The sequence below is a fragment of the Erinaceus europaeus genome, chromosome 17, assembly GCF_950295315.1.
Source record: "Erinaceus europaeus chromosome 17, mEriEur2.1, whole genome shotgun sequence".
Taxonomy (NCBI): domain Eukaryota; kingdom Metazoa; phylum Chordata; class Mammalia; order Eulipotyphla; family Erinaceidae; genus Erinaceus; species Erinaceus europaeus.
This window is the reverse complement of record NC_080178.1, coordinates 3,977,830-4,032,737: the sequence shown is the minus strand read 5'-3', so window position 1 is coordinate 4,032,737 and position 54,908 is coordinate 3,977,830. Positions and strand designations below refer to the sequence as shown.

General features: G+C 55.2%; 3 protein-coding genes across 5 annotated transcripts; all 3 read left to right on the top strand.

The window, feature by feature from the left end:
- The first annotated feature begins 2,754 nt into the window (after nucleotides 1-2,754).
- CDC42EP2 (CDC42 effector protein 2) lies at nucleotides 2,755-12,408 on the top strand. The gene is made up of 2 exons (XM_016186204.2): nucleotides 2,755-2,851; nucleotides 7,964-12,408. Exon 2 carries the CDS (start codon nucleotides 8,207-8,209, stop codon nucleotides 8,846-8,848), a length of 642 nt encoding a protein of 213 aa, XP_016041690.1. The 5' UTR covers nucleotides 2,755-2,851; nucleotides 7,964-8,206; the 3' UTR covers nucleotides 8,849-12,408.
- Nucleotides 12,409-20,032: 7,624 nt separating this feature from the next.
- On the top strand, nucleotides 20,033-38,880 carry DPF2 (double PHD fingers 2). Of its 2 annotated transcripts, XM_060176087.1 has the most exons (12): nucleotides 20,033-20,190; nucleotides 29,447-29,607; nucleotides 29,702-29,809; nucleotides 30,790-30,953; nucleotides 33,081-33,173; nucleotides 33,279-33,357; nucleotides 33,700-33,741; nucleotides 34,667-34,804; nucleotides 34,891-35,019; nucleotides 35,145-35,257; nucleotides 35,602-35,683; nucleotides 37,693-38,880. In XM_060176087.1, exons 1-12 carry the CDS (start codon nucleotides 20,159-20,161, stop codon nucleotides 37,767-37,769), a joined length of 1,218 nt encoding a protein of 405 aa, XP_060032070.1. In that variant the 5' UTR covers nucleotides 20,033-20,158; the 3' UTR covers nucleotides 37,770-38,880. The 2 variants fall into 2 exon arrangements, with proteins under 2 accessions (XP_060032070.1, XP_060032071.1); XM_060176088.1 differs by lacking the exon at nucleotides 33,700-33,741 and having other exon boundaries at nucleotides 20,034-20,190.
- A 116-nt stretch (nucleotides 38,881-38,996) lies between these two features.
- Nucleotides 38,997-45,893, top strand: TIGD3 (tigger transposable element derived 3). 2 transcript variants are annotated; one of them, XM_060176081.1, is made up of 2 exons: nucleotides 38,997-39,440; nucleotides 42,540-45,893. In XM_060176081.1, exons 1-2 carry the CDS (start codon nucleotides 39,435-39,437, stop codon nucleotides 43,938-43,940), a joined length of 1,407 nt encoding a protein of 468 aa, XP_060032064.1. In that variant the 5' UTR covers nucleotides 38,997-39,434; the 3' UTR covers nucleotides 43,941-45,893. The 2 variants fall into 2 exon arrangements, with proteins under 2 accessions (XP_060032064.1, XP_007518806.1); XM_007518744.3 differs by lacking the exon at nucleotides 38,997-39,440 and adding an exon at nucleotides 40,834-42,108.
- Nucleotides 45,894-54,908: the final 9,015 nt, after the last annotated feature.

Here is a 54,908-nt window from a genome sequence, read left to right as displayed (position 1 = left end):
AGGAAGGAAGGGAGACAGAGCAGGCCAATGTCAGCAAATTAACTCCCATTTGTAAGTGTGCTCTAATGTGCAGAGCTGAGGTCATGCTGGGTGTGGCCTCTGGATCCTGTTCACTCAACAAAATCAGGCTTCCCAGGGACCCCACAGGCCAAGTGACATAATCTCCTCCCTAAACAGGAGAGTGACTGCTGCAGGTGCATAAGACACACTTGGGCTTGAATCCAACCACAAATCACAGTGGTCTGGGGTGGGGTTGAGGAGCAATGAATGGTTGATGGCAAGAGGGTCTCAAGCAGCATGAGGACCAGCACCAAATTATTTTCTCTTAATTTTGTCTCCAAAGTTATCGCCGGAGCTGTGAGCCCGCAGGACATGAGGCAGTTCCCAGCAGACTCATGGATGAAATGTAGAGATGGTGAGGGTGGGAGCCGGGTGGTGGTGCCCCGGCTGAGTGCGCACAGCTTACCAAGCACAAGGACCCAGGTTCATGGCCCCGTTCCTTATCCTCAGAGGGAACATTTCAAGAGTGGTGAGGCAGGTCTGCAGGTGTCTCTCTTTCTGACTCCCTCTCTATTTCCCCGTTCACTCTCAATTTTCTGTCCTGTCAAATAAAATAGAAAGGGGGGAGGAAGGGCAGAGGGTAGATAGCCTAATGGTTATGCAAACAGACTCTCATGCCTGAGGCTCCAGAGTCTCAGGCTCAATCACCTGCACCACCATAAACCAGAGCTGAACAGTGCTCTGGCAAAAAAAAAAAAAAAAAGTAATAAATATATTTTAAAAAAAAGAAAAAAGAAAAAGAAAGGGGGGAGGGAAAACTTGCTGCAAGGAGCAGTAGACCAGAGTGCTGGCATCTGAGTCCCAGCCATAATCCTGGTAGCAATAAAAAATAATAAATAGTTCACGTGGCGTGAAGCGCAGGACCGGCATAAGGATCCCGGTTTGAGCCCCTGGCTCCCCACCTGCAGGGGAGTCGCTTCACAGGTGATGAAGCAGGTCTGCAGGTGTCTATCTTTCTCTCCCCCTCTCTGTCTTCCCTTCTTCTCTCCATTTCTCTCTGTCCTATCCAACAACAATGACGACATCAATAACAATAGCAATATTAACTACAACAATAAAACAACAAGGGCAACAAAAGGCAATAAATAGGGGTTTGGGCGGTAGCGCAGCAGATTAAGCACAACGCACGTGGCACAAAGCGCAAGGACCAGCTTAACGATCCTGGTTCGAGCCTGTGGCTCCCCACCTGCAGAGGAGTCGATTCACAGGCGGTGAGGCAGGTCTGCAGGTGTCTATCTTTCTCTCCCCCCCTCTGTCTTCCCCTCCTCTCTCCATTTCTCTCTTTCCTATCTAACAATGACGACAATAATAACTACAACAACAATAAAAAAAAACAAGGACAACAAAAGGGAAAATAAAAGAATATTTTAAAAGGGAATAAATAATTAAGTATTTTTATAAAATGAAGAGATGGAAAGGGAGAGAGGCAGAGAGAGAGAAGAGAGACACCAGGGCACCCCTCAATCTCCACGCCTGCTCCCATGTGTTGGCCAGTGTTCAAACCTAGGGCCTTGCACATGGCAAAGTGTGTGGTCTGCTTGGTGAGCTAGTTCCTGGTCCCTGGGGGAGGGGGGACTTTGAACAGACCCCCAAGGCACCCCTGCCCACGGTTTCCCTGGCTTCACACCCAGGCTGGGCAGCTGGACTGGACAATGGCAGAGGGAGGGAGGTGGACTAGGCTAAGGCCTAAATCTACTGTCCCCTGCTCTCCCCCATCCCCCAAGAGCTCTGGAGTGGTTTTCCCTTGTGTGGCCTTGAGGAAGCATCTTGCTCTCCCGGCCCCCTCCCCCAAAGGGGGACACAGGACAGATGGGTGGGATGGGGGGGGGGTGCTGCACTCCAGCCTTATCCTTGCAGACTCCAGGCTTCCTGAGTCACCACAGCGCAGCTGGCAGGCGGCTCCCACAAAGCTGCTGGTAGAATGTTTCCGGGAAGTTGCTGCTGGTGTCTTGTCCCAGGAGGCAGCTGCACCTCCGGACAACAGAGCCTGACACCTGAGGGCTGGGGGCCTGGGGAGGGGGGTAGTTAAAGTGGCTGGAGGAGTCACAGCATGGATGGGAGGCAGACTTTCCAGTACCCAGTGCTGTCCTGCCCCCCCCCCACGCATGTTTCTGATGCTGTGTGAATGGATTCTGAATGCGTGCGTATGCGAATGAATGGATGAATGAATGAGTAAATGGATGGATGGAGGATGGATGGATGGGTGGATGGATGGATAGGCAAAGGAACCAACTTTGGAAGGTGGAAGTGTGTTCCCACCCTGCCCAGTGCACCCAGCCAGGAGCCAATACAGGCGCCCCAGGCTATGGGCGGCTGTGTGTGATGTCTGCCCCTAGGGGCCTCCCAGACTTCATTCATTCCCGGAGTCACTGCACACACACACACACACACACACACCCACCCCAAGCCCCACCTCCGCCCCCTCAGCCCCTCCCCGAGCCCAGCCCAGCCGAGGGCCTCTGTGCTTTCTCAAGAATTCGCTCTTCTGGCTTCCTCTCCCTCGATCCTTCCAGAACCGAAGGTTTGGGCCCCGGGCGGAGACTGGCCCCACGGCCCGCAGCCCGCAGCCGCCTCGGGAGAGCGCGGCAGCCTCAGCTTGGTGGGCGGGGCCTGGGCGTGGTGGGCGTGTCTGGTGGGGGGCGTGTCGCGACAATGCGGCCCTACCATTGGCTCGGACGCCGGGGCGGAGCAGGGGGCGTGGTCTGAGGGGCAGTGGTCCTGGGAGAAAGTTCGCAGCCGGAGTCCCCGCGCGGCGCCCTCCGGCAGCTCCGCGGTGCAGCCCGCGCACCAGGTGAGTTCGCGCCCCGCGCCGGCGGCGAGGAGCCCGGGAAGCCTGTCCCTGTGGCGGCCGGTGAGGGCTGGCTCCAGGCCTGTCACCTCCGCGCGCGTCCTTTCCCTGGGTCCTCGCGGCCACGCCCGCCGCCCTCTGCGCCCCGCATCCCGAGCGCGGTCCCCGAGCCCCGGGGGCGCACGGCCGGCCGTATTTTTAGCCGGCGAGGAGGCGTCCTTCTATCTTTAGCCGCCAGGCACCCGAGACGGGTCCGGGCTGGGCTGCGGGGCAGGGCGGGGGCAGGACGCTCGGACTTTGGACAGGCCGAGAGCTGGGGGGCGCCTCCCGACGTGGAGATCCGAGCAGGGGCCCCACCCGCCCCCTCCTCGCCCCGGGCGCTCTGCTGGGAAGACCGGCCCCCCAGACCCGGAGAGGGAAAGCCTGGAGTCCTGCCCGGAGTTGGGCGCCCGGGCTCCTCCCGCAGGTGGAGGCGCGCGCCCCCTGGCGGCCAGGGGGCAGAGCGCCGCTCCCACGGGGCCCCCGGGCAGTGCTGGGGCCGGGGCCCTCCGTCCCACTGTGCCCCAGAGCCCAGTGCTTGAGGAAGGCCCTCGCTCGCTATGTTTGCGCGGGGGACCGGCTCGCCCCGTCGGTGGGACCTCGTGCTCGCTGGCAGTGTGGCAGTCGGTCTCCCGCTGGTGTGGCACCTTTATGTCAGAGGGGAGAGGTGTCAGGCCCAAGGTCACAGGTGGACATGGACTCAAGGTCGGCCTCCAGATGTCAAGGTCAGGGGCGGCTCTTTGAACAACCCCCGCGGGAAGTGGCCTCAGGCACTCTACTCCCCGGAAGTCACTTTCCTAGAAGGGTGCTGGCTCCCCCTGACTCTCCCTCCATCTGGGGGAGCCACCCCCCCTTGCCCAGCCCCCACGACCCTGACCTGATAGAGTCCAGGGTACTTGGGGGCAAGAAGCAGCCAAGAGGCAGAGCTTAGATGAAGGGGGTCCGGGGACCCCAAGGCCTGTCCCTTCCTGGGTACCAGGCAGATCAGGGAGGCTAGCACAGCCCAGCTGACTGGGCCCCCCTGTTCCTTCTCCTCCTCCTAGCCGGCGACCTGGGCTAAGTCACTTAATGTCCCCCAGGCCCAGCCACTGCCTCTGTAAAAGGCAGGGCCGACACCGACACCCTGCGTGTCATGTCCCTGCGATTTGGGGCCACACAGCTGGAAACTTGCAGGGCCTGGGGCTCCCCGGGGTGGCCCAGCCCACCCCTCCCCCAGCCTCCATTCTCCTCACATCTGGAATTGGGCGGGGAGCCCTGGCTGGAGGGAGACAGCTGTCAGAGACGCCCAATTTGTTGTAGAAACACTCAAGCTGTCTTGGCGGGGCCCTGTGTGATTGTGGGGGGACAGAGGGAGGCCCATCTGTCAGCCCCATGAATGAAGAGGAAGGGGAAGCTGCCCACCCCCCAGGTCCTGCCTGCCAAGGGCACAGATGGGACGTGTGGACACTGCCCCCAGGCCTGGCACGGTGGGCAGAGGTGAATGCCTGTGGGCGGGTACATGGGGGCCCCCCAACACCCTCCCCTCAGCTTCTCCAGGCTCTGCTGGAGCCCTGCCACGGGAGAGTCATTCCCTTTGTTTCCTGCGAGCTGCAGGTGTCCAGCTCTGCCACTGACCCCGGGTGTCCGGTGCTGGGCGGAGCTTCCTGTGTGAGGCCCAGGCCAGGGCGGTCTGGGCAGTGGGCATGCTTCCTCCTGTGGCTCCACTTTCTGCCCCAGGAAGCAGGGGCCAGAGGGCCTGGCTAGGTGGGGAGGCTGAGCCCCTGGGACCTTGGACAGTTCCTTTCTTCCGACTTTGCTGGATCTGGGGGGCGTTCTTGGCTCCCTTTTTATGTCAGTGTGACACCCTCTGGTCTATTTATTTCTACCACGTTAAAAATAGCATTACGGGGGGATAGGGGTGGGCAGGGGTGGCGCTGGGCAGTGATATTACCATGCACAACCCAGGAGCAGTGGATCAAGCAGTGGATCACTCCCCACCTGCAGGGAGGACGCTTCAGGGGGTGGTGACGCAGGTCTGCAAGTGTTCATCTTTTTCTCTCCCTCTCTACTTCCTCATAACCTCTCAATTTCTCTCTGTCCTGTCAAGTATAGTAGAAAATAAAAGTTAAAAAAAAAAAAAAAAAAGGGGGGGAGTCAGGCAGTAGCACAGTGGTTAAGCACAGGTGGCGCAAAGTACAAGGACCAGCAGAAGGATCCCGGTTTGAGCCCCCGGCTCCCCACCTTCAGGGGAATCGCTTCACAGGTGATGAAGCAGGTCTGCAGGTGTCTGTCTTTCTCTCCCCCTCTCTGTCTTCCCCTCCTCTCTCCATTTCTCTCTGTCCTATCCAACAACGACAACATCAATAACAACAATTTAAAAAAGGACAGCAAAAGGGAAAATAAATAAATAAATATAAAAATAATTGAGAAGTGGTTCGGGAGGTGGCGCAGTGATAAAGCTTTGGACTTTCAAGCATGAGGTCCTGAGTTAGATTCCCCGACAGCACATGTGCCAGTGATGTCTGGTTCTTTCTCTCTCCTCCTCTTTCTCATTAATAAATAAAATCTTTAACAATAATAATTATAATAATTGAGAAATGGTTGCAACCCTAAAAACAAAAATAAAATAAAATAAAATAAGGGCAGGGGAAAAAAATAAGGGCAGGGGTAGCTAGCATAATGGTTATGCAAAGAGACTCTCTTGCCTGAGGCTCCAAAATCCCTGGTCCAATCCCCCCACACCACCATAAGTCAGGGATGAGCAGTGCTCTGGTAAAATCATAAATAAATAAATAAATAAATAATAAAATAGCATTACTGGGATCAGCAGATAGCTCACCTAGGAAAGTGCAGGCCTTACCATATCCAAGACCCCCTGATGGGAGCCCTGGCACCACATGGGAACATCATGGCACCGAGGGCAGCTCCACAGATGGGAGGTTGCCGCTGTGATGCCTCTTCCCCCTCTGAAAAATTTGATAAAAGAAAAGTCAGCTTGGGCGAGAGGGTGATATCACACACAAATACAGCACGTGCATATCACTAGGCATAACGGCTTCTACAAGTCTGATTCAGAAAGTCTCCTGGACTCTGCACATCACTGCCTGATGAGCTCTCTTTCCCACTTGCTCCTCCGTTTCTGTGGAGGACACTTCCCTCTCTGCCACCAGACCCTGTGCCCAGCGGAGGTCAAACAGCTGACCGACCACCTTGTCTCGGCTGTGCAGGTGCCTGGGGAGGGGCGGGGCTCTCTCTCAGCGGCTGGAATCTCTGCTGCGTGTTTGTGTTGTGTTCTCTCTGCTGAGCTCCGTGCGAATCCCTCTGAAATGTCTTATAGCCCTGATTTTATTGAGCTACCTTTTTTTAAAAAAATTTTATTATTTATGAGAAAGACAGGAGGAGAGAAAGACCAGACATCACTCTGGTACATGTGCTGCCGGGGACTGAACATGAGCCCTCATGCTTTTCAGTCCAGTGCTTTATCCACTGCTCTACCTCCAAGATGACAATTTACTTTTTTTTTGTTTGTTTGTGTGTGTGTGTTTGTTTTTGTTTTTTTTGACACCTGCAGACCTGCTTCACCACCTGTGAAGCGACTCCCCTGCAGGTGGGGAGCTGGGGGCTCGAACCAGGATCCTTACGCCGGTCCTTGTGCTTTGCACCACGTGCGCTTAACCCGATGCGCTACCGCCCGATTCCCAGTTTTGTTTTGTTTTTAAGATTTTATTTATTAATGAGAAAGAAAGAAAAAGAACCAGACATCACTCTGGTATATGTGCAGCCAGGGATCGAACTCAGGACCTGATGCTTGAGAGTCCCATGCTTTCTCTACTGCACCACCTCCTGGAACACCGACTTACTTTTTTTTTTATTATTATTGAGAGAGGCCAGAGCATTTATGGGGGGGCTGAAGCAGAACCCCGGCAGATGCAGTGCTGGGGGGTCAAACCCAGGACATCATGTTCACAAATTCAGTGCTTTACCTGCACAATCTCCCAGATGCCTTGTTTTCATACGGTGCTGGGGCCTGAACCGGAGGCTTCACAGTTGCAACACATGTGCTCTACTGCTAAGCCACCTCCCTGGCCCTGGCTCTGATTTTTCCTTCCTTTCCTTCTCTTCTTCCTCCTCTTCCTCTCCCTCTCCTTCCTCTTTCTCTCCTTGGTTGTGGAGCTAGGGCCCTGAACACGCACTATGTCACTGCTTCCAGACTGCCTTTTTTGTTCCTTATTATTATTACTTTTAATTTTTTAACATTTATTTTCCCTTTTGTTGCCCTTGTTTTTTATTGTTGTTGTAGTTATTATTGTTGTTGTTGTTGATGTCATCATTGTTAATAGGACAGAGAGAAATGGAGAGAGGAGGGGAAGACAGAGAGGGGGAGAGAAAGACAGACACCTGCAGACCTGCTTCACCGCCTGTGAAGCGACTCCCCTGCAGGTGGGGAGCCGGGGGCTCAAACTGGGATCCTTATGCCGGTCCTTGCGCTTTGCGCCACATGCATTTAACCTGCTGTGCTACCGCCCGACTCCCTCTTATTATTTTATACATATGTGGAATGAGAGAGAGAGGTGGGGGGAGGAGGGGAAAGAGATATCACAGCACAGGATCTTCTCCAGGTGCTGTGGCCTCTCCTTCGGTGCCAGGAACTCCAATCGGGCCTGCAGTCCTGGCAAAGCATGTGCCCTACAGGGTAGTTCAGTCTGACTTTTGAAATGGGAGATTAGGAGGATGGTTATGATGATGAGCAAACAAAATGGAAAGAAGCTCTCTGAGAGAGAGAGAGAGAGAGAGAGAGAGAGAGAGAACTAGAACATCATTCTGGCCCATGTGACGCTGGGAGTCGGACTTGGAACCTCACACTTGAGAGTCCAGTGCCCGACCCACCGTGTCACCTCCCGGGCTGCTATCTCTACTTTTAGAAGGTGGGGAGTGGGGAGTGGGGACAGGTCAGAGTGTTGCTGGACTCTGCCATGTGGTGGTGCTGGGGATTGAACCTGGGACATCTGGGACCACAGGCGTGCATGTCCTGGATGGATCTGAGCTGTCTCCTGACTCTGGTCCTTCTGTCCCTGACTTGCACCATTTGTGTTCCAGCCACTCGGTCCGGATCTGGGGGAGACCATCCATGCCGCGGCCCCTCCCGTCACTTCCCGAGTCCAGAGGATTTGCAGCCTTTGGAGAGGGCGTGGTTTTTGCCATCTCTGCCCTCCGACTCCACCGTTGATCTTCCCTGGCCCTCTTGGGAGAACGTTCCTCGCCCCCCCCCCCCAGTCTCAGCCAGGGACGGGCTTTGGGGTTTCCTGGAGAGGAGGCGGGAGGCCCAGGGGGCCCGGCGCCATGTCCACCAAGGTGCCCATCTACCTGAAGCGTGGCAGCCGCAAAGGTAAGAAGGAGAAGCTGAGGGACCTGCTGTCCTCGGACATGATCAGCCCGCCGCTGGGAGACTTCCGCCACACCATCCACATTGGCAGCCAGGGCGGCAGCGACAGCTTCGGGGACATCTCCTTCCTGCAGGACAAGCTGCACCTCCTGCCGGGGCTGCCGGCCGCCCAGGGCCCTGAGGAGGACGCCCCCCTGGACCTCCCCTTCCAGTTCACCCGCATGGCCTCACTGTGCGGCCGGGAGCTGCCCCCAGACGGGCTGTCCCCACTGCTCAAGAATGCCATCTCCCTGCCGGCCATCGGAGGCCCGCAGGCCCTCACCCTGCCATCCACACAGGCGCCCCCCAAGCCCCCTCGGCTCCACCTGGAGAACCCGCAGCCGCCCCCCCAGGAGGCTGGGAGTGTGGACGACTGGGTGGTACCCGAGGCGGGTTCTGCCCCCAACGGGCTCAGCCCTGAGTCGACGGGGTCCGAGGAGGCCTTTCTGTCCCACGCCAACTCCCTGCTCTCACTGCAGGTGGACCTGGGGCCTTCCATCCTAGACGAAGTCCTCCAGATCATGGACCAGGACCTGGGCCACGTGGGGACCCCCACCTAGGAGCCGGACGCAATTGGGAAGTGGGGCCTCCCCAGGTCCCACCAGTGTGTGGTCACCGATTCTGAGCCTCCGTCCTCCCATCCCCTCCCCACAGCAGAGTGCACCCCACTGCTCCCCCCCTAAGCCCCCCGGCTCTGAGGACATGTGCTGAAGGAAGCCCAAAGTGCCCAAGCATCTTGGGGGTCCCCTGGATCCCCCATTGCGAGCTGCCCCTTCTTCCCTCAGAACCTTGGGGGAAGGCTGAAATGGACCCCCCCCAAATACCCCGCCAGTCGGGTGTCCTGATGGGTTGGCAGCGAGGGTAGAGAGGGCACAGCCTGCCGGGGCTTGTCCTGCTACCCTGTCCCTTCCCGCCACCACCAGGGGACTCTGCTCACAATAAAAGCCGCTGCTGGTGGCAGCTGTCCTCTCGGGGCTGTGCGCCAGGCCCCCTGCTGCCACGCCAGGCTCTGCCACCCACCCGGCTGGAGCCCCGGGAAGTCCCTGGAGAGCCAGAAGCAGGGCTGAACCAGTGGGGGTGGCCAGGCACTGGGGGGCTTCTTGGGGAGACCCAGGTGTGGAGGAATAACCATCAGGCCTAGAGCCAGGGACTCACAGCTTCAGGGGACTGAAGTGTGAGGTGGGGCGGCAGACACCTCGGGGCTGTTTGTGCAGCTGCAGAGCGCCAGGCAGACAGTGCTGAGGTGGCAGACGGGCCTCCACCAGGAGAACAGCACCAAGCCCGTGTAAGACTCAGTTTCCCCATCTCTGTGATGCCCACCTGTGGGGATGCTGAGAAAATTAGGGATGGTGTTGACGCCTCGTCATCTGGAGGGGAGTCAGCAGCGGTGCTGGGGGCCCAGGAGACAGCACAGAAGACTTGCGGGCAAAAGGTCCCAGGTTTGATCCCCGGCACTGCCAATAGCCACAGTTGAGCAGTGCTCCGCTTAGAGACCCAAATGAGAGGGAGAGAAAGGAGAAGAGAGATGCTTTGACGTGAGAGACATCGTGAGGCACACACAGTGCCTGGGATCCAATGAGGGACCGCGGGCAGATGAGTCCGACGCTCGACGACGCTCTACTAATCAAGCGAGATCCCAGCTGCTCCAGTTTGCCTTTTGTTTTTGTTCTGGTCTCTCCCCCCACACACACACACATACACGCACGCATGCGCGCACACACGCACACACACGCACACACACGCACCAGAGCCCTGCTCAGCTGTGGCTAATGGTGGTGTTGGGGACTGAACCTGGGGGTTCAGAGCCACAGGCAGGATAGTCTTGCAGAACCACTGTGCTGTCTCCCCAGCCACGTTCTGCCTCTCTGCCCACCCACAGCTGGATGCCTGGCTTGCTCCTGCCTTCTGGCGGTCATGACTGGTGCTGCTCTGAATGTGGGGTGCGAACAGCTCTCTGAGGCCCTAGTCGCTGTCCTGCATGCACACATATAAACAAGTGGGGTGGTTGCGTCACACGGTTGCCTTTTTTGGTTTTTATTACTTTTTAAAGATTTATTGTGGGACCGGGTGGTGACGCGCCTGGTTGAGCGCACATGTTATAATGCACAAGGAGCCAGGTTCGAGACCCCGGTTCCCACCTGCAGGGGGGAAGTTTCACGTGTGGTGAAGCAGGGTTGCAGGTGTCTCTCTGACCCTTTCCTCTCGATTTCTGGCTGTCTCTATCAAATAAATAAATAAATAAATAAATAAAAATTTTAAAAAGATTAATTGTATTTATGTCATGAGACACAAAGAGAATTTCCTTGGAGATAGAGAGAGACAGAAGCCGGACTTCTGCCCATCACATGCAAGGACACTGAATTGGGAGTTGCCAGCACGCAGAGTTCTGCCCTCGACCAACGGAGCTGCTTACCTGGTTGATACATGTAAATCTCTGTGTAATAGTTTTTTTTTTTTAATTTATTTTTTCCCTTTTGTTGCCCTTGTTATTTATCGTCATCGTTGTTATTATTGGTGTTGTTATTGCTGTCGTTGTTGGATAGGACAGAGAGAAATGGAGAGAGGAGGGGAAGACAGAGAGGGGGAGAGAAAGACAGACACCTGCAGACCTGCTTCACCGCCTGGGAAGCGACTCCCCTGCAGGTGGGGAGCCCGGGGCTTGAACCAGAATATTGATGCCGGTCCGTACGCTTTCTTTCGGTCATGTGCACCTAACCCGCTGTGCCCCTGCCCGGCTCCCTGTGTAGTAATTTTAAAGATGTATTTAGTTGATGAGAGAAAGAGAGAGCCAGAGCATTGCTCTGGCACCTGTGATGCCAGGCCGGGGACTCTAGACATCGTGCTTGAGAGGTCAGTGCTTTATTCACAGAACCACCTCCCCCTGCCACAAATCTGTGTGCCATCTTGATTTTTACAAACTGCAGTCCTATTTCCTTCAGCAACTCCACCATTTTTTTCCCCTTTTTTGTTTCATTCTGTTAAAAAAAAAAAAAGTGTCAGAGAGTGACCCCAGGGTCCCACGTATGTATGGTAGCGCCACTGAGGTCAGATCCCTGGGACAGTTATTCAGTGTGTGTGAGAGAGAGAGAGAGAGAGAGGAGGAACTCTAAAACACTTCTGCCTTTTATGGTGTTCCATGTGGTGCTGGGACTTGAATTAAGCGCTAAATCTGGGGCCAGGTGGTGGCGCACCTGGTTAAGTGCTCACATTGCAGTGAGCAAGGAACCGGGTTCAAGTCCCTGGCCCCTACCTGCAGGGTGAAAGCTTCACGAGTGGTGAAGCAGGGATACAGGTGTTTCTCTGTCTCTCTCCCTCTCTATCTCCCCCTTCCCCTCTCAATTTCTCTCTATCCAATAATAAATAAAAATATGTTTTAAAAAAGCTCTCAATCTGAAAATGTAGAGACACCTCATAATTTTTAATGCAGTGTCAGGCATTGGACCCAAGGTCTTATACCTGGCCTTCACCACTGGACCACTCCCACCCTCCTAAAGGAGTGCGAGATGTGAGGTGATGAAGAGAGGCACCCCTCACCATCCGTGGGGCTGGCTGTCTCTGTCTGTGGTGCTGCCCGTGAAGCGCTCTATGGCTGAGCCTGCTTCCTGGCCCATCTGCCGCAATTATCCAGAAGGATGTGAGACCATAAAGCCTGCCCTTGACTGCAGACCTCCCCCCGCCCGCCCGCCACAGGGACTCAGCTACAGACCCTGGAGAGAGCATGGAAAGGGGGAGTTCTGGAGGGCCAGTCCTGGCAGGCTCCCCCTCAGCGTGTGGGGGGCCTGTCCCCTCCCATCACCTAGGGAGGGAAAACCAGAAGACATCTCAGAGCTGGAAAGCAGAATATGCCACCCAGCCCCCGCCCAGCTAGAGGCCGGAGCAGCTGTGGGAGGGGAGCACGTGTGGCCTGGTTCCCGGCGACTGTAAGCCACCTACCCTGCACCCCTCACAGACAAAGCAGTGGGTGCTTTGAACACCCAGTGACTAGAACAATGGACTTGCAAGCACGAAGTCCCGAGTTCAATCCCGTGTTATATGTGCCAGAGTGATTCTCTGGTTCTCTCTGTATGTCTGTCTCCCTCTTTTTCTCTCATCAGTCAATAAAATCTTTTTTTAAAAAAAAGTGTCCTGGGGCTGTGATAATGAGCTGAGGAGTGAACTAGGCACACACCTATGTGTTCTGAGGTAGCCAGGGGCAGAGAACAGGGCTCCCCTCTTCAGCTTCATGAGCTGAGGAGTGAACTAGGCACACACCTATGTGTTCTGAGGTAGCCAGGGGCAGAGAGATAGGGCTCCCCACTTCAGCTTGGAAAGGGGTCCAGGGGCCGGGATCCACAAACACCACCCAAGAGGCATTCCTTGAAGTAAGAAAACTTGTTGGTAAAAAAATGGCATATATATCTATAGTCCAGTGCTTTATTTTAATATTATTATTACTTTTTTCTTCTTTTTTTACCAGAACACTGCTCAGCTCTGAAAAATTTCCAGGCTATGACACATCGGGTTAAGCATACACAGTATGAAGTGCAAGGACCCACACAAGGATACTGGTTCAAGCCCTCGGATCCCTACCTACAGGGGGGTGGGTCCCTTCATAAGCAGTGAAGCAGGTCTGCAGGTGTCTTTCTCTCTCCTTTTTTTTTTTTATATTTTATTTATTTATTTTCTCTTTTGTTGTCCTTGTTTTTCGTTGTTGTTGTAGTTATTGTTATTGATGTTGTCGTTGTTAGATAGGACAGAGAGAAATGGAGAGAGGAGGGGAAGAGAGAGAGGGGCAGAGAAAGATAGACACCTGCAGACCTGCTTCACCGCTTGTGAAGCGACTCCCCTGCAGGTGGGGAGCCGGGGGCTCGAACCGGGGTCCTTATTCCGACCTTGTGCTTTGCACCACCTGCGCTTAACCCGCTGAGCTACAGCCCGACTCCCTCTCTCTCCCTTTCTATCTCCCCTAATTTCTCTCTGTCCAACAACAATAACAACAGTAACGGTGGGAAAAAAATTGGCCACCAGGAGCAGTGGATTCGTGGTGCAGGCACCAACCTCCAGCGATAGCCCTGGAGGCAAAAAAAGAGAGAGAGAGAGAGAGAGAGAGAGAGAGAGAGAGAGAGAGAGAAAGCGGAGAGCACACATTTAAATAATGAACACAGCACAGATGTTTCTCAGGGATATGCCTGCTGCTTATCTGGATGAGGCAGGGGTAGATAGCATAATGGTTATGCAAAGAAACGCTCATGCTTATGCTCAGGTCTGAGGCTCCAAGTCTCAGGTCCAGTCCCCACACCATTGTAAGTCAGAGCTGGGCAGTGCTCTGGTTATAATATCATTCATTGTGCTACTAGCTCGGGTCATTATAGAAGACCTATGTGCTTCGCTAAATGTTCCTCTTTTTGTTTTGTAGAGGTGGAGACTCCAGTGTGCTGCTCTCAGCCCTGCAGGCAGGACTCTGGGTCAGTTAGAGAGACAGGGTGGGAGACCACTAAGACCACCACAGCACCTGGGCTTCTTCCAGTAACACATGGCAGGGTTTGAACCTGTTGGCATCCCATGGCAGGGTTTGAACCTGTTGTTCATTGTTGTTGTAGTTATTGTTGTTGTTATTGCTGTCATCATTGCTAGATAGGACAGAGAGAAATGGAGAGAGGAGGGGAAGACAGAGAGGGGGAGAGAAAGACAGACACCTGCAGACCTGCTTCACCGCCTGGGAAGCGACTCCCCTGCAGGTGGGGAGCCGGGAGCTCGAACTGGGATCCTTATGTCGGTCCTTGTGCTTTGCGCCACCTGTGCTTAACCTGCTGCGCTACCACTCAACTACTGTGGTGGCACTTCTTTTTTTTTTTTTTTTCCTCCTCTAGGGTTATTGCTGGGCTCGGTGCCTGCACCATGAATCCACTGCTCCTGGAGGCCATTTTTCCCCCTTTTTGTTGCCCTAGTTGTTGCATGCTCGTTGCGGTTATTATTGCCATTGTTGACGTTGCTTTGTTGTTGGATAGGACAGAGAGAAATGGAGAGAGGAGGGGAAGACAGAGAGAGAGGGGAGAGAAAGATAGACACCTGCAGACCTGCTTCACTGCCCCTGAAGCGACTCCCCTACAGGTGGGGAGCCGGGGGCTCGAACCGGGATCCTTACGCAGCTCCCTGCGCTTTGCGCCACGTGCGCTTAACCCACTGTGCCACCGCCCGACTCCCATGGTGGCACTTCTTAATAGATAGTTGTTCCGTGTGTGTGTGTGTGTGTGTGTGTGTGTGTGTGTGTGTGTGTGTGTTTAATAGAGGGATAGAGAGAGAGAACCAGAGTATCACCACTCTGGCACATGTGATGCTGGGACTTGAACTAAGGATCTGTGCTTGAAACTCTAACACTTTACTGTGCCACTTCCCAGAACACCCTTGAAGATAGCTTCGTGTGTTTTAACCCCTTTAAACACAGTAGCGATAGTATTTTGTATTTGGTATCCAATGAATGCAGTATCTAAAATCTTTTTAAAAAATTATTTATGGGATGATCTCACTCTCAGGTAGAAGTTGAAAAACAAGATCAGAAGAGAAAACACAAGTAGAACCTGAACTGGAATTGGCGTATTGCACCAAAGTAAAAGACTCTGGGGTGGGGGTGGGTGGGTGGGGAGAATACAGGTCCAAGAAGGAGGACAGAGGACCTAGTGGGGGTTGTATTGTTAAATGGGAAACTGGGGAATGTTATGTATGTACAAACTATTGTATTTACTGTCGAATGGAAAACATTAATTCCCCAATAAAGAAATTTAAAAGAAAAAGAAAAAGAAGGATGAATATTGGATGATGTCACTCATGGACAGAAGTGGAGAAATGGGCGGAGGGGAGACAGCATAATGGTTATGCAAACAGACTCTCATGCCTGAGGCTCCAAAGTCCCACCATAAGCCAGAGCTGAAGAGTGCTCTGGTAAAAAAAAAAAAAAAAAAAAAAGTGGAGAAATAAGAACAGAAAGAGAAACTCAAAGCAGAACTTGGACTGGGCTTAGTGTACTCCACCGATGTAGAGGACTCTGGGTAGGGGCAGACCTTCAGGTCCTGGTGCACGAGGGTCGAGGAAGACCTAGGCTGGGGGGAGGGGCAGTGTGTCGCAGAAAACGAAGACATTGGGGGTCGGGCTGTAGTGCAGCGGGCTAAGCGCAGGTGGCGCAAAGCACAAGGACCGGCATAAGGATCCCGGTTCGAACCCCGGCTCCCCACCTGCAGGGGAGTCGCTTCACAGGCGGTGAAGCAGGTCTGCAGGTGTCTATCTTTCTCTCCTCCTCTCTGTCTTCCCCTCCCTCTCTCCATTTCTCTCTGTCCTATCCAACAACGACAACAACAATAATAACTACAACAATAAAACAACAAGGGCAACAAAAGGGAATAAATAAATAAAATAAATATAAAAAAATTAAAAAAAAAAGAAAACGAAGACATTTTACACACGTAGCAGCAACCGTATTTACCATTGACTGTGCACCATTCATTCCGCCCCCCTCCCCAACAAAAAACGGTCCATGTGTGTTGTGAACGGGTCTGTCCGTTTCATGTCGAGCTGCTGCTGTTGAGTTCTGGAGTCAGTGATTTTCAGATTCACCTTGCATCCATGATTCAGAAACAGACCCCAGTTGGGTTTAAGAATCTTCTGTCTGGGAGTCGGGCGGCAGCGCAGTGGGTTAAGCGCAGGTGGTGCAAAGCGCAAGGACCAGCGTAAGGATCCTGGTTTGAGCCCCCGGCTCCCCACCTGCAGGGGAGTCGCTTCACAGGTGGTGAAGCAGGTCTGCAGGTGTCTATCTTTCTCTCCCCCTCTCTGTCTTCCCCTCCTCTCTCCATTTCTCTCTGTCCTATCCAACAACAATGACATCAATAACAACAATAAAACAAGGTCAACAAAAGGGAATAAATAAATATTTAAAAAACAAGGGCAACAAAAGGGAAATTAAATAAAATATATATATAAAAGAGAAACAATTCAACAAGGGCAACAAAAGGGAAAATAAATATAAAATAAAATTTTTAAAAAAGAGAGAAACAATTATTTATTTATTCATGAGAAAGATAGGAGGAGAGAGAGAACCAGACATCACTCTGGTACATGTGCTGCCGGGGATCGAACTCAGGACGTCATGGTTGAGAATCCAATGCTTTATTCACTGTGCCACCTCCCAGATCACCACTATCTAAAATCTTTATGGTCTATTTGGCTGTTTTCTTGTTTGTGTCAGTCACTGTGGAAGGAAGTGCTTCCTGTTTCTTTGTGACTCTTTGTGGCCTAGAGATACTAGCTGAAAACATATTTTTAGAAATAATTAGAGGCCTGGGGTGAAAAGTACATTCCTTCAGAAAGGATATGGCTTGGTACCAAGTGAGTTTATTTCTGCTAGGTGACAGAGTTCATCCAAATTCAAGGCTTGAGTCTCCTTGGACCACCTAGATAATGAGACTCTGGGGCTATAGAACCCTGGAACTTGGAATCCTTGGCCCAAAGAGAGCATAATGGTTCTGCAAAAAAAATGTTCGTGCCTGAGGCTCCAAGTTCCCCTGTTCAATCTCTAGCACCACCAGTGACAAAGCAAGCGCTTTCTGCAGGCAGGCCATCTTGCTGGCCGCAATTTTCTCTAACTTTTCTTCAGCGGTAGGGATGGGATGAAACCCCCTCCCAGAGCCTGTCTCCTGTTATCCCTCTAAATGGATTTCCTGTCTGTTCTCTACTCCCCCCACCCCCGACAATTAGAATGAATCACCCAGCCAACAGCAGCGGCCTTCCTTGCCCAGTGACAGCTGTGACTCCTGAGGGCGCACCTTCAGAGTGGCACCCAATTGACTGAGAGGAGCTATTACAGCGCCCCCTGACGGAGGCAGTCTGTCCTGAAGCACTCCACAGAGATCTTTAGCTGAGATTGTGAGAGGCTGGCTCCCACTTCTACTCCTGGGCCCTGCCCGAGACACTGCCCACGCTGGTCCTGGTCATTGTTGGCCAGTGTTGAGGATCCTGAGAGAGGGAGTCGGGCGGTAGCGCAGCGGGTTAAGCGCAGGTGGCACCAAGCTCAAGGACCAGCATAAGGATCCCGGTTCGAGCCCCCGGCTCCCCACCTGCAGGGGAGTCGCTTCACAGGCGGTGAAGCAGGTCTGCAGGTGTCTGTCTCTCCCCTTCTCTGTCTTTCCCTCCTCTCTCCATTTCTCAAAACAAGGGCAACAAAAGGGAAAATAAATAAATTAATTAATAAATATAAAAGAATTTAAAAAAGAAGGGAACAGAGAAACCACCTTCACTGCTCCTGAAGCTTCCTCTCTGCAGGTGAGGACCAGGGGCATAAGACAGAGAGGGGAGAGACAGACAGACAGACAGACAGCTGCTTCACGGCTTGTGAAACAACCCCCTGTAGGTGGGGAGCCGGGGGCTCAAATTGGGATGATTGCCCCAGTCCCTTGCGCTTAATACTATGTGCGCTTAATTTGCTGTGCTACTGCCTGGCCCCCTTCCTTTTTCTTTTAAAATATATTTTATCTATCTAATAGAGATAGGGAGAACTTGAGATGGGAGGAGAAAGAGAAAGAAAGCGGTCTGGTGCTGGTGCGACTGGTTGAGCGCGTTACAATGGGCAAGGACTCTGGCTGGTTCAAGCCCCCAGTCCCCAGCTGTCGCTGGAGGGGGGGGAAGCTCTGAGAGTGGTGAGGCAGGGCTGCAGGTATCTGTCTCTCTCCCTCTGCCTCCCTATTCCTCTCAATTCCTGGTCGTCCCAATCCAATAAAAAAAAATAAAGATAATAAAAAAAGAGAGGGTAGGAGAGAGACACCTTTAGCACTTGCTTCGCCACTCATATCCTCCATGTGGGGACTGGGAGCTTGAACCCAGGTCCTCGGCCACTGTAGCAATGCATACTCTACCGGGTGTGCCACCCCCTGGCCAGCCTCTGGTTCTTTTTTTTTTTTTTTTCCTTTTAAAAAAATATTTATTTATTTAATTCCTTTTGTTGCCCTTGTTGTTTTTAATGTTGTAGTTATTATTGATGTTGTTGTTGTTGTTTGATAGGACAGAGAGAAATGGAGAGAGGAGGGGCAGACAGAGAGGGGGGAGAGAAAGACAGACATCTGCAGACCTGCCTCACAGCCTGTGAAGCAACTCCCTGCAGGTGGGGAGCTGGGGGCTCAAACCAGAATTCTTACGCTGGTCCTTGGGCTTTGCACCACATGCGCTTAACCCGCTGCGCTACCGCCTGACTCCCCCTCTGGGTCTTTCTAAGGCAGCTGACCGCTGGCCTGCAATCTGGTAAAGGCTAGGTGATGACAGACACCTTACAGCTTTCAACTATTGTGTGTGTGTGTGTATATATATATATATAATATATATATATATATATATATAAAACAAGGGCAACAAAAAGGAAATAAATAAATATTTAAAAAAATAAAATTTTAAAGTATATATGTATATATATACATATATACTTTAAAATTTTATTTAAAATATGTATATATACATATATACTTTAAAAATTTATTTTTTAAAATATTTATTTCCTTTTTGTTGCCCTTGTTTTATTGTTGTAGTTATTATTGGTGTTGTTATTGATGTCGTTGTTGTTGGATAGGACAGTGAGAAATAGAGAGAGGAGGGTTAGACAGAGGAGGAGAGAAAGATACCTGCAGACCTGCTTCACCGCCTGTGAAGCGACTCTCCTGCAGGTGGGGAACCGGGGGCTGGAACCGGCATCCTTACTCTGGTCCTTGTGCTTGGCGCCACCTGCGCTTAACCCGCTGCGCTACCACCTGACTCCCTGGGTATTTATTTTATTTTGAGAGAGATGAAGAAAGAGAGAGAGAAACACCAGAGCACTACCCAGCTCTAGTTTACGGTGGTGCAGGGGATTGAACCTGGTACTTAGGAGCCTCAGGCATAAGAGTGTCTTTATCGGGCCTGGGCGTAGCGCAGCGGGTTAAGTGCTCAAGGATCCTGGTTCGAGCCCCCGGCTCCCCACCTGCAGGGGGAGTCGCTTCCCAGGCGGTGAAGCAGGTCTGCAGGTGTCTTTCTCGCCCCCTCTCTGTCTTCCCCTCCTCTGTCCATTTCTTTCTGTCCTATCTAACAACAACGACATCTAAAACAACAACAATAACTACAACAACAATAAAACAACAAGGGCAACAAAAGGGAAAATAAATATTTTTTTAAAAGAGTGTCTTTGCATAACCATTATGCTATCTACTCATATATATATATATAAATATATATATATATATATATATATATTTTTTTTTTTTTTTTTTTTTTAAGATTATGTTATAAGACAGGTAGGTAGCGAGGCCAGAGCAGCAGCTCGGATATGTCAGGCAGGGGATGGAACTAACTCGGGACTCATGTTTGCAAGTCTGGAGCACTACTGCTGTGCACGTCGGGGGCAGACAGACAAACAGACCCCAGTCTCTCGGTGCACTTATCCTGGACGACTGTTGGGTGCCGCAGAGATCTGACGGCATCCCGGGTCTATGTCCCGCAGCCCCCAGCCTAGGACCAGGCCCTTCCTGCGGCCGCCGCTGCAGAGCAGAAAGATGGGCAGCCTGGGCCTGGGGCGCGCGACCGGCCCCATCGCGCCTGCGCGTGGGCTCCCCGGCCTCCACCGCTCACTCTGGGCGCGCGCATGGTACAGCGGGCGGCGCCTGCGCAGAAGCACAAGAAAAAAAAAAAGCTGACCCCTCCCCCACCCCGTCGTTGAGTGGCGTTGGCGCCTGCGTAGAAGGTACGAGGACCCTTAGCCCCTCCCTTCCCTTGGCGAGCGGCGTCGGCGCCTGCGCAGAGGGACAAGGAAGCTGGTCCCCCGCGGCGGCGGCGCCTGCGCGCTGCGGGCTCCGGGCCTCCCGGCCTGAGGGAGAGGAGCGGGGAAGATGGCGGCCGTGGTGGAGAATGTTGTGAAGCTGTGAGTGCTCGCTTCTCCCTCTCCGAGACCGGGACGTGTGGGGAGCAGCGCGGGGGCCGGCCGGCGGGCAGGGGAGGGACGCGGCGGCGGGCGGGACGGCCGTGTCGGGATTCCGGGCGGGGAGGTCGGAGAGGTCGGAGGGGGGCTCGGGGAAACTTGTGGGGGCGCCGAGAGGGGCCTCGGGGGCTGTGGGCCCGTCGCTCACGGTTGCCGACCCGCGACACGGAGGGAGGCGACGGCTGGCTCGGCCGGGCCGCCCTGCCCCGCCCCGGAAGCCAGTGTCCCCGCCGTCCCGGGAGCAACAGGCGGGGCGGCCGCGGGGAGGCGGCGGGGGGCGGAGCGGGGGCGCCGGGCACCGGAGGGCGGAGCAGGGGCACCGGACACCGGAGGGCGGAGCGGGGGGCACCGGACACCGGAGGGCGGAGCGGGGGGCACCGGACACCGGAGGGGTGGAGCGGGGGGCACCGGACACCGGAGGGGCGGAGCGGGGGGCACCGGACACCGGAGGGGCGGAGCGGGGGGCACCGGACACCGGAGGGCGGAGCGGGGGGCACCGGACACCGGAGGGGCGGAGCAGGGGGAACCGGGCACCGGACACCGGAGGGGCGGAGCGGGGGCACCGGAGGGGCGGAGCGGGGGCACCGGACACCGGAGGGCGGAGCGGGGGCACCGGACACCGGAGGGGCGGAGCAGGGGGAACCGGGCACCGGACACCGGAGGGGCGGAGCGGGGGGCACCGGAGGGGCGGAGCGGGGGCACCGGACACCGGAGGGCGGAGCGGGGGCACCAGGCACCGGAGGGGCGGAGCGGGGGCACCGGACACCGGAGGGCGGAGCGGGGGCACCGGACACCGGAGGGCGGAGCGGGGGCACCGGACACCGGAGGGCGGAGCGGGGGCACCGGGCACCGGAGGGGCGGAGCGGGGGCACCGGGCACCGGAGGGCGGAGCGGGGGCACCGGACACCGGAGGGGCGGAGCGGGGGCCGCCGGACACCGGAGGGCGGAGCGGGGGCACCAGACACCGGAGGGCGGAGCGGGGGGCACCAGACACCGGAGGGCGGAGCGGGGGGCACCGGACACCGGAGGGGCGGAGCAGGGGGAACCGGGCACCGGACACCGGAGGGGCGGAGCGGGGGGCACCGGAGGGGCGGAGCGGGGGCACCGGACACCGGAGGGCGGAGCGGGGGCACCGGACACCGGAGGGGCGGAGCAGGGGGAACCGGGCACCGGACACCGGAGGGGCGGAGCGGGGGGCACCGGAGGGGCGGAGCGGGGGCACCGGACACCGGAGGGCGGAGCGGGGGCACCAGGCACCGGAGGGGCGGAGCGGGGGCACCGGACACCGGAGGGCGGAGCGGGGGGCACGTAACACCGGAGGGGCGGAGCGGGGGCCGCCGGACACCGGAGGGGCGGAGCGGGGGGCACCGGACACCGGAGGGCGGAGCAGGGGCGCCGGGCACCCAGACTGGCCGGGTTTGCTGGGGGAGCAGGCGGCAGGGGAGCCAAGCCTTCCCCAGGGGACCGGCGATTCATAGGGCGGCTGCAGACCGACCCCTGGGTCTCCGCCCCCCCAGGGTCCCGAGTGAGCAGACCCCCCCCCCCAAATCCGGGGCGTGCAGGGCTGGCAGCCCCTCGCGCATCGGGGTCTAGGACCGCCTGGCAAGGTTATAAGGTTCAGGGACTCTTCCGGGGACCCGGAGCTTCCCTGTGTTTGTAGTGGGCTGCACCCCCCCAGTGGCCCCCAGCCTGGAGCCTGTCTGTGTTTACAGAATCCCCCCCAGTGGCCCCCAGCCTGGAGCCTGTGTTTGCAGAATCCCCCCAGTGGCCCCCAGCCTGGAGTCTGTGTTTGCAGAATCCCCCCCAGTGGCCCCCAGCCTGGAGTCTGTGTTTGCAGAATCCCCCCCAGTGGCCCCCAGCCTGGAGCCTGTGTTTGCAGAATCCCCCCCAGTGGCCCCCCAGCCTGGAGCCTGTGTTTGCAGAATCCCCCCCAGTGGCCCCCAGCCTGGAGCCTGTTTGCAGAATCCCCCCAGTTCCCCCAGCCTGGAGTCTGTGTTGCAGAATCCCCCCAGTGGCCCCCAGCCTGGAGCCTGTTTGCAGAATCCCCCAGTGGCCCCCAGCCTGGAGCCTGTGTTTGCAGAATCCCCCCAGTGGCCCCCAGCCTGGAGTCTGTGTTTGCAGAATCCCCCCAGTGGCCCCCAGCCTGGAGCCTGTGTTTGCAGAATCCCCCCAGTGGCCCCCAGCCTGGAGCCTGTGTTGCAGAATCCCCCCAGTGGCCCCCAGCCTGGAGTCTGTGTTTGCAGAATCCCCCCAGTGGCCCCCAGCCTGGAGCCTGTGTTTGCAGAATCCCCCCCAGTGGCCCCCAGCCTGGAGCCTGTGTTTGCAGAATCCCCCCCAGTGGCCCCCAGCCTGGAGCCTGTTTGCAGAATCCCCCCAGTTCCCCCAGCCTGGAGTCTGTGTTGCAGAATCCCCCCAGTGGCCCCCAGCCTGGAGCCTGTTTGCAGAATCCCCCAGTGGCCCCCAGCCTGGAGCCTGTGTTTGCAGAATCCCCCCAGTGGCCCCCAGCCTGGAGCCTGTGTTGCAGAATCCCCCCAGTGGCCCCCAGCCTGGAGTCTGTGTTTGCAGAATCCCCCCAGTGGCCCCCAGCCTGGAGCCTGTGTTTGCAGAATCCCCCCAGTGCCCCCAGCCTGGAGTCTGTGTTTGTAGAATCCCCCAGTGGCCCCCAGCCTGGAGCCTGTGTTTGCAGAATCCCCCCAGTGGCCCCCAGCCTGGAGTCTGTGTTTGCAGAATCCCCCCCAGTGGCCCCCAGCCTGGAGCCTGTGTTTGCAGAATCCCCCCCAGTGGCCCCCAGCCTGGAGCCTGTTTGCAGAATCCCCCCAGTTCCCCCAGCCTGGAGTCTGTGTTGCAGAATCCCCCCAGTGGCCCCCAGCCTGGAGCCTGTGTTTGCAGAATCCCCCCAGTGCCCCCAGCCTGGAGTCTGTGTTGCAGAATCCCCCCAGTGGCCCCCAGCCTGGAGCCTGTGTTTGTAGAATCCCCCAGTGGCCCCCAGCCTGGAGTCTGTGTTTGCAGAATCCCCCCAGTGCCCCCAGCCTGGAGCCTGTGTTTGCAGAATCCCCCCAGTGGCCCCCAGCCTGGAGCCTGTGTTTGCAGAATCTCCCCAGTGGCCCCCAGCCTGGAGCCTGTGTTTGCAGAATCCCCCCAGTGGCCCCCAGCCTGGAGCCTGTGTTGCAGAATCCCCCCAGTGGCCCCCAGCCTGGAGTCTGTGTTTGCAGAATCCCCCCAGTGGCCCCCAGCCTGGAGCCTGTGTTTGCAGAATCCCCCCAGTGCCCCCAGCCTGGAGTCTGTGTTTGTAGAATCCCCCAGTGCCCCCAGCCTGGAGCCTGTGTTGCAGAATCCCCCCAGTGGCCCCCAGCCTGGAGCCTGTGTTTGCAGAATCCCCCCAGTGGCCCCCAGCCTGGAGCCTGTGTTGCAGAATCCCCCCAGTGGCCCCCAGCCTGGAGTCTGTGTTTGCAGAATCCCCCCAGTGGCCCCCAGCCTGGAGCCTGTGTTTGCAGAATCCCCCCAGTGCCCCCAGCCTGGAGTCTGTGTTTGTAGAATCCCCCAGTGGCCCCCAGCCTGGAGCCTGTGTTTGCAGAATCCCCCCAGTGGCCCCCAGCCTGGAGTCTGTGTTTGCAGAATCCCCCCCAGTGGCCCCCAGCCTGGAGCCTGTGTTTGCAGAATCCCCCCCAGTGGCCCCCAGCCTGGAGCCTGTTTGCAGAATCCCCCCAGTTCCCCCAGCCTGGAGTCTGTGTTGCAGAATCCCCCCAGTGGCCCCCAGCCTGGAGCCTGTGTTTGCAGAATCCCCCCAGTGGCCCCCAGCCTGGAGCCTGTGTTTGCAGAATCCCCCCAGTGGCCCCCAGCCTGGAGTCTGTGTTTGCAGAATCCCCCCAGTGGCCCCCAGCCTGGAGCCTGTGTTTGCAGAATCCCCCCAGTGGCCCCCAGCCTGGAGCCTGTGTTGCAGAATCCCCCCAGTGGCCCCCAGCCTGGAGCCTGTGTTTGCAGAATCCCCCCAGTGGCCCCCAGCCTGGAGCCTGTGTTGCAGAATCCCCCCAGTGCCCCCAGCCTGGAGCCTGTGTTTGCAGAATCCCCCCCAGTGGCCCCCAGCCTGGAGCCTGTGTTTGCAGAATCCCCCCAGTGGCCCCCAGCCTGGAGCCTGTGTTGCAGAATCCCCCCAGTGGCCCCCAGCCTGGAGCCTGTGTTTGTAGAATCCCCCAGTGGCCCCCAGCCTGGAGTCTGTGTTTGCAGAATCCCCCCCAGTGGCCCCCAGCCTGGAGTCTGTGTTGCAGAATCCCCCCCAGTGGCCCCCAGCCTGGAGTCTGTGTTTGCAGAATCCCCCCAGTGCCCCCAGCCTGGAGTCTGTGTTTGCAGAATCCCCCCAGTGGCCCCCAGCCTGGAGCCTGTGTTGCAGAATCCCCCCAGTGGCCCCCAGCCTGGAGTCTGTGTTTGCAGAATCCCCCCAGTGACCCCCAGCCTGGAGTCTGTGTTTGCAGAATCCCCCCAGTGGCCCCCAGCCTGGAGCCTGTGTTTGCAGAATCCCCCCAGTGCCCCCAGCCTGGAGTCTGTGTTTGCAGAATCCTCCCAGTGGCCCCCAGCCTGGAGCCTGTGTTTGCAGAATCCCCCCCAGTGGCCCCCAGCCTGGAGTCTGTGTTTGCAGAATCCCCCCAGTGGCCCCCAGCCTGGAGTCTGTGTTTGCAGAATCCCCCCAGTGGCCCCCAGCCTGGAGTCTGTGTTTGCAGAATCCTCCCAGTGGCCCCCAGCCTGGAGCCTGTGTTTGCAGAATCCCCCCAGTGCCCCCAGCCTGGAGTCTGTGTTTGCAGAATCCTCCCAGTGGCCCCCAGCCTGGAGCCTGTGTTTGCAGAATCCCCCCAGTGCCCCCAGCCTGGAGTCTGTGTTTGTAGAATCCCCCAGTGGCCCCCAGCCTGGAGCCTGTGTTGCAGAATTCCCCCAGTGGCCCCCAGCCTGGAGCCTGTGTTTGCAGAATCCCCCCAGTGGCCCCCAGCCTGGAGTCTGTGTTTGCAGAATCCCCCCAGTGCCCCCAGCCTGGAGTCTGTGTTTGTAGAATCCCCCAGTGGCCCCCAGCCTGGAGCCTGTGTTGCAGAATCCCCCCAGTGGCCCCCAGCCTGGAGTCTGTGTTTGCAGAATCCCCCCAGTGGCCCCCAGCCTGGAGCCTGTGTTTGCAGAATCCCCCCAGTGGCCCCCAGCCTGGAGCCTGTGTTTGCAGAATCTCCCCAGTGGCCCCCAGCCTGGAGCCTGTGTTTGCAGAATCCCCCCCAGTGGCCCCCAGCCTGGAGCCTGTGTTTGCAGAATCCCCCCAGTGGCCCCCAGCCTGGAGCCTGTGTTGCAGAATCCCCCCAGTGGCCCCCAGCCTGGAGCCTGTGTTTGCAGAATCCCCCCAGTGGCCCCCAGCCTGGAGCCTGTGTTGCAGAATCCCCCCAGTGCCCCCAGCCTGGAGTCTGTGTTTGCAGAATCCCCCCAGTGGCCCCCAGCCTGGAGCCTGTGTTTGTAGAATCCCCCAGTGGCCCCCAGCCTGGAGTCTGTGTTTGCAGAATCCCCCCCAGTGGCCCCCAGCCTGGAGTCTGTGTTGCAGAATCCCCCCCAGTGGCCCCCAGCCTGGAGCCTGTGTTTGCAGAATCCCCCCAGTGCCCCCAGCCTGGAGTCTGTGTTTGCAGAATCCCCCCAGTGGCCCCCAGCCTGGAGCCTGTGTTGCAGAATCCCCCCAGTGGCCCCCAGCCTGGAGCCTGTGTTTGCAGAATCCCCCCAGTGACCCCCAGCCTGGAGTCTGTGTTTGCAGAATCCCCCCAGTGGCCCCCAGCCTGGAGCCTGTGTTTGCAGAATCCCCCCAGTGCCCCCAGCCTGGAGTCTGTGTTTGCAGAATCCTCCCAGTGGCCCCCAGCCTGGAGCCTGTGTTTGCAGAATCCCCCCCAGTGGCCCCCAGCCTGGAGTCTGTGTTTGCAGAATCCCCCCAGTGGCCCCCAGCCTGGAGTCTGTGTTTGCAGAATCCCCCCAGTGGCCCCCAGCCTGGAGTCTGTGTTTGCAGAATCCCCCCAGTGCCCCCAGCCTGGAGCCTGTGTTTGCAGAATCCCCCCAGTGCCCCCAGCCTGGAGCCTGTGTTGCAGAATCCCCCCCAGTGCCCCCAGCCTGGAGTCTGTGTTTGCAGAATCCCCCCAGTGGCCCCCAGCCTGGAGCCTGTGTTTGCAGAATCCCCCCAGTGCCCCCAGCCTGGAGCCTGTGTTTGCAGAATCCCCCCAGTGCCCCCAGCCTGGAGCCTGTGTTTGCAGAATCCCCCCAGTGCCCCCAGCCTGGAGTCTGTGTTGCAGAATCCCCCCAGTGGCCCCCAGCCTGGAGCCTGTGTTTTGCAGAATCCCCCCCAGTGGCTCCCAGCCTGGAGCCTGTGTTTGCAGAATCCCCCCAGTGGCCCCCAGCCTGGACCTGCCTCCCCACCTCCATTAGGCTAAGTGCTTCTCCATCCCCTCTGGCGGTTTTCCGCCCATTCCCGTCCCCTTTCTTCAGCCTCCCCCCCATTATCTTTCCCTCTGAGCTGCCCTCCCCAGTCTCAGGCCAACATTTCCCTCGATCAGCCAGTGAGGTGCTTGATGCCTGTCCAGGGGTGACCCTCCCGACCCCCATGCCAGCTCTTTGTTCCCGGCCTTTCTCTTTGTTGGCGGCCCCCACAGCCCCACGCAAGTTTTCCTGCTTTTTGAAAGCAAATCAGACCTTGTGCCTGGGGAAGCCGAGCAGACTGGCCCAGGTCTGGAGACCTTCAGGAGGGAAGGCTTTGCTTTAGGGCTGTGCCCGCGCCCACTGGATGGAGCCGGACTCCCGCCAGTCACGTGACACACGGCTGCCAGGTGTTGAGCTCTGGGCCCTATCCACTGTGCCGCCCTCCTGGCCCCGCCGGACTTCTTGCTTGTGGGGAAAGGACTGTGAGAGTGGAGGCCCCTGGTTCCTGGAGCGCCAAGGAGAAGCCGGCTCCAGCTGCCGCCCGACGTCCCGAGAACCTTCCTGTGGGGGGGGGCTTCCTTCTCCCTCTGCCGTCCTCGCCCGGGAAGTGACCCTTTCCTGGTGCTTCTCCCGGCTGTGGCGCCTCGTCTGTCTCTCTTCTGGCGGCCGAGGCCACTTCTTGACTTGAGAGCCAGCGGGTTCCTGTTTGTGAATCCCTGCTCCTCCCTGCTCCTCCGCATATGTCGGGATCCCAGTGGCACCCAGCTGGCCTTGAAACCTGCTGAGTTGGGTACCAGGAGCTGGATAGCCCACTCGGGAGTCGTGGCAGTGGGTGCTTTGACTTGCTATTTTTCAGTGCGGTGCCAAGGAATTCAGCGGGGCGGCCCTTCCCGCCCCACTTTTATTCTTTTTTTTTTTTTACTGTTGTTGTAGTTATTATAGTTGTTGTTGGGTAGGATAGAGAGAAATGGAGAGAGGAGGGGAAGACAGAGAGGGAGGGAAAGACAGACACCTGCAGACCTGCTTCACCGCCTGTGAAGTGACTCCCCTGCAGGTGGGGAGCCGGGGGCTCGAACCGGGATCCTTACACCGGTCTTTGTGCTTTGCACCACCTGTGCTTAACCCGCTGCGCTACCGCCCCACTCCCTTATGCTTTATCTTTGAGAGAGAGGAAAGCAGATAGGACAAGAGAAGAGACGTCAAACCGCGGGGTTCCCTTAGTGTCGGGGCTGTGGCAGACACTGGCCCCCAATGCTGCAAGGTGGCAAGGCTGTGTCTTCCCTCCAGCTGCTCTCCTACCCCCTCAGCCCCTCCCTGAGCCTGCCCTGCCCGGACCCCTTCCGTGGGAGTCCGCGTCAGGATCCATTTCCATCAGCAGAAACCAAGGCCCAGCACCCTGGCCGCCACACCGTCCCCTCACTGTCCCCTCCACGTGTGTCTGACTCCCGGCAGAACTTGATGCCCGGGGCCCTGCTCTGGCCGGCTGGGTGCCGGGTCCACGCGGGCTTTCTCTCTGGATGTCTCACCCCTAAGGGGCCGGGAGGCTGGGGAGAAAGGGCTTCTCTCTCACCTGACCTGACACCGACACATGGGGGCAGAATCGCGGCCCTTAGAAGGCCCCAAGGAGAACAGACAGGTTCTGTGCGTGTGCGCAGTCAGATACCCCCGCAAGTGTACGGTTCTCCACCCTTCGAAGCTCTTCTCTTGCAGGTTTGCCCTAGGTTCAGATTTCAGGTGGGGCTGGAGCCCCAGGAGGCTGGCCCTCCCTCTCTCCCTCTTTCTCTCTCTACTCCTTCTCCTTCTCCCTCTCCCTCTCCCTCTCCCTCGTGTCCTTTGGTGGCAGGCGAGCCTGCGGCCGGGCTCAGAGCAGCCGTGTCAGGTCAGGGCATCGGCCGAAGAAGCTCCCGCTGCCTGGTGTTTTCTGGTGGCCGTAGGATATTACAGGTGGCTGACTAGACGCCGGGAGTCGGCACAGAGGAGAAGTGCCCGGGGACACCTCCCCGCCCGCAGCCCCGGTTATCCCCTACACTGTTAGCGTCAGCGCTCAGCTAACTGCCCGTTACGGGACTCAGCGGAGCTGCTGTGTAGGTGTAGCCGTGCTGCGTGCGCTGGCTGTGCCGCCCAAAGTACTTCCAGGCTCGGTTAAGAAGGGCTGACTGACCTCTGCTTCTCGGAGTCACCAAGGCTTAAGGTGGTGCTGGGGATTGAACCCAAGATTTTACTTTTTTATTGTATTCTCTATTTATTGGGTAGAGTCAGCCAGAAATCGAGAAGGAAGGGGGAGATAGAGAGGGAGAAAGACAGAGAGACACCTGCAGCCCTGCTCCACCACTTGCAGAGCTTTCCCCCTGCAGATGGGGACCAGGGGCTCGAACCCGGGTCCTTGCGCACCGTAATGTGTGCACTTAGCCAGGTGTGCCGCCACCCGGCCCCTTGAGCCTCTGATTGAGAGCCAGACAGTGAGAGACTTGAGGAGCCACTGCGTTGCCTCCCCGGTCACTTGGCCGCCTTTGTAGTCCATGTAACGAGAGAGAAGCCAGCGTCACCCTGGCCCGTGTGTGGCAGAGCCACAGCTCAGCCAGCCGAGCTCCCCGAGCTGGGGGGGGCTGGATTGGCACAGGCCAGGTGAGCCTCCCCTGCTCTCTGTTCAGGACCCGTCAGGCACGGGGAGACCCTCCCGTGAGCCGGGGAGCCTGGCTCCGGCCCCTCGTGCCTTCTGGAGCGGGCAGCACGGAGCCGCGTCCACCCTGAGCGCCCGCCCGCCCGTTTGCCATTGCAGCCTCGGGGAGCAGTACTACAAGGACGCCATGGAGCAGTGCCACAACTACAACGCCCGCCTGTGTGCCGAGCGCAGCGTGCGCCTGCCCTTCCTGGACTCGCAGACCGGGGTGGCCCAGAGCAACTGTTACATCTGGATGGAAAAACGGCACCGCGGTCCAGGTGAGCCCCCGCCTGCCCACCCGCCCGCCCCGCAGCTGGGCTGCTGCTCTGGCCTGACCCTGGCCCCTCACTCACCCGGCTCTTCCTTTCACAGGCTTGGCTTCTGGGCAGCTCTACTCCTACCCTGCCCGGCGCTGGCGGAAGAAGCGGCGGGCCCACCCCCCCGAAGACCCGAGGCTTTCGTTCCCCTCGATTAAGCCAGGTGAGGCACACGCCCCAGGTGCGGCCAGAGGCCTGGGGGTGCTACGGTCCCCCGTCTCCAGGTCAAGGTACTAGAGGGAGTAGGTGGTTCTGTTGTGTACTGATGTCCGGCTAGAGAGGCGATGGCAAGGGTGTCTCCAGAAGGTGGAGGCCAGGCCCTGGGAGATAGGGCAGTGGGCAGAGTAAAGGGCTTAGCCGCGTGAGGGCCTGGGTTGGACTCCCACTACCACGTGGGAGCACTGTGCACAGCACCAGTGAACTCCACGGGTGGTGTCCCTCTCTCCCTTTTGCTTGGTCCCCCTCCCCACGTACACACAGTCGCCTGTGAAGCGACTCCCCTGCAGGTGGGGAGCCGAGGGCTTGAACCGGGATCCTTATACCTGTCCTTGCACTTTGCACCAGGTGCACTTAATCCGCTGAGCTACCGCCCGACTCCCAGTAATTTTTTTTATATATTTATTTAATTTATTTATTCCCTTTTGTTGCCGTTGTTGTTTTATTGTTGTAGTTATTATTGTTGTTGTCGTTGTTGGAGAGAAATGGAGAGAGGAGGGGAAGACAGAGAGGAGGAGAGAAAGATAGACACCTGCAGACCTGCTTCACCGCCTGTGAAGCGACTCCCCTGCAGGTGGGGAGCCGGGGTTCGAACCGGGATCCTTATGCCGGTCCTTGTGCTTTGCGCCACCTGCGCTTAACCCGCTGCGCTACCGCCTGACTCCCCCAGTAATTTTTTTTTTATATTTATTTATTTTCCCTTTTGTCACCCTTGTTTTTATTGTTACTGTAGTTATTGTTATTGATGTCATCGTTGTTGGGTAGGACAGAGAGAAATGGAGAGAGGAGGGACAGACGGGGAGAGAAAGACAGACACCTGCAGACCTGCTTCACCGCCTGTGAAGACCCCAGAGTGACTCCAGGGCACCCCATGTGTGAGGCCAGGGTCCGTCCCCACCCTCTGAGTCTCGCCGCCTGGCTCCGCAGACACCGACCAGACCCTGAAGAAGGAGGGACTCATCTCTCAGGACGGCAGTAGCTTGGAGGCCCTGCTGCGCACAGACCCCCTGGAGAAGCGAGGTGCCCCTGACCCCCGAGTTGATGACGACAGCCTGGGCGAGTTTCCTGTGACCAACAGCCGAGCACGGAAGGTACTGGGTTAGGCCTGTGGCTGGGGGCTGGGGGAAGCCAGGCCCCACGCCGGCGCCCTCCCGAGCGCCGCCCTCTCTGGACACTCCTTTCCCACCAAAGGGTTCCTGTGCCTAGCGCGCCGTGGACGGGAGGAAACTTGATCCCTGCCAACAGGAAGCCAAAACCTTCCAGAAAATAAGAGCAAACCTAGGCCAGGCCAAGTGCTTTCCCGTGACTCGTTTATCTTTCATCCCGGCACTGGAGGCGGGCGCTAGGGACTGTGGGCTCCGTTCACGTGCAGGAGGGCGGGGGCCGGGCCCTGCTGGCAAACACCCAGGTACCCCCAGGACCACGCAAGCGAGCAGCAGCGTCTGAGTGAGGCAGTAGAAGGGAACCGCCCGCAACAGACCAGTGGACGTGGCGTTATGAGAACTGGGCGTTCGAGTGGGGCACTTGGAGGTGGTGGGAAGGGCGTTGCAGACGAGGGGCAGGGAGAGAGAAGGGCAGAACACACCGGAAGCCCTAAGTGCTGGAGAGAGAGGGGGTGGGCGCGGGGGCTTGAGGCAGCTGTTCCCCCTCCCTCAGTGGCGCAGTGGGAGACCTCTCCTTGGCGCGGGCCGTGCCTCTCACCAGCATACGAGTGAGAGTGCTGGGCATTGAACCAGGGACCCGGTGCCCGAGTCTAACGCATTATCCACTGCGCCACCTCGCAGGCTGACGGGAAAGATGCATGGGCCTGGGGAGTGGTGTGGCTAGTAAAGTGCTGGACTTGGAAGGACGAGGTCTGAGTTTGATCCCTGCCATCCCATGTACCAGAGTGCTGCTCTGGTGCTCCGTCCCTTCCCTTCCCCCCATCCTGTTTTAGCAAGTCTTTTTTTTTTTTTTTTTGCCTCCAGGGTTATTGCTGGGCTCGGTGCCTGCACCATGAATCCACCGCTCCTGGAGGCCATTTTTCCCCCTTTTGTTGCCCTTGTTGCTTTAGCCTTGTTGTGGTTATTATTGTTATTACTGATGTTCGTTGTTGGATAGGACAGAGAGAAATGGAGAGAGGAGGGGAAGACAGAGAGGGGGAGAGAAAGACAGACACCTGCAGACCTGCTTCACCGCCTGGGAAGCGACTCCCCTGCAGGTGGGGAGCCGGGGGCTCGAACCGGGATCCTTATGCCGGTCCTTGCGCTTTGCGCCATGTGAGCTTAACCCGCTGCGCCACTGCCCAACCCCCAGTAATTTTTTTTTTTTTGGTACTTAACTTATTTTCCCTTTTGTTGCCCTTTTTTATTGTTATTGTAGCTACTATTGTTACTGATGTCGTCGTTGTTAGGACAGAGTAATGGAGAGAGGAAGGGAAGACGGGGAGAGAAAGACAGACACCTGCAGACCTGCTTCACCTCCATAAGCAACCCCCCTGCAGGTGGGGAACTGGGGACTCGAACCAGGATCCTTATGCCAGTCCTTGCACTTTGCAGTATTTTTTTTTTTGCCTCCAGGCTGGGGCTCAATGCCTGCACTATGAATCTACTGCTCCTGGAGGCCATTTTTTCCCTTTTGTTGCCTTTGTTTATTGTTGTTGTTATTGCCGTTGTTGTTGAATAGAACAGAGAGAAATCAAAAGAGGAAGGGAACAGAGAGAAAGAGAGAGAGAAAGGCACCTGCAGACCTGCTTCACCGCCTGTGAAGCGACCCTCCTGCAGGTGGAGAGCCGGGGGCTCAAACTGGGATCCCTACACTGGTGTTTGTGCTTTGTGCCATGTGCACTTATCCCGCTGCGCTACCGCCTGACCCACAGTAAAATCTTTTTATACGGGGAGTCAGGCAGTAGCGCACGTGGGTTAAGCGCACGTGGCACAAAGCTCAAGGACCGGTGTAAGTACCCGGCTCCCCGCCTGCAGGCGGTGAAGCAGGTCTGCAGGTGTCTGTCTTTCTCTTACCCTCTCTGTCTTTCCCTCCTCTCTCCATTTCTCTCTGTCCTATCTAACAATGATGACATCAGTAACAACAATACAACAACAAGGGCAACAAAAGGGAATAAATAGATAAGTATTAAAAAAAAAGGAAGGTGGAAGAGTGAGGGGTGGGCAGGCAGGCCCTGGGCAGCCTTCCGTGTTGTGGGCGTGACTTCTACCCGTCCTGTCCTTCTGTCCGCTCAGCGGATCCTAGAGCCAGATGACTTCCTGGATGACCTTGATGACGAGGACTATGAGGAGGACACCCCAAAGCGCCGGGGCAAGGGCAAGTCCAAGGTGAGGGCCGGCATGGGTCCTGCGGCCTCCCTGCTGGTTGCTGCCGCCACCGGGGTCCTGGGACGCAGCACTGGTGGTGAGAGTGCCCGCTGCTCTTGTTGGCAGGGCAAAGGTGTGGGCAGCGCCCGTAAGAAGCTGGACGCGGCCATCCTGGAGGACCGGGACAAGCCCTACGCCTGTGACAGTGAGTGGCTCCCGCGGGTGGGCGCTCCTGCTGGGCCCCGCTCCCGCTCAGGCCACGGGAGGGAGGGCTGTGTGCCCGGTGCGGGCCCCGCTGGCCGGCTCCCTCGGGAAGGAAGGACTCGGGCCGGTGGCTGCTGCCCCCCGGTCCCCAGCCTGGGCCCCGGAGTCCAGCCGGAGGCTCCACTGTTCTCCCCCTCCTCTGCCTCGCCCCACTTCTGTCCTCCCCTCTGGAGCACCGTGGCGTCGGGGGCTGCTCCCTCTTCCGCTCCGCTTTCCTGCCGCTGCGCTCCTGTCTCCAGTGTACCAAAGCCTCCTTCTCACGACTTTTCTTTCTGTCTTTCAGATAGTTTCAAACAAAAGCATACCTCGAAAGCGCCCCAGAGAGGTAGCTCTCCCAACTTTTCAGACTTGTGGTTTCCTCTCCCTCTCCTGCTCCTCCCTGGCTCCTCCCGCCTCGCTTGTCTCCCGCCGTCTCCGCTAGAGTTCTGGGCTCGGGCTCGGGCTGGCCTGGGGCGCGATGGACCGCTGCTGCTGTCCTCACGGCCCAGCCCCGGGAGCCGCCTCTCCCCCACTGCTTGTGTCCCGGGCGCGCGTGCTCCTGGCCCACTTGCATCCTGCATGGGGTGGCTCCAGGCATTACGGATGGAGCCCTCTGCTCCCCCGTGACGGACCCCGGTGGGCGGCCAGTGCCCCCAGCACCCCTCCCATCCTCTCCCCGCCTTTCCCGCTCCCCCCCACCCCCCGGCTCTCCTTGGTGGGTGTCACTGCTCAAGATTACAAGATGCTTCGTGGGGACCTGCTTTTTATGCTGGTTGGTGGGGTCAGTTGTTGGTGGTCAGGGCACTGATGCTGGGAGTCTGTGGACTTTTGGGGGGCCGGATCTGCCAGCAAACTCAGTAGATCTGCCCTCTGCAGCCTCCCCATCCAGCAGAGATGGGCTGTGCTGGGTACAGGTGGCATAAGCCCCCTCAGTTGGTGGGAGGTAGAAACGGCTGGAACCTCCCCCTCACCTCGCTGCTGCCGCTTCGTCACTATGTTGCAAAGACGAGTCCCCTTCCTCCCCGGCCTGGAGCTGTCTTCACATTTCCCAGAAGTGGTTACAGGGTGCAGGCTCTGTCCCCCAGCCAGCTGATGTGGGCGAGGAGAGGTGGCCTGGGTGGGGGGCCAGTGGGTGGGACCACCATGGAAGCTAGAGATAGGGGAGGTGACCGTCACTATAGGCCTATCCCAGGACGGAGCTTTGGGGTCAGGGTGGCTGAGGAAATGTCCCTCCTGGATCCTCATTTCTTTGCCATATTCTCCCCCCTCAGTTTGTGGCAAACGTTACAAGAACCGGCCAGGCCTCAGTTACCACTACGCCCACTCCCACTTGGCCGAGGAGGAGGGTGAGGACAAGGAGGACTCCCAGCCCCCCACCCCGGTCTCCCAGCGGCCCGAGGAGCCGAAATGTAAGCGGGGCACTGGGGCGGGGGGTGGGGAGCTGACGGGGTCTGCTGTCAGCGCCTGGGGCTTCCTCAGAGTGCTCTCCCCATAGCCAAGAAGGGTCCCGATGGGTTGGCCCTGCCCAACAACTACTGCGACTTCTGCCTGGGGGACTCGAAGATCAACAAGAAGACAGGGCAGCCTGAGGAGCTGGTGTCCTGCTCCGACTGCGGCCGCTCAGGTACCCCGTGCCCTGCCCTGCCCTGCCCTGCCCTGCTCTGCCGCAGGCATCCCGTGGCCCTCGGTCGGCCGCCTCGCCTCGCCGTCCCTCCTGGCAGCTGGCCCACCCGCCCTTCCCGCACACAGGGCACCCGTCCTGCCTCCAGTTCACCCCGGTGATGATGGCGGCCGTGAAGACCTACCGCTGGCAGTGCATCGAGTGCAAGTGCTGCAACATCTGCGGCACCTCCGAGAATGACGTGCGTGCGCCTGCGGCCGGGGCCCCGGAGACGGAGTCGGGGTCGCTGGGGCGGCGGGCGGGCTGGGGGGTGTCGTCCTCAGCAGAGATGCCCACGTCTGTCCTTCCGTTTACGTACTGAGCTGAGAGAGCCCGAGCCGCTCTGGTATGTGCAGGGTCAGCGATGGAGCTCACGCCACTGAGTGTGACGCTGTGGCCACCGTGCCACCTTCCGGCCCGTTCCCCGTCTGTTCCCACCTGCCCTTTCCAGAAGTGGCCGTGGCATCCAGACGCCCTCCCTGCCAGTCCCCAGAGGCCTGGCGGAGCCCCTCAGTCATTCGCCCCCCTCGCCCGTCTCGCCCCCAGGACCAGCTGCTTTTCTGCGACGACTGCGACCGTGGCTACCACATGTACTGCCTGACCCCGTCCATGTCAGAGCCTCCCGAGGGTGAGTGGCCAGGCCTCCCACTCGCAACACGCCCTCTCGGTAGCCCACGGGTGGGTGCCGCGAAGTCTTGGATTAGGGTGCTGCCCACCCGGGGCACAGGCTGAGCCCTCGGCCCCAACTCTCAACCCGACCGGCGTCAGCGTTCATCCCTGCCCTCGCGGGAGCCCCTCAACAACACTAGGGTGCCTCCGAGACAGGGTCCACATCAGGTGGGACCCGGCCCACTATCCCAAGGTGATGGCTGTCACCCATGGAGGGCGACCTATTTAGTCTCGGGCCTCACATTGGGGGTGTGCGTAGTGTGTTCCTGGTTTTTTGTTTTTTTAATATTTACTTTATTCCCTTTTGTTGCCCTTGTTTTATTGTTGTTGTTGTTGATGATGTCGTCATTGTTGGGCAGGACAGAGAGAAATAGAGAGAGGAGGGGAAGACGGGGGGGAGAGAAAAACAGACACCTGCAGACCTGCTTCACCGCCTGTGAGGGACTCCCCTGCAGGTGGGGAGCCGGGGCTCGAACTGGGATCCTTAACGCTCGCTGGTCCTTGTGCTTTGCGCCACCTGCACTTAACCTGCTGCGATACCACCCGATTCTTTTTTTTTTTTTTCAACTATAAGACAGTAGCTTACAGGCAGAATTCTCCATGAAGGGCTTTCCTGTTGCAGTTGGATCTGGGCCACTGAGGGGCACCCCGGGAAGTCAGTTGTCAGGGGTCCAGGCTCTGAGTCAGCAAGCTCACGCCCCCTCCGGCCACAGCTGGTGTGTCACTGACACTGAGAAGAGCTTTCTGTCCTTTTTGTTTTTAAAAACTTTTTAAAAATCTTTATTTATTTATTGGATAGAAACAGCCAGAAATTGAGAGGGTAAGGCTGACAGGGAGGGAGACAGACACCTGCAGCCCTGTTTCACCACTCGTGAGGCTTCCACCTGCAGGTGGGGACCAGGGGCTTGAACCGGGTCCATGTGCACTGCAATGTGTGCGCTCAGCCAGGTGCGCCACTGATGGGCCCTCCCCCTCACTTGAAAAAAAATTGTTTTGCTAGGACATAAATTGAGAGGGAAGGAGGATAGAGTTGGAGAGACAGATACCTGCAGACCTGCTTCACTCTTTGTAAAGCCCCCCACGCCCCGCAGGTGGGGACCAGGGGCTTGAACCCGCATCCTTGCACACGTGCACCTACCTGGTGCGCCAGCGCCAAGCCCATGTTCTCAGCGTGGTGCCTTGAGGTTGAAGTCGGGCGGCCTCGTGCTGTGGCCGTTCTGCCGGCCTGTGGGGAGGCCTGCTGGTTCCTGCTCGTCCGCCTCCTTGAGTCGCTCCAAGGTTCTCAGGTCTCTGAGCAACTCACCGCCTGGTTCTGAAACCCAGAGCGATGTCTGAATGCATGTATCTGGAAGTAGGTTGGAATTGACAGCATCGAAGGCTAATTCTCTTCTTACCAATAGCCGAGAGGCGCTGGGAAATAGTTCACCCCGTAGAACACTGCATCTTACTGTGTGTAAGGTCCTGGGTTCGAGCCGCAGCTCCACATGGGAGCACCATGACGGCACTAGGGGAGCGCCGAGCGCAGTAGAGTGGTGTCGCGGGGTCTCTCACTGAATCAGAGGCATCCGAGAGTTTGGGGCCAGGAGGCCTCTGAGAGCCCCCATGTGCTCCAGACCTGGGGTGAGTCCCCGCCCGGTGAGTCTAGCTGTGATCAGTAATCGGTGAGCAAGGCGTGAGCTAGTCATTTCCCTTGTGAGAGAGCTTGCGTCCCGTTTGCTGGCTTTCCGGGAAGCTGGACCGGCTCCTGATAGGCCGCGCTGTCCCATTCGTCCCTCTTTCTTCTGACCGAGTCCCGAGCCCACTCAGCCTTGTGGCTCTCCTGTGGCCTCAAGATGACTTTCAAACCAAGAGCTCGCTCACTCGCTCGCATCGGGGGCTATGGGGAGCCCGGGGGCTGGCTGCGCCCAGATCCTCTGACTGAAGTGGGTTCGCTCTGCTGACTCGTCCTCACCGCCTGGTTCTCTGCAGGGAGCTGGAGCTGCCACTTGTGTCTGGACCTGCTGAAGGAGAAAGCGTCCATCTACCAGAACCAGAACTCCTCCTGAGGGGCCACGCCGCCCCCACCATCTAGGGCTGGTCCTCTCCTCTCTCGTTTCATGCCCGCCTTGCCCTTCTGCCTCCTCTCCCACGAGTCCAGGGACCCTCAGGGTGGTCACGCCAACCTGCTTCTGGCAGCAGCAGCCTGAGGTGACAGTTCTGGCCGCGTGGCCCCGGCCCTCAGGGAGAAGCAAGCGGCGTGGCTCCCCCCCGCTCCCATGAAGTGCATTCACTCTGCCTGCCTTGGGCCCCAGCCCTGGTGACCACAGGGTCCAGCGGTGTCCTCCGAAGGCAGGGGCAGCTCCCTTCTCTCGGCTCTGCTTCCACCCGGCTGCCAGGGTTGCAGCTTCCCTGAAGCTGGGGCCACAGTGCCAGGAGCAGCAGGGCCTGGGCCCTGGAGCCAGGGAGGAGGTGCCTGCAGGCACGTCCACATCCTGAGTGCTGCCTGGCTTGTCCCTCCTGCCCGCAGAGTGGCCTGTGGCCCTCTCCCTCTGCCAGGCTGCTGTCACCTCCAGCTCGGCCCTGTCCTGCTCACCCAAGCCCAGGGGGGGTAGAAGCTTCACCCCTCCTTCCTTCTGCTCACCCGCCTCATTCACAGGCGCCCTCTTGCAACCGAAGCATATCCCCCTCCCAACTTCCTCTTTTCTGCCCCTTCTTCTTCCCTTTGATTTTGTGGGGACAGGGGCACCACCAGGGGCCAGGGCAGCAACTTGGAGGCCACAGGGAGATGTTGGATAGATAATGTGCCTGTTTTTTAACTCTATGAAAAAGCCTACCTCCAAACCCCCTTTTTGTTCTCCTGGACCTGGGCTCTCGGCCCTGCCCTTCACTGAGTTGGAGCCTCTGCATCCTGCTCCCGCACAGGGTGGCCACGGAGACATCCCTCCCCTCCCTTGCACACTCGCTAGCAGCTGGTAAGGTCTTTCCACCCCCTTCTTCGTTTCCTGCCTGGGGACACTGACATTAAGTGGTGGGGTGGGGGGGGCGGCGTTCATTCCAGGACCCTGGAGCAGCCCTCCCCTGGGTCATGGGTGGCCCTAATTCTCTGTTGCTTTGGAGTTGGGGCGACTTCAGTTCCTGCATTCTAAACATTAGTGCAAATAAACCTTTTTACAGAGACTGATAGGTGTGCATCTCCTGACTCACTCTCCTGGTTAAGAGGGGCTGGCAGTAGCACAGTATGTTAAGTGCAAGGATCCGGGTTCGAGCCCCCAGCTCCCCACCTGCAGGGGGGGTCACTTCACAAGCGGTGAAGCAGGTCTGCAGGTGTCTATCTTTCTTTCCACATCTTCCTCTGCTCTCTCCATTTCTCTCTGTCCTATCCAGTTACAACTGTAACAACAACAATAAAAACAAGGTCAACAAACACGGGAAAGATGGCCGCCAGGAGCAGAGGATTCATGATGCAGGCAGTCCTAGCGATAACCCTGAAGGCAAAAAGAGAAAGCCCCGTTCCTAAGACCTTCCTGGGGCCAGGACATAGCTCAACCAACAGAGTGTGCCCAATTTGCCATGGAAGAGGCTCTAGGTTTGAGCCCTGCTACCACAGAGCGACATGGCACTAGAGGGAGCTCCCCGGGTAGAGCAGTGCGGCGGCATCTTGCTCTCAGAAATAAATATTCCGAGAGGAGTGGAGTCGTGCATACACATACACAAGCCTCCGTGCCCCGAAAATGGCTGTAAGGGTTGTTTTGTTGAGGGGGAGATGGGTTAAGTATTTTATTTATTTTTTTAAAAAACATTAATTTTATTTATTCCCTTTTGTTGCCCTTGTTGTTTTATTGTTGTAGTCGTTGTTGGATAGGATGGAGAGAAATGGAGAGAGGAGGGGAAGACAGAGAGGAGGAGAGAAAGACACCTGCAAACCTGCTTCACCACCTGTGAAGCGACTCCCCTGCAGGTGGGGAGCTGGGGTTCGAACCGGGATCCTTATTCCGGTCCTTGTGCTTTGCGCCACCTGCGCTTAACCCGCTGCGCTACAGCCCGACTCCCGGGTTAAATATTTTAAAACATGTTCCCCACCAATTGAAATTCTCTGCTGGACTCCAGTATGGAAAGTTGGGTATTTTCATTTTAGTATTTTTTTTTTACTTAGTTTCCCTTTTGTTGCCCTTGTTTCTTATTTTTTATTGCTGCAGTTGTTATTGATGTTGTTGTTAGATAGGACAGAGAGAAATGGAGAGAGGAGGGGAAGACGGGGGAAGAGAAAGATAGACACCTGCAGACCTGCTTCACCACCTGTGAAGTGACTCCCCTGCATGTGGGGAGCCGGGGGCTCGAACCGGGATCCTTAAGCTGGTCCTTGCACCTCGCGCCACATGCGCGTAACTCGCTGCTCTAGCGCCCAACTCCCTATTTTACTATTTTTAAAAAATAGATTTCCGGGGCCATGTGGTGGCGCACCTGGTTAAGCGCACATACTATAGTGCGCAAGGACCCGGGTTCAAGCCCCTGGTCCCCACCTGCAGGGGGAAAGCTTCATGAGTGGTAAAGCAGGGCTGCAGGTGTCTCTCTGTCTCTATCTTCCCTTCCCCTCAATTTCTCTCAGTCTCTATCCAATAATAAATAAATTTTAAAAAGAATAAAAAAATGAAATATATATATGTATTTATTTCCTTTTTGTTGCCCTTGTTTTTATTGTTGTAGTTGTTATTGATGTTGTTGGATAAGACAGAGAGAAATGGAGAGAGGAGGGGAAGACGGGGAGAGAAAGACAGACACCTGCAGACCTGCTTCACCGCCTGTGAAGCAACGCCTCTGCAGGTGGAGAGCTGGGGGCTTGAACTGGGATCCTTATGCCGATCCTTGCGCTTTGCACTATGTGTGCTTAACCTGCTGTGCTACCGCATGACCCCCAGTATTTTTGTTTAATACTATAGATTTTACTTTAATGAGACACCCACTGCTGAGCTCTGGATTTTATGGTAGTGAGGGGAATTGAACCTAGAGCCTCAGGCAAAAAGAAAAAAATTTGCATAGCTATTATGCTATCTGCCCTGTACCCCCAAGTGTTAATTTCTCACATATATTCAGGTATTTTCAGTTCCCTGTTAGAACTCATGCGCCTTGCCAGTCCTGAAGCCCAGGTTCAAGCCCCAGACCCACAGACGAGGGTGCTGTGCTGCCTTCCCCCTCCCTCAATGAGAAGGAAGCTTGGAGTGATAGAACCCGCGTGCAGGAACCCCCAGCTCTGCAGAAACAACTGGTTTTGATCAGTGTAGCATTTGGGGTACATTCAGCATCCTGCTTATTCCTGCGCTTTTAGAGAAAATTTGACTGGATGTGGCTAGAGACAAGTGACACTACAGCAGTCAGCCTTGCAACTTAACATAAAGACAGACAGGATAAATTGGGACATGGGAAACTAGCATCACTGGGAGGGGCTAGGGAAGCAGTTTGGGCAGAATCCATTGCCCTCCCGGCTGGCTGTGGACAACAGACTTGTGGGGCATTCGGAGTGCCTCCCGTGCATCACTACACTGCCACTGCAGTGCAGTGGGCTTGGTGAAGTAGGCCCAGGGGGTTGTGGAAGGAAATTTGGAAGGGGTGGGGTGGAGGTAGATAGCATAATGGTCCTGCAAAGAGAGACTTATGCCTGAGGCTCCAAAGTCCTAAGTTCAATTCCCCATCTCTCCTCCGCACCATCATAAACCAGAGTTGAGCAGTTCTCTGGGGAGAAAATAAAAAAAAAATTGGAGTCAGCGAGCTTGCTGGAACCAACCGGCAGCTGGCGGGCTGGAAGGTTCCCAGGAGTTAGACGTTGAGTTTAGGGACTTGGTTCTTATCTGCAGTTTGCAAAAGTGGAGCCGGCCTAGGGGAGCTGTCCAGGGTGCCGGCTTTCCTCTGAGCCCCTGTGAGCTGGTGGTAGCGGGCGCCGGGCCCACGCGGCCTCGGGCGGGCCGCTCCCCCAGGCCCCATCCACTCGGGGTCCCGCGGGCCGCGCCCCCTGGTGCTGGAAGCCCCGCCCCCAGGCGACACGCCGCTCCCGCGACGTCCAATGAGCCTCGAGCGGGGCGGGGCGGGACGCGGCTGAAAGCCAATCAGGTCTCGGGGGCGGGACCACGGCGGGTGGCCGTGGAGCCCGGGCCTCGCAGACCCCAGAGCCCGGCGGGGGCTTGCTGTGCGTGTCTGTGCTGCCCGCCGCCCCCGGGTCGCGGCGCCCTGCCTCCCGCACGTTTCCCGCCCGCACCGGGCTCGGCAGCCGCGGACAGAGCACCAGAGGCGCGTGCGGGGCGGGAGGCCTGGCACCGGCCTGCAGGGGGCCTGCCTCTCGGACCCCGCGGAGCCACCCACCGCTTGCCCTTTGTCGCCCGGGGCCCTCGCCCGCGGCACCTCTGCAGGACCCAGGTCAGGTGGCTCTGCCGTCCCCTCCCTGCCCCTGGGAACCCTGGACACCTGACTCTGCCCGCCCGTCCTTCCCTTCGGCCCGCCGACCTCTGGGTCCAGCCAGGCCCCCCCTCCCCGCCTCCCACCGGTCCCATCAATCCCACCCTATGTCCCCCACCCACAGCCTTTTGTTATCGGTGGTCCCATGGTCTCAGCTCAATCTTCTCCTTCAGTAATGCCAAGCCCGGTCCAGACGCCCCTCTTCCGGTCCGCCTGCCTCCCCCACACACCCCGGCTCTGTCCTGGGCCCTCAAGGTCCGAGTCCTGCCTGCTGGCCCAGCCCGGCCCTGTCCCGCCCGCCCAGCTGGCCGGTCCTCCCGGCTCTGCCAACGGCAGCCTGTCTTTCTCTCTCTCCCCTCCCCACCTGCCCGCCTCAGCTCTCCCTCCTGCAGGTGCCAGGCGAAGCCATGGAGCTGAGTGGCAGGAAGAAGCTGCACGCGCTGTCTCTGGCCGAGAAGATCCAGGTGCTGGAGCTGCTGGACGAGTCCAAGATGTCGCAGTCGGAGGTGGCCCGGCGCTTCCAGGTGTCGCAGCCCCAGATCTCTCGCATCTGCAAGAACAAGGAGAAGCTGCTGGCCGACTGGCGCAGCGGCACCGCCAACCGCCAACGCAAGCGCAAGCGGGCGTCCAAGTACAGCGGGCTGGACGAGGCGCTGCGGCGCTGGTACCACGTGGCGCGGGCCCGGGCCTGGGACGTGACGGGCCCCGTGCTGCTCCACAAGGCCAAGGAGCTGGCCGACGTCCTGGGCCAGGACTTCGTGCCCAGCATCGGCTGGCTGGTGCGCTGGAAACGCCGCAACAACGTGGGCCCGGGGGCCCCCCGCCACGTCCTCCTGCCCCCCGGGTCCCTGCTGTCCATCCCGGCCCGGCCGCCGGCCGCCCTCCGAGACTTCGCCCCCGAGGACGTGTTCGGCTGTGCCGAGGTGCCCCTGCTGTACCGGGCTGAGCCGGGCGGCCGGGTGGGGGCCGGCGAGTGGGTGCGGGTGCTGCTGTGTGCCAGCAGCCGGGGCACAGAGAAGCGGCCGGCGCTGGTCACCGGGCCCCGGGCTTCCCCCGCCTGCTTCTTTGGGGTCAGCAGCGAGGCCCTGCCAGCCTCCTACTACCCGGGCCCGGCCACCCCCTGGGCAGAGTGGCTGGTGCGGTTTGACCGGGACGTGGGGCGGCAGGGCCGGCGGGTGGCCCTGCTGCTGGCCACCCGGGAAGCGGGGGAGCTAGCAGGCCTGCCGGGGCTCGGCCACGTGCGCCTCCTGCCCGTGCCCCCCGCCGCCCCATCCCTGCCCGGCCTCGTGGTCCAGGCCTTCAAGACCCACTACCGGCGTCGGCTGCTGGGCAAGCTCGCGGCCACCCGGAGTGCCAGGGACGGCGCCTCGACGGCCCCAGCAGGGACGGCCGTCACCCTGCTGGACGCTCTGCATCTGACGGCAGCCGCCTGGGCCAAGGTGCCCTCCCGGCTCATTGCCCGAGGCTTCGCTCAAGGAGGGCCAGCTCCCGGCAAAATGGACCCAGAGCAGGACCCGCCAGCGCCCCCGGGGCTGAGCCGCGAGGAGTTCTCCCACTTTGTGGACCTGGAGGGCGAGGAGCCTGAGTTGGGGGTGTGCAAGGAGGAGGTGGGGGGCCCCGGGGAAGAGGATGGGGGTGCCCAGGACGGCTTCCAGCCTCTGCCCACAAGAGCCGACGCCCTCCAGGCCCTGGGCACACTACGGCGGTGGATGGAGTGCAGCGGCTCCTCTCCAGAGCTTCTGGAAAAGTTCTATGAGTGCGAGGAGGAGGTGGAGCGTCTGTGCTGCCCCTGAGGGCCCTCTCCTGCTGTTTCCTGGGAAGCGCCCCTGGTGGGCAGCAGGTAGAAGCCCTGAGGACACACAGCTTGTCAGGCCCAAGGAAGAGGGTCAGGAGTGGGGTGCTAGAGGTGCAAGGCTGCCCCTTGTAACCACGCAGGCGCTAGGGTAGGTGAAAACACGTGTGCCGGAGCCAGAGAGAGAGAGTCTGCTAATGACAGCACCTGCTCTGCCCTGCGCGTGGCCCGGGATTGAGCCCTGAGGAAGTTCTAGTGCTGTGAGGTCTCCCCCCATCTCCCTGTCTTTCTATCGGAATGAAAAAGAGGCCTGGAGTGGTGAAATCATATATACTTGAGGCCTTGGTTCTGTGAAAACCTTTTTTTTTTTTTTTGATGACTTAATGCTTTCTCAAAGAACCTTTATTTACTTATTGGCTAGACACAGTCAGAAATTGAGGGAAGAGGGTGATAGAGAGGGAGGGAGAGAGAGAGAGAGAGAGAGAGAGATACCTACAGCCCTGCCTCACCGCTCGTGAAGCTTTCCTGCGGCAGGTGGAGACCAGGGACTCGAACCTGGGTCCTTGCGCACTATGTAACATGTACGCTCAACCAGGTGTGCCACCACCTGGCCCCTCTTTTTTAAAAAACTATTTTTATTTACTACATATTGGATAGAAACAGAGAAAGTAGGGGCACCCCTGGAAGTCAGTTGCCAGGGGTCGATGCTCTAGGTCAGCAGGCTCCCTCCCCATCCGGCCGCAGCTGGTGTATCACGGACACTCAGACGAGCTTTCTGCCCTTATTTTTTCTTTTCTTTTTTCTTTCTTTACCAGAGCACTACTCAGCTCTGGCTCAGGGTGCTGCGGGGGATTGAACGTGGGACTTTGGTGCCTCAGGTAGGAGTCTCGGCAGAGCCACACTGTGATGTAAGTGCTCGACCAGGTGCACCACTACCCAGCCACACTTAGGCTTTTCTTGTTTGAAGAAAGATTTATTTGATCTCCTGAAACAGGAAGAGAGTGACGCCATGTGTGGGATGTATAATACTAGGGCTCAGACTCGGGACTCTGTGCTTTTTTAAAAATATTTTTTAGAGGGCCGGGCGGTGGCGCAGTGGGTTAAGCGCACATGGTGCAAAGCGCAAGGACTGGCGTAAGGATCCCGGTTCGAGCCCCCGGCTCCCCACCTGCAGGGGAGTCACTTCACAGGCAGTGAAGCAGGTCTGCAGGTGTCTGTCTTTCTCTCCCCCTCTCTGTCTTCCCCTCCTCTCTCCATTTCTCTCCTATCCAACAACGAACAACATCAACAATGGCAATAATAATAACCACAACGAGGCTACGACAACAAAGGCAACCAAAGGGGGAAAAATGGCCTCCAGGAGCGGTGGATTCATGGTACAGGCACCGAGCCCAGCAATAACCCTGGAGGAAAAAAAAAAAATTATTTATTTCCCCTTTTCTTATTGTTGTTGATGATGTCGTCGTTGGATAGGACAGAGAGAAATGGAGCGAGTCCCCTGCAGGTGGGGAGCCGGGGGCTTGAACGCCGGTCCTTGTGTTTTGCGTCACATGCGCTTAAACCACTGCGCTACCACCTGACTCCCGCTTTTTTTTTTTTTAAGCACAATTTATTTTAACTTAATAAGAGTGACACACACACAGAGATCAGAGCACCGCTCCGCTGTGTGGTGACCTGGAACCTCAGGCCTAGACTCAGCAGAAACTTGCATCTGTCCTGACCCTTGGAAGTCACAGCCTCCCAGGAAGTAGCCCCCAACCCCAAGTTACGGTAAACGGGCATCAGTTTCTTCACCGACAAATCGGGGGGCAGGGAAGAAGCACAGCAGTCCATGCGCCAGACTTTCACGCCTCGCAGGACCTCATCCTCCAAAAAGCCCAGCGCTCTGCCCCCATTGCCCCACCTCCCAGGACACGACACACTTGCCTTTGAAATAAATTTGTAGTGAAAGAAATGGAGGCCCAGAGTGTGATCATTTTTATTTATTATTATTATCATTACTTTTGCCTCCAGGGTTATTGCTGGGGCTCAGTGCCGGCACTACGAATCCACTGCTCCAGGAGGCTATTTTTTCCCTTTCGTAGCCCTTGTTATCATTGTTGTTGTTATTGCTGTTATTGGTGGATAGGACAGAGAGACATGGAGAGAGGAGGAAAGACAGGGAGCGAGACACCCACAGACCTGCTTCACCGCCTGTGAAGTGACTTCCCTGCAGGTGGAGAGCCGGGGCCTCGAACCGGGATCCTTACGTCGGTCCTTGCACTTTGCGCCACGTGCAGTTAACCCACTGCGCTACCGCCCAGCCCCCTATTTGTTATTATTATTTTTTTAAGATTTTATTTACTAATGAGAAATATAGGAGGAGAGAAAGAACCAGACATCACTCTGGTACGTGTGCTGTCGGGAATTGAACTCAGGACCTCATGCTTGAAAGTCTGTTGTTGCCTTAGCCACAGCATCATCTCCTGGACCACTCTTATTTATTATTTTTGAAAATATTTTATTTATTTATTCATGAAGAAGAGAGAGAGAGAGAGAACCAGACATCACTCCGGTACATGAGCTTTGCTGCAGGGGATCGAACTCAGGACCTCGCACTTGAGAGTCCAGGACTTAACACTGCACCACCTCGCGGACCACTACTCAGCTCTGGCTGATGGTGGGAGGTGGGGAGGGGCGGGGTTTTGAACCTGGGACTTCGGAGCATCAGGAATGAGTCTCTGCAGAACCATTATGCCATCTACCCTCTGCCCCTCAGAGTATGAGGCCAAGAGTGAAACTGGAACTGAGAAAGTGTCCGAGGGCTGCTGCAGCTGCCCACGGTGACCAGCAGAGGGCGCGCTCTCCAGGAACTCCAGTGGGGAAAGAGCCCGGGAGCACCCGCCACCCTCTCTCCCTCCTTACAGGAAGGGGACAGGCCAGGGACATCTTAGGGAGACAGAAAGAAGCCGGGTTCTCACTCAGGCACCTGCTTGCTGCTTCCCGGGTTGCAAAGATGGTGTCGAGGCTTGAGGACAATGACGTGGACTGTGACCAGGGACGTCAGGAGAGTCTCCCAAGTGGCACAGTGTTGGATTCTGCAGTATGGGGCCTGGAGTTCCATCCCTGGCATTGCATGTGCCAAGGTGATGCTCTGGTTCTCTTGTGTTAATGAACAGATCTTGGGACCAGGTGGTGCCTCAAGCAGTGGGGCACACGTGTCACCATGCGCAAGGACGCGGGTTCAAGCTCCATTCTCACCTGTAAGCGAGACGCTTCACAAGTGGTGGAGCAGTGCTAAAAGTCTCTCTCTCTCTCTCTCTCTCTCCCTTTCAGCCTCCCCACCCCTGTCAATTTCTGTCTCTCTCTCTAAATTTTTTAAAAAGGGAGTCGGGCGGTAGCACAGCGGGTTAAGCGCACGTGGTGCAAAGCGCAAGGATCAGCGTAAGGATCCCGGTTCGAGGCCCCGGCTCTCCACCTGCAGGGAAGTCACTTCACAGGCGGTGATGTAGGTCTGCAGGTGTCTGTCTTTCTCTCTCCCCTCTCTGTCTCCCCCTCCTCTCTCCATTTCTCTGTCCTATCCAACAACAAGGACATCAATAACTGTTGTTAAAATTGGGGGCCTACAACAAATAACAACAACAATAACTACAACAACAATGAAAAACAACAAATGAAAAACAACAATGAAAAACAACAAGGGCAACAAAAGGGAAAATAAATTTTTTTTTAAAGTTTTTAAAGCCGCCAGGAGTGATGGACTTTTTGTGTAGGCAATGAACCCTAACAATAAACCTAGTGGCAAAAAAATAAATAAATAAATGAATACATCTTGGGGCCAGGTGGTGACGCACCTGGTTGAGTGCACACAGTACAGTGCACAAGGTCCCAGGTTCAAGCCCCTGGTCCCCACCTGCAGGGTAAAGCTTCAAGAGTGGTAAAGCAAGACTGTAGGTGTCTGTCTCTTTCCCTCTAGTTTTAAAAAAACTTTTAAAATTATTAATTATTGAATAGAGTAGAGAGAAATTGAGAAGGGAGGGGAAGATGAGGAGGGAGAGAGACGGAGAGACCTGTAGACCTGCTTCAACACTTGTGAAGCTTTCCCCCTGCAGGTCTCTCTCTCCCTCTCTATATTCCCCCTCCCCTCTCAATTTCTGTCTCTATCCAATAATAAATAAATTTGTTTTTATTATTTATTTATTTATTTATTATTTTTTAATTTATTTCTTTATTGGGGAATTAATGTTTTACATTCAACAGTAAATACAATAGTTTGTATATGCATAACATTCCCCAATTTCCCATTTAACAATACAACCCCCACTATGTCATTGATCATCCTTCATGGACCTGTATTCTCCCCACCCACCCACCCCAGAGTCTTTTACTTGGATGCAATACGCCAATTCCATTTCAGGTTCTACTTGTGTTTTCTTTTCTGATCTTGTTTTTCAACTTCTGCCTGAGAGTGAGATCATCCCGTATTCATCCTTCTGTTTCTGACTTACTTGACTCAACATGATTTTTTCAAGGTCCATCCAAGATCGGCTGAAAACGGTGAAGTCACCATTTTTTGCAGCTGAGTAGTATTCCATTGTGTATATAGACCACAACTTGCTCAGCCACTCATCTGTTGTTGGACACCTGGGTTGCTTCCAGGTTTTGGCTATTACCAATTGTGCTGCCAAGAACATATGTGTACACAGATCTTTTTGGATGGATGTGTTGAGTTCCTTAGGATATATCCCCAGGAGAGGAATTGCAGGGTCATAGGGTAGGTCCATTTCTAGCCTTCTGAGAGTTCTCCAGACTGTTCTCCACAGAGGTTGGACCAATTGACATTCCCACCAGCAGTGCAGGAGGGTTCCTTTGACCCCACACCCTCTCCAGCATTTGCTGCTGTTACCTTTTCTGATGTATGACATTCTCACAGGAGTGAAGTGATATCTCATTGTTGTCTTGATTTGCATTTCTCTGACAATCAGAGACTTGGAGCATTTTTTCATGTGTTTCTCAGCCTTTTGGATCTCTTCTGTGGTGAATATTCTGTCCAAGTCCTCCCCCCATTTTTGGATGGGGTTATTTGTTGTCTTGTTGTTGAGTCTGGCAAGCTCTTTATATATGTTGGTTATTAAACTCTTATCTGATGTATGGCATGTAAAGATCTTCTCCCATTCTGTGAGGGGTCTCTTGGTTTGGGTAGTGGTTTCTTTTGCTGTGAAGAAGCTTTTTAATTTGATGTAGTTCCATAGGTTTATATTTGCCATAGTCTTCTTTGTAATTGGATTCGTTTCATTGAAAATGTCTTTAAAATTTATAAGGAAAAGAGTTCTGCCAATATTTTCCTCTAAGTATTTGATAGTTTGTGGTCTAACATCCAAGTCCTTGATCCACTTGGAATTTACTTTTGTATTCGGTGAAATACAGTGATTCAGTTTCATTCTTCTGCATGTTTCAACCCATTTCCCAACACCATTTGTTGAAGAGACTCTGCTTCCCCCATGTAATAGTCTGGGCCCCTTTGTCAAAGATTAGATGTCCATAGGTGTGGGGCCTCATTTCTGGGCTCTCATTCCACTGGTCAGTGTGTCTATTCATGTTCCAGTACCAAGCAGTTTTGATGACAATGGCCCTATAATACAGTTTGAGATCTGGCAGTGTGATGCCTCCGGTTCTGTTCTTTTTTCTCAAGATTGTTTTGGCAATTCTAGGTCTTTTCTGGTTCCAGATAAACATTTGTAGCATTTTTTTCTATTCTCCTAAAAAATGTGGTTGGAATCTTGATGGGGTTAGCATTAAATTTGTAGATGGCTCTGGGTAATATATTCATTTTGATGATGTTAATTCTTCCAGCCCATGAACATGGAATATCTTTCCACTTCTTTGTGTCTTTTTCAATTTCTTTGAGTAGTGACTCATAATTTTCAGTATACAAGTCTTTCACTTCTTTGGTTAGGTTTACTCCTAGATATTTTATTGTTTTTGTTGCTATAGTAAAAGGAATTGATTTCTGGATTTCAATTTCTTCTAACTTAGTGTTTGCATAGAGGAATGCCACTGACTTTTGAATGTTAATTTTGTAGCCTGACACCTTACTGTATTGCCTGATGATTTCCAAAAGCTTCTTGCTGGATTCCTTAGGTTTTTCCACGTATACTATCATGTCATCTGCAAATAAGGAGAGTTTGACTTCTTCTCTTCCAATCTGTATGCCTTTAATTTCTTGCTCCTGCCTGATTGCTATGGCAAGAACTTCCAACACTATGTTGAATAGTAATGGTGATAGTGGGTAGCCCTGTCTAGTACCTGATCTGAGTGGAAATGCTTCCAGTTTTTCACCATTGAGTATGATGTTGGCTGTAGGTTTGCTATATAGAGACTCCACTATCTTCAGGAATTTTCCATCTATTCCCATTTTTTGTAGTGTTTTGATCATAAAGGGATGTTGTATTTTGTCAAAGGCTTTCTCTGCATCTATTGATATGACCATGTGGTTTTTGGTCTTGCTTTTTTTGATGTGGTGGATCACATTGATTGATTTACGTATATTAAACCAACCTTACATGCCTGGGATAAACCCCACTTGGTCATGATGAACAATCTTTTTGATATACTGCTGTATCCGGTTGGCTAGAATTTTGTTCAATATTTCCGCATCTATGTTCATCAGAGATATTGGTCTGTAGTTTTTTTTTTTTTTTTTTTTATGGTTGTGTCCCTGTCTGCTTTTGGTATCAGGGTGATGTTGGCTTCATAGAAGCTGGCAGGGAGTATTCCAGTGTCTTCAATCTTCTGGAAGACTTTTAAAAGTAGAGGTATTAGTTCTTCTTTGAAGGTTTTGTAGAATTCATTTGTAAAACCATCTGGTCCAGGACTTTTATTTTTGGGGAGATTTTTGATAACTGTTTCAATTTCATTAGCTGTGATGGGCCTGTTCATGTTATCCACTACTTCCTCTTTACTTAGTTTTGGAAGTTGGTAGGTATCTAGGAAATCGTCCATTTCTGTCAGGTTCTCTAGCTTGGTGGCATATAGTTGTTCATAGAAGCTTCACATGATATGTTGAATTTTTGCGGTGTCTGTTGTGATATCTCCTCTTTCATTTACTATCCAATTTATTTGGGTCTTCTCCCTTTTTTGTTTTGTGAGTCTGGCTAAAGGTTTGTCGATTTTGTTTACTCTTTCGAAGAACCAACATTTATTTTCGTTGATCATTTGTATGGTTTTCCTATTCTCAATGTTATTTATTTCTGCCCTAACTTTAGTGATTTCTGTCCTTCTGATTGCTTTAGGGTTCCTTTGTTGTTCTTCTTCTAGGTCTTTAAGATGTGCAATAAGGCTGTTTATTTGTGCTTTTTCTTGTTTCCTAATGTGTGCTTGAATAGCTATGAACTTCCCTCTTAGGACTGCTTTAGCTGTGTCCCAAATATTTTGATAGCTGTGTCTTCATTTTCATTGAACTCTCGAAACATTTTGATTTCTTCCTTGATTTCCTCTTTGACCCAGAAGTTGTTAAGAAGTGTACTGTTGAGTTTCCACATTTTGGCACTGTTACTAATCTTTTGTTGATTGTTAAGTGTTAGTTTAATTCCACTGTGGTCTGAGAAGATGCTTGGGATGATTTCAATGCTCTTGAATTGGCTGATGCTGTCTTTGTGGCCTAATATATGGTCTATCCTTGAGAATGAGCCATGTGGATTTGAGTAAAATGTGTATTCCAGTTTCTTGGGATGAATGACTCTGAAAATGTCCAATAGTTCTAGTTTATCTATCTCTTCGTTTAGCTCCCTTATGTCTTTATTGATTTTCTGCCTGGATGATCTGTCAAGTTGAGAGAGTGGGGTGTTGAAGTCCCCTACTATGACTGTGTTGCTGTTAATATATTGCTGTAGCTCTTTCAGTAGAAGTTTGATGTATTTAGATGGCTTCTCATTGGGTGCATAGATGTTAATAATTGTTGAGTCCTCTTGATTGACTGATCCTCTGAGCATTAAGTAGTGTCCATTCCTATCTTTTTTAATCTTATCTATTTTAAAGTCTATCATGTCAGATATGAGAATAGCAGTTCCTGCCCTTTTTTGTGGGCCATTGGCTTGAATGATAGTTTTCCATCCTTTTACTTTAAGTCTGTGTTTGTCTTGTTGAGTCAGGTGGGTTTCCTGTAGACAGCATATTGTTGGGTGGAGTTTTTTGATCCATCTTCCTACTCTGTGTCTTTTAATAGGTGAATTCAGGCCATTGACATTTATTGATATCAAAGATTGAAGATATTTTAACGCCATTCTTGTAGAGTTTTAGAGTGTTCTGATATATGTCCTGTTTGTGGTGGTCTGGTTGTTTATAGGAGACCTTTCAGAACTTCTTTCAAGGCAGGCTTGGTGATGGTTGATTCCTTCAACTGTTGCTTGTCTGAGAAGGTTTTGATGCCTCCATCTAGTCTGAATGACAGTCTAGCAGGATATAATATTCTTGGCTGAAAGCCTTTCTCATTGAGCACTCGATAGATATCTTGCCATTCTCTTCTGGCCTGTAGTGTTTGTATGGAGAAGTCTGCTGCTAATCTTATGGGTTTTCCTTTATAGGTGACTCTTTGTTTTTCTCTTGCAGCCTTCAGGATCCTTTCTTTATTCTTCTTCCTTTCCATTCTAAGTATGATATGTCTTGGTGTCTTTAGGTCTGGGTTAATTCTGTTTGGGACCCTCTGGGCTTCTTGAATCTTTATGTCTTTGATGTTGTCTAGACTAGGGAAGTTTTCAGCTATTATGGCCTGGAAAATGCTTTCTTCCTCTCCTTCTCTTTCTTCCTCTGGTAAGCCAATAGTGCGTATATTGTTTCTTTTGAAGTCATCCCATAGGACTCTGTTGTTGTTTTCAGCATCTTTTAATCTTTTTTTGAGATCTCTTACTTCTTTTTTAGTTGTCTCTAATTCATCCTCAATCTTGCTAATTCTGTCTTCAGCCTCATTTATTCTATTCTCTCTGCCCTCTGCTGTTTTCAGGAGTTCATCTATTTTGTTGCCCTGCTCTGATACTGTTTTAGCTTGTTCAGCTAGTTGCATTCTTAGCTCAGCGATTTCAGCTTTCAGCTCTCTAATAACCATGAGATAATTAGTATTTTCTTCCATATTCTCATTTGTTGTTCCTGCATTTCTGATTACAATTTTTTCAAATTCTTTACTCACTCCTGTTATTATTTTCTTAGCTAATGTTTGGGTGTTGAACTCGTTGTTTTGTGCTTCACCCTCTGGAGGACTTTTAGCTGGACTCTTGTCCTGGTTTGATTCTCCAATATTTTTTCTTGTTGTTTTAACCATTTTATATATTATGTTATGAGTTCCCTTTATCAGTACTTTTCAAATTATTGATCACTATTGCCTGGATTGACTTGTGTCTAAGTAAGTTAATTAAAGGGTTCACAGTGGTGGAAGTTAACAGTTATTTCAATCCCTGAGTTGGAGCTCAGTGGTTTAAAAGCCTCTTTCTTTTTTTTTCCCCTTCCCTGTAGGCTATGGGAGCCTGAGGGCTTTTAAACTATCAATAGGCTTCTTAGCTTAATCACTGACTCCTGACCGAGAGATAAAGCAGGGTGTGGCAGAGATAATCCAGTGGTTATGCAAAGAGACTTTCACAGCCCCTCAGCTATGCCACCGAGGTATAGGTCTTCTGAGTTTCTTGGTTAGATCTCTGTCCCCTGGTGTCCCTTCCTGTCGCTGCTCCAGATTCTGAGGGTAGTAGCAATGGAGACTCAGAGTTGCACTTGGTGAGTCTCTGGGGAGTCCTCTCCTCCCTTCAGCTGTCCCCTTGTTGGTGGAGCAGACTGGAGGTGGTGTCTCAACTGATAAACTGTTGAACTGTTAGCAGCCACTTAATCTCTCCTTAGGCCCCTCTCTCCTCTCTGTCAGCAGCCATGCGTGTTTGTACTCACAGGTGATTTACTGGGTTCCTGTGGTCATTCTAGTCCTGTCTTGTTTCGGTCTCGGGTGGTCTCCTTTGGTATTCCTAGTTGATCCGGGAGAGGAGAGGAGAGGAGAGGACCCAGTCTGGAAAAGAGAAATTTCCCATGAGTGGTCATCCCACTTCCGTTTATCTTGTCCATCTCCAAAACTCTCTCCCTTTACACTGTCTGAACTGGAAGACGCTTTGAAGAGGCTTAAACCGGGAACAGCTGCTGGCTATGATAACATCACCCCAGAACTCATTCTTAACTTGGGCCCCACGGCAAAGAAGTGGCTCACTACATTCCTGTCCCACATCTTGGAATCCGAATCTATGCCCAAAATTTGGCGTCGTGTGAAGATAATAGCAGTTTTTGAAACCAAAGAAAGACCCAACATTGGCCGCCAGCTATAGACCAATTTCTCTCCTCTCCGTGTGTTACAAACTCCTTGAGAGGCTGCTTCTGTCACGTATTTCTCCTCTTACAGAGAAATTCCTATCACCCGCCCAAGCTGGTTTCCGCCCAGGAAGATCTACCTGCGAACAAGCCCTGGCCCTCTCAACTTACATTGAAAATGGATTCCAGAAGAATTTAAAGATAGGTGCTGTCTTTGTTGATCTCACAGCAGCCTATGACACGGTCTGGCACCGTGGTCTCCTAGTCAAGATCTCAAGATGCCTGCTTCCATGGGTGGCCAACACTATATCGTTTCTTCTCCAAAACAGAAGATTCCGGGTGCATCTGGGTGACAAGTCTAGCAGATGGAGACTTGTCTCAAGTGGCCTCCCCCAGGGCTCTGTTCTGGCTCCTACGCTATTTAATATTTACATCAATGACTTTCCAGAAACTTCTTCAAGGAAGTTCATCTACGCCGATGACATCTGCTGTGCAACTCAGGCATCCAAGTTTGACATCCTCGAGGAAACACTCACGAAAGATATGTCTCTGATATCTGATTACTGTAAAAAATGGCGACTAATCCCTAGCACTGCAAAAATGGTATCATCTGTTTTCCATCTACACCATGCCTCGGCCTCGCGTGAGCTTAATGTGC

What these genes read in the sequence shown, in the direction of transcription:
- CDC42EP2 (XM_016186204.2), top strand. Translation starts at nt 8,207, where the DNA reads ATGTCCACCAAGGTGCCCATCTACCTGAAGCGTGGCAGCCGCAAAGGT.
- DPF2 (XM_060176087.1), top strand. Translation starts at nt 20,159, where the DNA reads ATGGCGGCCGTGGTGGAGAATGTTGTGAAGCT. An exon ending in GTGGAGAATGTTGTGAAGCT is followed by an intron (nt 20,191 to 29,446) that starts GTGAGTGCTCGC and finishes TTGCCATTGCAG; the next exon opens with CCTCGGGGAGCAGTACTACA. An exon ending in CTCGAAAGCGCCCCAGAGAG is followed by an intron (nt 33,742 to 34,666) that starts GTAGCTCTCCCA and finishes CTCCCCCCTCAG; the next exon opens with TTTGTGGCAAACGTTACAAG.